The 71,391-nt window shown below is 35.3% G+C and overlaps 6 protein-coding genes, 1 non-coding gene and 1 pseudogene across 8 annotated transcripts; 4 read left to right on the forward strand and 4 right to left on the reverse strand.

Moving 5' to 3' along the window:
- Positions 1-679: 679 nt before the first annotated feature.
- LOC104736682 (glutamate--tRNA ligase, cytoplasmic) lies at positions 680-3,696 on the forward strand. Its single transcript, XM_010423212.3, has 6 exons — positions 680-1,045; positions 1,137-1,236; positions 1,332-1,485; positions 1,574-2,664; positions 2,752-3,219; positions 3,307-3,696. The coding sequence occupies exons 1-6, from the start codon at positions 903-905 to the stop codon at positions 3,514-3,516; spliced, it is 2,166 nt and encodes a 721-aa protein (XP_010421514.1). The 5' UTR covers positions 680-902; the 3' UTR covers positions 3,517-3,696.
- On the reverse strand, positions 3,645-4,960 carry LOC104706970 (putative germin-like protein subfamily 2 member 5). The gene is made up of 2 exons (XM_087461913.1): positions 4,740-4,960; positions 3,645-4,279 (listed from the first exon to the last, which is right to left on the reverse strand). Exons 1-2 carry the CDS (start codon positions 4,855-4,857, stop codon positions 3,744-3,746), a joined length of 654 nt encoding a protein of 217 aa, XP_087318039.1. The 5' UTR covers positions 4,858-4,960; the 3' UTR covers positions 3,645-3,743.
- A 702-nt stretch (positions 4,961-5,662) lies between these two features.
- On the forward strand, positions 5,663-6,492 carry LOC147939894 (heavy metal-associated isoprenylated plant protein 2-like). The gene is made up of 3 exons (XM_087462249.1): positions 5,663-5,878; positions 5,958-6,033; positions 6,119-6,492. Exons 1-3 carry the CDS (start codon positions 5,867-5,869, stop codon positions 6,370-6,372), a joined length of 342 nt encoding a protein of 113 aa, XP_087318375.1. The 5' UTR covers positions 5,663-5,866; the 3' UTR covers positions 6,373-6,492.
- A 63-nt stretch (positions 6,493-6,555) lies between these two features.
- Positions 6,556-10,947, reverse strand: LOC104706974 (flap endonuclease 1). Of its 2 annotated transcripts, XM_087462247.1 has the most exons (18): positions 10,535-10,680; positions 10,303-10,419; positions 10,140-10,198; positions 10,000-10,059; positions 9,825-9,878; positions 9,670-9,718; positions 9,537-9,584; positions 9,374-9,439; positions 9,199-9,249; positions 8,939-9,058; positions 8,773-8,857; positions 8,569-8,650; positions 8,114-8,228; positions 7,980-8,036; positions 7,832-7,878; positions 7,696-7,750; positions 7,153-7,337; positions 6,556-6,941 (listed from the first exon to the last, which is right to left on the reverse strand). In XM_087462247.1, the coding sequence occupies exons 1-17, from the start codon at positions 10,544-10,546 to the stop codon at positions 7,161-7,163; spliced, it is 1,254 nt and encodes a 417-aa protein (XP_087318373.1). In that variant the 5' UTR covers positions 10,547-10,680; the 3' UTR covers positions 6,556-6,941; positions 7,153-7,160. The 2 variants fall into 2 exon arrangements, with proteins under 2 accessions (XP_087318373.1, XP_087318374.1); XM_087462248.1 differs by lacking the exon at positions 7,153-7,337 and having other exon boundaries at positions 10,535-10,947.
- Positions 10,948-12,643: 1,696 nt separating this feature from the next.
- On the forward strand, positions 12,644-15,710 carry LOC104706975 (pectin acetylesterase 10). The gene is made up of 12 exons (XM_010423217.3): positions 12,644-13,273; positions 13,524-13,606; positions 13,714-13,843; positions 13,920-13,993; positions 14,104-14,190; positions 14,285-14,409; positions 14,508-14,568; positions 14,659-14,712; positions 14,811-14,888; positions 14,977-15,082; positions 15,168-15,313; positions 15,415-15,710. The coding sequence occupies exons 1-12, from the start codon at positions 13,075-13,077 to the stop codon at positions 15,520-15,522; spliced, it is 1,251 nt and encodes a 416-aa protein (XP_010421519.1). The 5' UTR covers positions 12,644-13,074; the 3' UTR covers positions 15,523-15,710.
- Positions 15,711-20,471: 4,761 nt separating this feature from the next.
- On the reverse strand, positions 20,472-22,186 carry LOC104706976 (transcription factor MYB86-like). Its single transcript, XM_010423218.2, has 3 exons — positions 21,846-22,186; positions 21,617-21,746; positions 20,472-21,517 (listed from the first exon to the last, which is right to left on the reverse strand). The coding sequence occupies exons 1-3, from the start codon at positions 21,976-21,978 to the stop codon at positions 20,713-20,715; spliced, it is 1,068 nt and encodes a 355-aa protein (XP_010421520.2). The 5' UTR covers positions 21,979-22,186; the 3' UTR covers positions 20,472-20,712.
- A 12,703-nt stretch (positions 22,187-34,889) lies between these two features.
- Positions 34,890-35,788, reverse strand: LOC147939895 (uncharacterized; annotated as a pseudogene).
- Positions 35,789-63,027: 27,239 nt separating this feature from the next.
- Positions 63,028-63,134, forward strand: LOC147939896 (small nucleolar RNA R71). The gene has a single exon (XR_015564880.1). It is a non-coding gene; the product is annotated as a small nucleolar RNA R71 (small nucleolar RNA).
- Positions 63,135-71,391: the final 8,257 nt, after the last annotated feature.

The raw sequence follows: 71,391 nt of genomic DNA on the forward strand, positions 1-71,391 counted from the left end.
AACACTTTTTTGGAAAACTTACTTTAGATAACTCCTAAAGAAAGTAAAACTAACATATTTGATATGTATATTTAGATCCTCCTAAATATACTTAGCTTGATCTCCAAGCTACTTCAAGCTTATACCAACATTTCTAACGAAAAAAACAAAAAATCTCAGGCACTGATATACTCGCCGAATCCGTCAATCTCTTCGAATCTGGAAAAGTACCTTGTAACTCTTATGAAACTCTTGCTACTGTAATCCCGCAAATCTCGCCCATTGCCGATTTCTTCTTCTTTGTATGATCCAAAAATCAAAAATAAACACAACAACTCGCCCAGAATTGTTCCCCAATCGAGTCTGCTCCATCTGGATAAAAAAATATCCAAACCATTAAGTGGAAGGTTGAAGAAACGGTTTAAGAGTAATTAAATACCAGTTAACTCTTGGTTTGATATGGTTAACAGAAAACCGAAAATTTTTAAATTAATAATTAATAATTAATTAGATAACCGAGGTAAAATTAGAATTTTGATTTTGTTGAAAAATCGTGGGTATGAAAATAACAACACTAATTATTTTAGGTTTTAAATAACACGTTTTTATTTTTTGATGTTTTTTTATTCGAATCCAAAACCATTGCCTATTAAACGTCCAAACAAAAATAACTTGAAACTATTTTTGTCACACGAAAAGTATCTAGAAAAAAACTAAATATGAAAACATGACAAGTAACTCACACGGTCGTGAAGTAACAATAATCCGGTTCAACTGACGACCAAAAAAAACCAAAAAACCCGGTTCAACCTAGTCCTTGTTTTATATCTCCAATACGCGTTGTTTTTGACGTCCGATAGAAGAAGAAAAACAGAAGCCATCGACGTTCTTCGCCGCCATAACCTTTTTTCTCAGATCTAAAGATGGATGGGATGAAGCTTTCGTTCCCACCGGAAAGTCCACCACTTTCAGTCATCGTTGCTCTTTCTCTCTCTGCCTCTCCGGTAACTATTGATTCCTCCTCCGCCTCCGCAGCCACCGTCGCTTCTTTCGTCTTCTCCGACGGGTACTTTCCTTTTTTCTCTGCCTGATTATTTCTTCTTCTTCTTCTTTCTCGGAAAGTTTGACACTTTGTCTTCAAATTCTTGATTTTTCAGGAGGAAATTGAGTGGAACCACTGTTCTTCTTCGATATGTTGGTCGATCAGCTAACAAGCTTCCTGGTTTCTACGGCAACGATGCTTTTGATTCTTCCCAGGTCTCTCGATTCATGGAGTTATCTATTTTATTAATCATAGTATGAATCTTCTAGTGTAAAATTGCTAAATCCTTTCTTGTGGGGTGATTAATCAGATTGATGAGTGGCTAGATTACGCTTCTGTCTTCTCCTCTGGTTCAGAGTTTGAGAATGCTTGTGGTCGTGTTGATAAGTATCTTGAGACTCGCACGTTTCTTGTTGGTCATTCTCTTTCCATTGCTGATGTTGCTATTTGGTCAGCTCTTGCAGGTTTAAAATAAATTTCATTTATCTTTGTTATGAGTTTGGTATGAGTTTCTCTGTATTTGAAGCCTGATTTAGTTGAACTATTTGGTAGGAACTGGCCAAAGATGGGAAAGTTTGAGGAAATCGAAAAAGTATCAGAGTTTGGTTAGATGGTTCAATTCGATTTTAGATGAGTACGGCGAGCTGCTTAACAAGGTTTTAGCAACATATGTGAAGAAGGGGTCAGGGAAGCCTGTGGCTGCACCAAAGTCTAAAGACAGCCAACAGGCTACTACGAAAGCAGATGCACAGGATAAAGGCAAACCTGAAGTGGACTTGCCGGAAGCAGAGATTGGAAAGGTTCGACTTCGGTTTGCTCCTGAGCCAAGTGGTTACCTTCACATTGGACATGCCAAGGCTGCGTTGCTGAACAAGTATTTTGCTGAGCGTTACCAAGGGGAAGTGATTGTGCGTTTTGATGATACTAACCCTGCTAAAGAAAGCAATGAGTTTGTGGATAATCTTGTGAAAGATATTGGGACCTTGGGGATCAAGTATGAGAAAGTGACATACACTTCAGACTACTTTCCTGAACTGATGGAAATGGCGGAAAAACTTATGCGTGAGGGCAAGGCATATGTTGACGACACGCCAAGGGAGCAGATGCAGAAAGAGAGGATGGATGGGATTGATTCGAAATGCAGGAATCATAGCGTCGATGAGAATTTGAAGCTATGGAAGGAAATGATTAAGGGAAGTGAGAGAGGCTTACAGTGCTGCGTACGCGGGAAATTCAACATGCAAGATCCCAACAAAGCCATGCGTGACCCGGTTTATTATCGATGCAATCCTATGTCTCACCACCGTATTGGGGATAAGTATAAGATATATCCTACATATGACTTTGCTTGCCCGTTTGTTGATTCCCTTGAAGGTATAACGCATGCCCTTCGGTCTAGTGAGTACCATGACCGGAATGCTCAGTACTTTAAAGTTCTGGATGACATGGGAATGCGACAGGTTCAGCTTTATGAGTTCAGCCGGTTAAATCTCGTTTTTACACTTCTCAGTAAGCGTAAGCTTCTCTGGTTTGTCCAGAGTAAGTTGGTTGATGGGTGGGATGATCCACGCTTCCCGACAGTCCAAGGAATTGTTCGTAGAGGTTTGAAAATCGAGGCTCTGATTCAGTTCATTCTCGAGCAGGTAAGCCTTTCTTTCTTTTGCGTTGTTGCTTGTATCTTTCGAGTGATCTGTAATAATATATCTGTTGATGTTTTTTAACTTTTCCAGGGGGCTTCAAAGAATCTAAATTTGATGGAATGGGACAAACTTTGGTCTATTAATAAAAGAATAATTGATCCTGTGTGCCCTAGACACACGGCTGTAATTGCAGAGCGTCGTGTACTATTTACCTTAACGGATGGTCCTGATGAGCCGTTTGTTCGCATGATACCAAAGCACAAGAAATTCGAAGGTGCTGGAGAAAAGGCAACCACTTTCACCAAGAGCATTTGGATGGAGGAAGTTGATGCGAGTGCGATATCTGTTGGTGAGGAAGTAACTTTGATGGATTGGGGAAATGCCATTGTAAAGGAAATCACAAAGGACGAGGAGGGTCATGTCACTGCGTTATCTGGCGTTCTGAATCTCCAAGGATCTGTAAAGACTACAAAGCTGAAGCTCACATGGCTTCCTGACACCAATGAATTGGTTAATCTCACATTAACAGAGTTTGATTATCTAATCACCAAGAAGAAGGTAAGACTCGGTCAGTACATCTCTACATTATTGTTCTCTCTCTCAAGATCACTGATCTCTTTCTTTTTTTTGTTTGTTGCAACCCAGCTGGAAGATGATGATGAAGTTGCTGACTTTGTGAATCCTAACACTAAGAAGGAAACATTGGCACTTGGTGATTCGAATATGAGGAATCTGAAATGTGGAGATGTGATTCAGCTTGAGAGGAAAGGCTATTTCAGATGTGATGTGCCTTTTGTCAAATCGTCTAAGCCCATTGTCCTATTCTCTATTCCAGATGGTAGAGCGGCTAAGTGATGAATGAAACGTGGCACAGAAGAAAAAAAAAACTCTATTTTTGATTTTCCCATTTTATGAACATTTGTGTTGAGAAATTTGCTCGTTAGGGTTTTAAGACAATGAAAAACAGAGCTTTTAATCAGTTCTTTGCTTAATTTTTCATCTCATTATAATTTAAAGTTGCAAACTTTATCTTCATTCATTCTTCTTTGCTTAGTGTTTACATTTTGAGACCAAAAACAAACTCATTTCTTGGCTGGGTATCTGGATTTGATCCTCTGAACCTGTTTGGTTTTGAGCTGGAATGACTTAACGAGAATGTCATCGGGAAGAGCTCCAAAGAGAGAGGCGACAAGTGATTGTGTTCCGGGCAATTGGCTATCGAAGGCTGCGATTACAGATGCTGGAGTGTTGGCAACGTTCTTTTGGAAATGGAGGAGTCCCTTGGGGAAGACGAAAATCTCTCCTTTGTTAATGTGTTTGGCCATAAGTTTTCCGGCGGTTGTTACGAAGCCGACGTAGAGCTGACCCTCGAGGACGAAAATGATCTCGGAGGCCCGTGGGTGGACATGAGGTGGGTTTAGGCCGTTTGGGGCGTAATCGATGCGAGACATGGAGAGGCCGAGGGTGTTGAGTCCTGGTAGCTTTTCTACGTTGGCTCCGGTCACGACTGAGCCGGTAGAGGTGTTAGTGGCAGCAGCGGAAGCTAAGCCTTGGAAGTAGAAGTCTTCGGGTGTCATTTGTGTTGAGTCCTTGCAAGTGTATCCGTTGACCTTGACCGCTTCATTATGTTAAAAGAAAATAAACAAACAAAATTAGATATATTTTGACAAGAACAAAAAAAAAAAGACAGAAAGTGCTTCAAATTTATTTGTTGGTATGGTACTATTGAAAAAGAATGTTTAATGATTTCAATCATGTGTCGTCCACCTAACTTTTTTTTGAACATTTTGACAAATACTATATCATTTATAAAAGTCATGATAAATTTCCAAGAAAGTCTTGAATAATATAATAGTAAATCAAAAAATATAAATAAAGTATGATACAAATGAGAAGATTTCGTTACAAAATATCACAATTGGTGTCACATTTCTTAAAAGATATATTGTTTCTAAGCAGCTAGGGAGAAGAAACATAATATCCTGTGGAAATTGTTTATATAAAAGAAAATCTTGAGTTGTTTATGAATAAACAAAAGAGGTCAAAGCAAAATGTGGTTATTGGGGTAAGTAAAATACCATTGGACAAATCAGCAACACAAGCATCTTGAAGCATCTCACATTCCGCAATGGCCACGGCTGCGACCAACATGGTGACAACAACAACAACAACAAAATTGGTCGTCATAGAGGCCATTATTTTTGTTGTTGTTGTTGTTATTTATTTAAAAAGAGATTGTTTTTGATGAATTTATAAACAAGAAAATAAATTCACGAATAGAGAAGCTTTAATTTTGGTGTTCTTATAGATATGGAGAAGCTTTTGAAACGTTTATTATTAGGCAAATTGTTAAAGGTTGGTTTTAGCCCCTTAATTTAGCCAAAAATAAGTTTTAAGTGTGCTTAACATTTGAGGTGGGGAAGTTGTGATTTACAGGGTTGTTTATTGGAGAAATAGAGACATCTAATCTTAATTATGGTTTAGTTTAGCACCGTCCGAGGAAACTCACCTAAAATAACTTATCTTCCTGGAAATTAGTAATCTCCAAGCCACCAAACACAAGAAACTAGAAGTTGGCTGGTTATTTCGTTAAGTAAGTTTTGGTTTAAAAAACAACTTGCATCAATAAGTTTTGTTTTGGTCAAACTGAATCCAAAACTTACACTTTAACCGAACCGGGGAGATCTGTATAAAACACAGTCTGGTTTGTTGAAGGTTTCATCTTATGTTGGATCCAAACTAAAACCGGATTATGACCGATAAAGGCCGACAGGGATTGTCCGCTAAAATGTCACTGTCATTGTCAAGTACAATAATATTTAATGTGTTCGTATTAAAACATTATATAAAGGGACAAGTGAACAAAATAGTTAAGACTTAGGACTAAACAAATTCCCTCATGGATAAAATCTCCGATTCAAGTTGAGTCTTAATATTAGATGTATATATCAATATGTATAAATTTATTAATATATATGTATAGATTACCAACATATAAACTAGAGTGTGTTCGTTGACGCAACTGTTTGGGAGAAAGACTTAAAAATATAAGTCAAGTCGCTTATAATAAAGGAAGATGTTGAGAAATGAGAACAATAAGAGACAACTCTTAAGTGAATTCTTCTATTTATATGATTCTAGTTTCTTCTCATCTATTCATAACTAAATCCCATAATCCATATCATTCTTAGTTAATCTCTCCATCATGACGACTAAGGTAAAAATCATACGCTCATACTAATTTGGAAACGAATCCGAGTTTTTTTTTTCCTTGAAAATCATTCGGTTTTGTGCAGAAAATTGAGATCAAAGTGGATATCGACTGTGAGAAATGCAAACATGCAATCATGGAGGCCGTTACAGAGCTAGAAGGTATGATATTTTAATTAAAAAAACTTGTTACTAAACCTGTCGGTATATGAGAGATGAAATTGTAAGATGAGAGATTTGAATGCAGGTGTGAATCAGGTTTCGCTGGATCAAGAGAAGAGCATACTAACCGTGGTTGGTACGATGGATCCAGTCTGCGTAGCAGAACAGCTTAAGAAGATTAAACAGAAACCAGTAGTTATCAGTGTTGGACCACCGAAAAAACCAGATCCAAAACCAGACCCTAAGAAGGATCCTTGTTTCCCTTACTACTACTACACCCCCTGTGACATGGTAACAGTTAGTAGCTATGAGAGCGGAAGCGGCTGCACCATTGTTTGAATCCTGTCTCCATCTCTTATATAGTCAGTCTTCATGTAAAATCTTGTAATCTTTAGTCAGTAAAATAATTTCTTATGTAAACATTTCAGTTATTTGGCTATGTGATGAATCTTTGTGTTATTGGCACCCCTCCTGTTATCTGAAACTAGTGCTAATATCACATAATTTGACGTGGAGTCTTGCTTTTACATCACATCTAAATTCTGAAATCAGCCCAATTTCGAATACACAAGCACAAGCATTTTCCTTGTCAAAAGCAAATTCATGATCATGCCATCACCGAAACCACAATGATGCAAAAGAAGTCCAGACCATACTAATTTTCTACCATTGAGGAAGCAGAGACTAACGAAGGTTTCGGAAACGTTGTAAAACAAAAAGCAAACAGACTACTTAACCCTAGGAAAATCATCAAAGTTTATCAATCTTCTCCCGAGATCTTTGCAGCAGAAGCGTACTAACTTATACAGCCTTAGAACAACTTGAATTGTGATTTACTTCTTCTTCCTTCCACCACCTCCCTTGGTTTTCTTATTTGCTGCTCCTTTAGTGGTACTCTCTGGGATCTCCTATTAGAAAGTAAAAAAAAATATTATAAACACCAAATGATGTATGTATATCTAAAACATGTGGAACACAAAGTAGAGTGTTCTATTTAACACAGGATTAAGAATGGAGGCGCTTAGTCTATGTAAGGTAGTTTCCAGCTCAGCGACGTACACTAAACATATAGCTAAGTAGAACTACAGAAATTATGGCAGATTGATTTTAAATATTCACCGTGATATTTAAACTCTTGTGCCTAAGCCACCTCCAGCCACTTGAACAGAAAGGTCGGAACCCCGAGATAGAGAGAACAACTTAAGGCTAGCAATTTTATTGGAGGTGTTCCATCCAAAAGCATGTAGAGAAAATACTTTATTGCTGATAGCTGGTTTATACTGCTGGAGCAAACATTTGGTACCCTGTGATCCAGTATATTGAGGAATCACCTCAGAGGCAACTAGGCATATAAGTTTTCCCTTAAGTGTGTGCATATATTTCCATCCATTTCTGGACTTGTATTAAGAGTTTCTGGCTAGCTATGGACACAGTGAATTCATTATCACAAGGTGTAGGTGGGCAGCATGAAGAAGATCAACGTCTCACAAACCACGAATCGGGGAATTGTTTTAACATTCATAGACTTACCAACTAATTTACTAATCCGTGTTTCTTTTGGCACTTAAAAGATTATAGGACGTACACATTCATGTGCAAGTCAAAAGAAAAGTTCTTAAGAGCTATTTGGTTCAACCATATATAAAATTGAAGGAGACAAACCTTTCTCTTAGCAGGCACGGATGAGTTAGCAACTGGCTTGAAAAATGATTCCAGCCTGTGAAATGTTTAAGAAATAAATGAGTGGAAAGAGAAGTAAAAGCTTAAATCACCACTATACTGTTCGAGAGGTGCATACCTGCCCTGGGATGATTTGTTCTTCGCAGTTTTAATTTTCTCTATGGCCTATATAAAAAATTTCAGATCATCCATAATATTGTCAGAATAAAGCATTGCATCTATATGGCAATATGGAACAAAGTATGACAACACTACATGAAACATACCTTTGTTACCCTATCAATGTTGAATCCATTTTCATTCACCAAAAACTGAACTATACCCTGGCAAAGGAGAAAACAAAGAGGTAACTAAAAAACACTCCCGAAGAATCTAAAAAGGGGGAGAACTCAGTTTCTACCTCTTCATCTGGAGAGGTCCACTTAATATCAAGCTGCTCTTCATCTGTTAAGACATCAGGTTCTTTGAAAAGTCTCCGAGCTTCATTATATGGCCATTCCTCAGGTATTTGATACCTACATATAATACAGAGTGGTAAAGGTCTTTAACACAGTAGCTATTGTTTCTTGGAACAGCAGATATTCTAAGTAGGAACTCAACAAAATTAACAGTAAAGATTAATTTCTATCAGACTACAAATTGACACAAAAAGCTTCTAAGCTTGGTTTTGGTAATGCAACTTGGAGAGAAAATTTTTCATTTTTCAACAGAAGACACAGGGTAATATGCACCCAATTAGACTGAATTCGCAATTTATAACCTTCACTCGCATGGGTTAGTTTGAGCTATTATATCATAAAATCAGTATCTTGTCCCCAAATCAAATAACTCTGAGATAATTTAACAGAGGCAAACCTTTCTTTGTTTATATTTTCAAGTATGGTCTCAATAGATCCATGCTGGCGAATGAGCTTTAGGGCAGTCTGCCCTCCGATACCTGTGACACAAAATGCATATTAGTTTACATGCTTTTGCATTTAACAAAGCTAAAAACGACTGTGTTGATACATTTCACCCACAGTTGAAAGATATAAAGAGGCAAAATAAATCTCTAGATACCTCGGATGCTGTCACAATAGTCACACCCTGACAATATGCACAAGTCGATGAACTGATCCATGGTAAGTTGAAGCTCTTCTAAAATCTGAAATGAGACCACAAGAGAAGAGATGATCTCATTTACTTAACACGTAGAAGAAAAGGATAGTGTGTGTGCGAGAGAAACCTTAGCAACTTCAAATTCCATGACAGGGATCTTTCTGGAACTAGGATCCATCAGATGGCGAAGAAACTTAGGAGCTCCAAAAGTCAAGGAATCCATATCTTCAGAAGCCACACCATAAACCTAAACAGACAGAAACTATTCGTAAGGAAGCATTGCAAAGTGCAAACCTTGTAAAACTTCCAGTTCTACAAGATTGGAGATATTGGTCACTCAAAACTGTCAGTAAACACCAAAAGGAGAACAGACAAAAGAAATTAGACCTTTCCTGACTTGCAAAGTGCAGCACATTGCGCTTCAGCTTCGGAAGTGGCCTGTGTGTAAGAAGCCACATCAGACTTCTTTTCAAACTTTTTAGCCATTTCATATCATAACCAAAAAGATAAGTTATTAGAGGGGAGATAGAGATCCTCAAGCCCCTGCACATAACATAAGTACCTCAACAACAGGCACCCCCATGAGTCTCAAGAGTCTTTTGCAGTCGTCATTGTGCTGTTTTGTCACCTGGAGGGTGGGAGATTATACATATATCAATTGCTTTCAAGTGGATGCTATAAAAATAAGAAGTCAAACGATTCATAGATGGAAAAGAATAGAGTACCTTCACAGTCCGTTTGCTGTACTTCTCAATGTCCTCCTTGTTTCCTGCCTGTCAGCATAAAATAGCTTCTAAAAAATCACGCTCTTTTAGTAGTAAACTAAGCAAACTCGTAAGGCAAGAACGAGTGACAAACCTCAATTGCACCAGTCAAATCTGCAGTTGCATCAGCTCTCTTGGAGTAACTGAATCAAGATTAGAATAAATAAAAACCATAGTTGCAAAACAGTTCAGTAACTCACCTTACCACTTATAAACTTAAAACTCAATTCATGATAGCAAAAAAAATACCGTTTTGCCAGTTCTTGTCTCTTTAACTCCGGGGGCTTTCCATCGAAAACATATCTGAAGCCAAAAAAAGATTAAGGGAACTAAATTAGCAAGACTAGTAGTAAAAGGCAAACCTTTTCTACTGACAAGAGAAAGTACAAAAAAAGAAAAAAAGAATGTGGAAAGGGAGCATTACACAGGCTTAATCCCAGCTTCTAGAAGACGAATCGTTCGATTAAACATCCCTTGTAAATGGCTACATGTACAAAAACAAATCAGATAGAAAGATCCAAACTTTACAAAATGTGGAAACAGAGAGTAGTAAGTAGCCGTAACCTAGTGACTTCACCAGCTTCATTAGTGAGCATTTCAGTCCCAGTTCTCCCTACCACAATCTGCGTCACATCGATTTCACAATTTACAAAAGTTAATACTCTCTCGCTGACTGAGATCAGTGCGAAATAAGATTGATAGAAAGGGGGAGGAGAAGGGAACGAACAAGGAATTGGTAGATGCTCATGCTAGCATCAACGGCGATTTTCCGACCAAAATAGCTCTCAAATTTCTGTTCTTTCATACAACTTGGCGCATTGTCGGCTAAAAGCTTCGTTAAACCCTAAAAAAAATCAGACATTTTTTTTCACCCAACGAAAAAGACATCAGCATTAGATCCAATTCAGGAAAGGTATATCTAAAATTGAAACGAGAAGAAATCGTTCGCTCCATCAGACCTTGATACCCATGGCGATTTACAGATAAAACAGAGCGAATCAGCGAGCGAAGGTTTTGTTCTTTCTCTCTCGGTGAACTCTATGCCACTTTGGTCTCTCTGACGCCGGCGATGTTGTTTTCCCGCCTCCTCAACACGTGTGGGCGCGCTATAGTCTGATCAACTTAATGAGGCCTTTAAACCTAATGAGCCCATCAACTGGTTATGGCCCATATGGGCCTATTACTCATATTATTCTTTTCTTTTTTCGACACATAAAAACAATTTCTCCTAAAACCATTAAACGAAACTGTAGTTGATACTTGATAAGAAACCATACAAAAGTAAATGTCTTATATAAATATATGTATAATTCTAAAGAGAAAGTGTAGTTGATACTTGATAACAAACCATATCTAGTAAACGAAACTGTACAATTGAGTTGCCAAATTAACAAAAATACAAGTAAGGATCGTTTCAGACTATTCGTGCATGCATGGGAATCGTATGGGTCAAGGAGTAAAAACCAAAGAACGTAACGGTGGTGAATGGGTATTGTGTGTTTTTATTTTATGTTAATCGACGTCTACATTATTGATAAAAAAAAAAAAAAAAAAAAAGAAGACGGTGGTGGTACGTGATCATTTTAAATACGATTACGCTATAAAAACTCACACACCGACAGGATTTTATGGAGAACCGTACAATATTAATTACGTCCCACGGAAACATACAAAGGGACTAACGGTCCTAGTCCTTTCATAACCCCTTCATGTTTTCCCAAGTTCACAATTAATTCCCCAAACTTTTACTTTTATGTAACATCCTAATTAATACCACAAAATTTGTACTATTACTCGTAAACAAAAATTGCAAGGCTTTTGTATTACTATACAAAAAAGAGAATTTTATATCATAACTTATCATTTTGGATAGCAATATAATGCGATTTAAAAAAAAATGGAAATGCCATGTTTTAACTCTGCAAATAATAATAGTTTTTTTTTGCGAGGTTTTTGTTGCAGATAGCATAATATGTAATTAAAGATTATGACAAAATAGGTATTCAATTGAAGAAGGAAAAAAACTAGTAATTTAAAAAAAAAGAATAGATAAACAAGTAAAAAACCATGACATCATAGTTTTTGAAATAATTATATTTAGGTATAATTATCGTATTTAATGAGGGAGTGATAGATATCTAAGTAGGTAACCTATATATCTTTTTTTTTTTGGTTTTTGAGAATGAACTATGTGAATAACTGAATATATATATATATATATATATATATATATACAAATTGGAGATGTGTTTAGTTATATAAGTATTGAAAAAATAATTGAAAGTTATGTGTTGTAAAATTTTAAAATACAAAACATTGATTGAGTGGAGGTGGAAAGTTTAACAAATCCCGTGACTGAGGCTCATACACAAATAAAATCGAAACAAAAGGACCTTTTTACAAAACTAAACAAGAACACAGTTGAGTTGAGTGGATGATAGCACCGTGCCGTCTGGGTTTATTTGTATTGTAGGAGCGTAACATGTGCATCGGATTTACAAACAGCCCCACCACTTCTCTCCCAGCCATTACTTTCAAACACACAATCAAAATATAATTAGACATTTTTGTTTGGTTAGTCAAAATAGTTTTTGGACTTAAATATTTTGGAGGAGGGGGTGATAGAAATATGTATGTTAATCCATATTTCTGTTGATATAATTACACACTTGGACATATTTTGAATTAATTTTGTTCACTCTTTGGAAAAATGTAATGTTTGTGTGTATATTAATTTTGACATCCTTGGTTACTTCAGACTCAATCAAAAACAATGATGGTATGAGTTTAATTAATCTTAAAAGAATGTTTTAAATCCAAATGGGTAAGTTGGCAATTACATGATTACCACTTCCGTAATTATCGCTCATGATTTCATTGTGCTTCTTCAACATCATTAGATAGATTGGTTGGTGTGGGAATTGCGCGGAATTTTAAAGAAGAAAAAGAAAATTTAGAAAATACCATGAAAAAATTATTAATTGAATAAATAATACTTTCCAATGCGTAATTTAGAAAATACCATGAAAAAACATATAAATAATGAAAAAGATTGATATCATAATTTTGTATTGCTTACCTCTTTTGTAAGTTAATGTGTGTTTCAAGTATGAACCAAACGTCTAGTAAACTAAAAGATGGTCTCTTCCCCCTTTGTCTTAAAGAAAAATAAATTAACTATAATTACTACAATAAAAATAAATAGTTAGTATAGTTTAATTAAGGTTAATAGTATTAAGAAGATCGAGGTAATGAGATTCCAAACGTGAATCCAGCCATGAAACATCTTTTTTAAAACAGTCTTTCTTCACTGCACTTCTCTGCTCTGTCTCCTTCTTCTTCTTTCTTATTCTTGTTATTAAAAGCTGAGCACAAAGATCGATCCTTTCACTAACACATTGCGAGTTTCTGCATTTGTTTTATATATTTTTTTTCTGATTTTTCTACTTTTAACCATTCTTTCTTCACTGCCAGCTCTAAGAAAGAGTTAAAGAGAGCAATGTGGAAGCTATTCTTGTTAGGTTTTGTAGTTGCAGGACTGGTTCTTGGGAATGAGGCAAATGGGTATTTTGAGTTCAATGTCACTGAGTTAGATCGCATTGAGGAATTAGAGTTTGGTTTCTCCAAATTTAGTTCCAATTTCAACCCATTAATGGTTGGTCTCACACTTATCAGAGGAGCTGGTTCCAAAGGAGCTGGTACTTTCTCTCTCTTATCTAGCTGCTTTTTACCACAAACAAATGGGTTTTTTTGTTTGTTTATCTTATATTAATATTACTCATGTGTCTTGGATAGTTGCATTTTATAGTAAGCTACTTTTTGATTTTGGATTGTGAGGTACATTATGTAATGTACTAATGTGGCTATATAACATCAATGATTCAATGGAAAAATATGTTAAAACAGAACAGTGTTTTTGAATCTAAGATCTGTCTGTCTTAATTACAGTTTGTTTGGATGGTACATTGCCTGGATATCACTTACATCGTGGACATGGATCCGGAGCCAATAGCTGGCTCATTCAATTAGAGGTTAGCCAAAGTTTGTCTTTTTTTTTTTTTTTTTGGGTTCCATATATATATATATATATATTTTAAGTATTTTTGTTACTAAAAACTGGAACTGGAAATGTGGAAAGGGAGGAGGATGGTGTGACAATATAAGGAACTGTGTATACCGAAAGAAGTCTCGTCGTGGTTCTTCTAACTATATGGAGAAACAGATACAGTTTACAGGAATACTTAGCAATAAAGCTCAAGAAAATCCAGGTCTTTTTTTGTCTTTTAGGCTTTTATTAGTGAAAATTTTTGAAGAAGCAAAAGGCTCATTCTCTTATATTTGCAGATTTTTTCAACTGGAATAGAGTCAAGCTTCGTTACTGCGATGGTGGTTCCTTTAGCGGAGATAGTCAGAACAAGGTTCTCATTGATACCTATGAATCTTGTTTCTTTAGAGACCATACACTTCATTTTCTTGATTTTTCATGTTGTGAATTCTTTTCATTTTCTTTAGTATGTAAAATTTTCAGGCTGCACGGCTTCAGTTTAGAGGAGAGAAGATATGGAGAGCTGCAATGGACGATTTAAAGTCCAAGGGAATGCGTAATGCCAAGCAGGTGTTTTACTTTGTCCTTTCTCTTTGCTTATATCTTTCTCTTTACATTTGATGAAATAGTTTTTCTAATTTTGTTTACTATTTTACTGTTTCAGGCACTTTTATCTGGATGCTCTGCAGGTGGTCTAGCAGTGATTTTACGCTGTGACGAATTCAGAAATTTGTTTTCAAGATATACCAAAGTCAAATGCTTAAGTGATGCTGGCTTGTTCTTGGACACGTAAGTTAGTTCATATGAATCTTCTTTACTTCTGTTTCTTCTTAAAATTAATCAACTTAGTATATGTTGACTGAATCGCTCTTTTTCTGTGGTTATAGGCCTGATGTTTCCGGTGGTCACACGATAAGAAACCTATACAATGGTGTTGTGCAGTTGCAGGTGTGATTTTATTATTTACCAATCTTGATATCATTTTCTAATCAAAAAGATTTTACTTTAACACTTTCTTTTGTTATGGTAATGAATCAGGGAGTGAAGAACAATTTGCCACATTTGTGCACAAACCATCTCAATCCAACCTCTGTAAGCTATTCAACCTCTGTAACCACATTTATGCATCTTGTAAAATATTAGTGCAAAAGCTGACCGGTAAACTCTTTTATCTTTTGCTTTGGGGACAGTGTTTCTTCCCTCAAAACTTGATCAGTCAGATGAAAACTCCTCTTTTTATTGTCAATGCAGCTTATGATATTTGGCAGGTAAGTTTTCTTCTGCTAACTCCATGCATGTTTTGTTTTGTGGTAATTGAGATCATTAGAAGTAATCATTTTTCGTCTGCTTTAACAGATTCAAAGCAGTATAGCTCCACCAAGTGCAGATCCTAGTGGTTACTGGCATGAATGCAGATTAAACCATGGCAGATGCACTCCAGCGCAAATCCGGTTCCTGCAAGGTCGAAAAGCATCTTTAACTTAATTAAAATCTTCATTTTAAAAATGATCCAACTCTTATCTTATAATGTCATTTTTTAACAACAGGGTTTAGAAATCAGATGTTGAGAGCTATAACCGGATTCTCGAAAATGAAAAAGAACGGTTTGTTTATCAATTCTTGCTTTTCTCATTGCCAAACCGAAAGGCAAGACACTTGGTTCGCCGATAATTCTCCTGTTATCCACAAAAAGGTATGCATGCATCTTCATCTTTATTTGCCTTTAAACAACAATTAGCGTTTTGAAATAAATCAATTCTTTCAACGTTTTTTTTGGAACTGCGATCGATATAGGCTGTGGCGATAGCGGTTGGAGATTGGTATTTTGATAGAGCTGAAGTGAAGTTAATAGATTGTCCGTACCCATGTGATAGGAGCTGCCACAATCTGGTCTTCAGATGAATGATCTTCTCATTCTTTCTTTTTTCCTTTATATACAAAGTAGAAGCAAAAAGAAAAGAAAAGTTCCATTTCTTTCATTTATCGGTCATCTTGTTGTATTGTATCTTTTTCGTACGTACCAATTCTTCATTGGAAAAAAAAAATGTTTTCCTAAAGAGATTGAAATATGAAGCTAAGGCCTTTCAATAGTTTCTTTGCAACTAGTTTCATACTTACAAAGTTACAATAATACATGTCAATCTGACCAGTCCGACACGGTTTTTAAAAGCTAGTCTGACTATTTTAGTATCAATATAAAAGTGAATATGGAAGAAAAAAAAAACACATTGGAGATTTATTTTGTGACCACACTGACATTGGCTTGAACGTTCGAAGGCAAGTTTGTGGTACCAAAGTTTACTAATCAAAAGGTTTTAGTTCTTGTTTCTTAGATTATATTATAAAGTTTTTTGACCATCAGTTTTAATTTCACTTACATTTTGTTTAAAGGTACTAACGCAACTATTATGTCCAGCTCACGTCGGTGGGCAAGGCTTGGAAAGCCCAAGACCCATAATCATTAAAATGATTTTATAGATATGGGTTTTGTTTAAAGGGTATCCACAAAATTATACCCTAGGGTTTTTGTAAATATTGGACCAACATAATATATTTTAAAGTATGTTGATAACCAGGCAAAGGATACATATTGTTCGATTGTTTTAGAAGGTAAAATTTACAGACAATCGATAGTTATATATAATTATCACCGTTTACCGTGATTTTACATAACTGAAGGTGTCCACCATGGAGGCCGGAGCAGGAGATATCTATCAAGAATATAGAACAAGAGGTGTTTGTAGAAACTGATAGAATAGAAAGGAATTAATTACCTATGATAAAATAATATGTAGATCTTATAATTTACAATTAATAATAAATTCAGATGATAAAAATAAAAAAACAAAACATTTTTCGTAAATTATAAACACATAACGCATTTTTTTCGTTTGGCGATATAATTACATATACATTTTCTATATAATGCTTAAGAGAATGCAGAGACTTTCTAAGAAATTTTTCAACAAGTTCCAATTTGTCGATAAATTTGTTTGTTTTACTGTATGTTTAACCAAAACATTTTCTAGAAAATTAGATGTTATCAAGTTTCATTAAAAAAACATTTAACGACTGCTGGGGTCATTGTTTTTCCAAAAGAAACTATTATTTAAAAACTTTTAAGAAATATTAATAAAAACTCATGTCTTGAATTTTGAATATTAAGTCCCCATGACTGGTTGATAATGCAACTTTATAATATTGTCTTCACACCGCCATCATCGTTGTCTTTTATCACTAAGCTCGTTTTTCTTGTTTACGTTATCGCTATCTCTATATTAAACGACAACGATTCTATTGAAAAATCTCATAAAAATGAACTCTATTTATACTTATTTAGTTATTTTATATGTACATGCTTTTTAAATCTATAGACAAGTTGAGAAATATTAAAACAATAATGATCGAATAATTACAATGGAGCTATATATTGATATATTCTGTGATTGTGATATACAAATGAATGTTATGATTAATGTAGGGCCTCAATTATTTTGGCTCACATGCAAATTATGAGGTGTAAGGATAAAAAATACCTTTTTTTTATATAAGTCTTCAAAATATAAATGATCAACTCATAAACATTTGCTTTTGAAATTTCTAGAGAATCCTTTGTAATATCGGTTTGTCTCTATTCATAGTGTATGTACAAAGTATATAAAATACTATAAGTTGACAAAAGAACAGATATATATTATAGATGAAAATAATTTTTTAATTTACACAATTGTGTACATAAACAAATTTGAATATAATCCTTTTTTTATTTATCAATTTTAATACTTCTACTGTAAAAGCATATATGCGGTTGATCATAAATTAAGTTATCTGTTAGATGTGATTATCCATTTTTCATGATAGTAACTGCGATATATTCTCTGCTCTTATTTTTTAAAATTATATATATCTCCCTTGAAATATATATAGGATTCGTTCGTAGGAGAATGAATGTTAAAATGTTTGACACATGTTCACATATGTCATTTTGGTCACTTAAAAGCATTGAGATGGTTCTATACAGGGGATTACATTGTTTTTCCACCATCCATTCTAATCATTTTCAAACTTTAATTGATTTAGAAAAAGAGCATCAATGAATTGATTATAATTAAAAGATAGCATCATAAATTTAAAGAATAGGTAGAGTCGGACCGAAAATATAGGTATTCCCTTATCATAAAGAGATCAAGAGATGCCATATAAGTTGTCTGTCTATCTAATGATAGCCGACACAATAAGTTACTTTCTCATCTCGTAATTGTTTTGTTTTGTTTGTGAAATGCTAAAATATTCGGAAAAATTAACGTTTTTACATATGACATTGACAGTGTCACTTGAAATAGTGATTTACATAGTACTAACGAATGATGAAGAAAATAGAACAAAAAAATTCGAAGAAGATTTAGAAAAAGAACCAAAATCACTAATTCAATGCATCTATCACTTTTTGTAACTGATCCCGTAATATGGTTTTGGCTAGCGAAAAAAAAAACTACATAGTTCACATCATTTTCATTAGTCTTAACTCACGCATATCCTAATACGTTCATGTCATGAGTCATGACCACAATCCACAATCGGATCTTATATAGGCTAAATCTCGTACCACCAACGCATACACATTGCTCTTTTAAACCAGACTATTAAGATCCGTTCCTAAATGAGATCATAGATGTTTGTCCTTGTTAAAAATAAATTCTTAAATTCCAAACATTTTGAGTTATTTATTTATAAAACAAATAAAAATTTGCTTGCTCTTCTTATATCTTGCATGGCTTTTCCAAGTTATATCAACACTATAGATGTCAGCAACAAGGGCCCTTTCTTCTGTAAGCATAGAACTTTATTTTTGGTCCACCTCAAAGGAAAAAAAAAAACAACTCAAAAGCTGCCCTCGTGTGAATTATATTGGGATATTGTCAGAAGACTACACCACCTTCGAATTTCGTAGTTCACCATCTTACAAGATCAAGGGTCCCTTCTTCTACACGCATGACTTATTTCTTGTTTTGGCAACCGATGTTCATAAATCGTAATTCAAGATTAATCTTTGGAAATGTAGTAGTTACTTATGTTAATTAATGTAATTTTGTAATTACATACACGCATGACTTGTTTCTTTTGTTTTAGCAACCATTGAACACTAGCTATAATCACTAAGTCTTGTGATATTTTTTACAACTCTTTAATCAATTTTATACAGTTTAACGTGACGTAAAATATCTCTCGAATTAACATGCATCAATAAAAGTGAAACAATAAAAACTTAACAAGAATTTAACTACTTACTCTGTAAGAAAGCAATAATCAAGTCTAGTATTTCATTACTAGTTGTCGGAGATAGTGTTCTTTCTTTGTTTTAGATTTGCTCTCTCTCTTACTTTCAATGTTTTATAATATTGTCACACACTTAAATATTTGCTTACATGATGGTCAAGATAAATATATACCTTCACATCGGTTACCTAAAAAGAAATTCAGTTTTTTTTTTTGCATGTATATTAATCAGACTCCTCTATATACTGTAAGCAGGTTGATCATACTTGTAACATATCATTAACATTTGATAAACTTAGGAATGAAAACTACATTAAACCAAAAAAACAACTTCAAGATCAGTTATAATTATTATTTTGTGGTCACAAAATTCAGTCTTCTTTCCTGCACAAAAATTCGAACGCACAAATCTATATATTTTTTTTCCCCCAAAACCCATTATATTAAGCTATGATCAAACAACTCTCCCCTAGGGAAATTAAGGCCTTACAAACATCATACAACTTACATGGGTAACACTAAGTTGGGGGAACGCACAAATCTATATATGTTGGTCTTTTAACATGCTCACTCCTTGTTTTGAATATTATTATTTCCATTTTTCACCTGTCATTTTCAAAACTGTGGGAGATCGATGTCTGATAAGTAAAACAATGAGTATGAAAAGAGACAGCGATGGACTTCGATTCTAACATGAATGGTCCCTTTTGTATATTCATCTATTTGTGCACCCAAAAGAAAAGAGGATGTATATATTCATCTATTTAGTTGATAGATGATATCCCAAAATAATGTACTCTATTTATTTATAAAGTAGTACTTTGTTTATAATTTGGATATTATTTTATAAAGTAATAAATTGAGATTAATTATAAAGAAACTTTAACTTATTTTATATGTTTTGCCAATAACTAAATAATTGAGTTGGAAAAAACTGTATTTAAAAAGATCTACAATTAAAATTATGACTTAAAAACATATGATACATAAACTCAAAATTTGCAACATTTTCACCCATGATTTGGTGTCGGTAGCTCAGCCGGTTGAGTTTAGAGAATTTTGTGGAAAAACATATACTAGACTATTTGTTAACTTCAATTTTGGAAGACAGACAACTCTTAGATTTCTTGGTGAATTTCTGTTAGAATACATACTCTAATTAGAGAATAATTTGTTTTTATCACTGAAAAAAAAATTGTTTTTATCAATTTCTACATTTTATACTATTCATATTTGTTTTATATAGTAACACGATCGGTATACTATACTTGTGATAAAAGAAAAGATAAAACAAATAGAATCAATGAATATTATAACATATGAGACCCACTACATATGTTTTAATACAAAAAAATATGGGTCTTTCGGTTCAATGTTCACGCATGGATCTCTTTGTCCGGAATCACTTTTCCGAACAAGTCTATACTCCAACTTAGGATCTATTAACCTCTCCTTAAAACAAAAAAAACAAAGACCATCCACCACGACCGAGACATGTTTACTTTATATTTTTAAAATTTTTTATGATCTGATAAACTTTTTCTAAAAAGTAAAAGATATAGATGTAAAAATAATTAATAATAATATGAAACTATATTGAGGTCAAAGTCATAAGCATGGAGATCGTAAGAAAGAATTACATCTTAGCAACAAGAAAAAAACTTACACGAGAAGAAAAAAAATATACACAAACCAAAACCATATATATACTTACATACCAGCAGAACATATTATATATATGTATGGATCAATCAATAAACTCAGGTCGGTGTATGTGAATAGAAAAATGAAGCTCTCTAATACACACATGTTAATCTAAAGGCTCTGATCAAACACCATGATATTAAGTTTTTGTAGATTCTTACCGTACACCTCAACGTCAGCATCATGCAGCAATGTTGCAGCTTCTTGGTTTGGTGACGACGATGATGATGCTGATCTCCAGTAGTACTTGGCTATGTCTGGCTTCACTTCTGCTTCTAAACCAGTTTCCGAGCTTTGGTTTTGTTCTGTGTAATGAAAAATCTCTGATGCCCATGACTTCATGTCTTGATGATGATGATCCACCACTGGATTGTTATTATTGTTAGTGTTCATGACTTGGCTAGCTTCTGTGTAATGATTACCAAAGAAGGCACTGTAGATACTGTTGCTCTGAGATGGAACTGTGGTGCAGTAGTTGAGTTGTTGTTCCCAGTTGTTTGGAGCAGGATTGAAGTTTGAAGTCATTGGTGTCGGAGATGATGACGTGGACATCGAAGAGATTAAAGATACGATCTGGTCTGAAACTGTTGGAGTAGTATTACTTGAACTGAAACAAAACGCAGCGTTTTGATTAGTTGTGGTTGTAGTAGCCGGGAACCACCATGGACCTGATTGGGATGAGACGACCATCGACTGATCATGTGGGTTGTTTATGGAACCCGTTGACTTTGCTACTTCTGATGACGTCAACTTGTGGTCTATGACGTTAAGAGTTTGAAGCTCGCTTGTTACTAGGGGTTTATGTGTTGTTGGATCAATACCTTTTCTTCTCAGCTTCTTCTTAAGACATGAGTTCCAGAAGTTTTTGATCTCATTGTCTGTTCTTCCCGGTAACCGAGTTGCAATTTGAGACCATCTACATATTCAAAAGATGGACCAAAGATAAAAAAAAATCAACAACTACATTATATATTCAAGAACTATATAATATGTCACTAGTAGCAAATTAACTAACCTGTTGCCTAATGCAGCATGGAGCTCAATGATCAAACTTTCTTCGTCTTGTGAGAAAGCTCCTCTCTTTAAATCTGGTCTCAAATAATTTATCCACCTAAGTCTACAACTCTTCCCACATCTTTGCAAACCTATACGATCATATATATCCATGATCAATACATAACTTGAAAAGTACATATATTCTTTTTCAATTATTTTTATAGTATAAGAGCACATGGAGAGCAAACCTGCGAGTTTAGGGACAGAACTCCAACAGCCATGACCATGTCTAGTGATGTAATTGAGAAGTTTCTCGTCTTCTTCAGGAGACCAAAGGCCTTTTCTTAGCTTCTGTTTAAAACAACAAGAATGTCTTCCCATTTTTTCTATAAAGAGAGTAGTGAAGAAACAAAGAAGCTATAGATTGTTGCAGAGAGAGTTTTGTGATCTGTGAAGGTTTCTATAATTAAGGTTGAAGAGAAAGAAAGAAAGAAAGAAGATGGAGAAATTATCATAAAATGAGAGAAAATGTGATTGGCGATTTTCTGGTGTAAACACTTTTGTTATATAATCGTTGGGTGAATTAATTGATACCTTTTATGGGACCACACCCTATATTGAAAAATCAAGAGATGAACAAAAAAAACCTAGCAAAGAAAAAAAAAAGCTATTTGATTTCTTTACATAATAGAAAGAAATGGTGGCTAATACTTTAGAGATTAACACTGATCATTCACTATTTTTACCTTTTTTTTCTTCCGAAAGATAGATAAAAAACGTGACATATCTTAAAAGAAGAAAGACAATCAACTTTTTAGAAATTTATTTACAATTAGAAAAGAAGAAGAACATTATTGTAGTCTGAATTTCTTACAATATTAAAGAAAATAGTATAAAACATGATAGTTATATATATAAATAAAAAGAAAGAAACATGATAATTAAAAATAGAAGACAAAAAGAGGAAACGTAATTCAGTGACAATATATATTCTACTTCGAATTGTTTCCTACGTTTTGGAGATGATGATTTAAGTTTTTATACATCCACGTACAATAAGTATTATTAATAGTAAAAATGGGTTTCAAACATAAGAAAATTATGACCCAAAAAAAATTGGGAGTTTCCTAAAAAGCAATGTTCAAGAAAGTCTAATCATTCACTAGGCAGTGATCCAATCCCTAGCGTCTACAACGCCTAATCAGAATCTAGGCGGTTTTAGGTGGTTTAGATGTTTACACTATAAATTAATATATATATGATATTATATATATAATTATACAAAATATGTATAAGAATAATAAAAAAATTAAATCAAAAACAAAACAATAGATAAAAACATGATTTCGATTCATTTAAAATAAGATATTAAACATTTATAATTATATTTATAGAAATAATAAATTTTAAATTTGTGCAATTAAAATTTTAAAAATACACTAAAATGATGATAATACAATTTTAAACGGTCAAATCGGTTGTTTAGGTTGTGCTATAGCATCTAGCACCTAGACGGGACGGAGACGGACGTATAGAACGCTTTTTCGAACACACTAAAAAATAATAAAAAATCCAGAAAGAAAAAATAAAGGGAAAGGCCATCGGTCAACAACAAACTCATTTCCATGAAAGCATTGTACGAGTCTAAAATTATTGTCCCCTCTAAAATTGTCTACGGAATTTTAATACTTTTTTTGTTTGTAAAAAGAAAATTTAATAATTTTAGTACTTATATTATATATACTATTATTTTTTTTCCTACTTTGATCTCAAAAGAGACACCTTGATGTGCTGAATGTAAATAGTTCTTCAATTCAAGTACGCAATGGTGTGGAAAAAATAGCCTTAATTAAATGTTTCCAATATGCAATAATTTGGTCGCGTAACAACTAATATTCTTGTTTATATAGACATTAATTTTAATACTACTAGTTACCAATTTTGTTACTGGTAAGCTTTCTTTGATCTTATATTGATGAGGCCGATCTAATTAACGTGTAAAAGAAACAAGTAAAGTTAAAGTTTGGTTTATTTCAAGCATGTTTCTACACGAGAAGAACAGTAAGTGTTTAGAAACGTATATTATGAGAAGATGCGTTCTCATTATTATCGTATTATATAGGAAAGAGAGTTTTTCTTAAAATATCATGATTAGTTTACAACAAAGATATTTTAAAATTTATATAAAGCTACTAGCTTAAGTCGAGTCTTAAGAAATTATACAAACATTACAGCATAATTGAAGAATATATCATTACAACGGAAGAAACACTCAATCCTTTGTATATACAACTGGCTTGTCTCCTTTGACATATTGTTGTAATTAGAGGAAGAAATCTCATAGATTACCTCAATTTTAATAATTGCGTGAGCTGCGTCACGAATGATATACTATTCTTTCAGTTGAAATGTGATTTTGTCTTATGTATATCATTTACATTTTTAATTACGTATATATAAGTGCACACAATATAAATGAACAATTTGACGTATATATACTTCAGTTAAAGTTATGAACTTGTAAGAAACTAAATGCACTTAATAATATCAATATACTTGTATATATATAAGCAATGTAGTCGTCAATGAAAAAAAAAACAGTAACGAGAAAGTCAAGGCAGTTATATATATAATACCTTTCTTTTTTTATATGCAGTTAAATTAGCCGATCGATGCCAACCTCGTCTGTCGTTTTCCAGTTTTATTAAATCATCTTTGCGTAGTCGAAATTAGACTCCAATATTGGTTGTAAAAAATATAAATTGGTAATATAAGCTAAATGTTTTATGTGCATAGAAAATTAGAAAAGTCACGGTGATGTTTTTTTGTATAGTTTGTAATGGAAATACAAAAAAAGAATCGCCGCCTTTCAAATGATTGATCATTTAAAAAAATTCAAGTTGGAGAGAGATTGACATTGACTTTGGTTTCATCTTCGAGAAGCCATGTTCATGAGAGTTAATTAGGACTTTGCCTCTTTCAAGCTCCTCTAGCTAGGTCCTGTACTAGAGAGGTCTATTATTTAAACTGAAACGAAGCGGTGAAAGATCAAGAGCTATATATAAAAAATAAGAAGAAAAATGGAGGATATAGATTGAAGGAGATATTTTAGATCAAGTGTTTGGTCCAATAGGTTGGCTATATCGCTCAAATTAGTGCCATTACTATAAAATGAGATGTAAATTAATCATGCATTTTGTTAGGAGGAAAAAGTAGTTAGGTTTAAGACAATGCATTGATCTGTAGCTTATCATTGACAATAATGTATCATATATACAAGGATTTGCATCTGTAAACTCTTTAAGGATACAGTTGATCATAAAACTTGAAAAAGACAAAATTATACTACTAGTATATAATGTTGAGTTGTGAAATTCAATCTCTATGGTTTTCCGAATAATTCAATATTTGGATGATACGCCGATCAACTTCATCGGTCAACTCGATATGAAGGTTGGATTAGTGATATTTTAAACCGACGATTGTATGTCCTATATTTTATGTACTTCATATAATTTGCTGTTTTACTCTTTACGTGTGACAGAGAAAATATAATAATATTTTCAATTTTTTTAACATCTATAGCGGCCGAGCCACTATTAAAGCACTCAGCCACTCACATTAAGGTGAGCTCTAATAAAATTTTTAGTTTTATTTACTTTTCAATTTTTTTAGAAAACGAGTTTGGAATATCAAATCCTAACTTTTAGCATTCTACATAATGTAGATCTTAATGTAGTACTAACATATTAACGGTTTCTATAGTTGCAAAATGAAGAGTTTAATTATTGCTAGAGAGTAGCAAGAAAATAAAAGAAGATTTAGATGCAAAGTCAAAATAATAATTGCTAACAATGTACTACTATAATAATTTGTGTAAATATTTAAAACCAACATGTCAATGAATTTATATAGCTACCTGTTTTTCAAAAACTCCTAAATAGTTAGAAAAAACAAACAAACAACGAAAGAAAAAAATGAGGACGAATGGAAGAGGCCGAAGCTAAAGTAAGAGAGAGCATCATTTTGTAGTAGAATGATGATTGCGAAAGTGGGACAAAAACAGAATTTTCATGATTTGGTCACAAGAATATATAAATTTCCTTGTTCAAAGTACAAAAAAAAAGCTTGCTTAGAGGCAATACTATACGAAAGCAGTGAAGGAGAATGTTGAAACATCACTCTCATGTTCAATTCCGCAATGTGTGTAGCACCAGGCTTTTGTTTCCTCGTATTTTTTTTTTCTTCTCATGAATACTGCTATTGTTTCGTTTTCTATATATGATTGTTTCATTCTATCAACATAATTATTAATCTACATCATTCATCCCCCCCATTGTGTTTACGGTAAACAGTTTACCACTTACAGTACCTCCATCAAAGTATTTAAGAGTATCTAAAATATTAGATGTGATTAATTTTTTTTTTTTATGATTTAGTTTAGAATCGTTGTTTATCTAAGATATTTTTATTAGGTTTAACAACTTGTGTCTGTCAGTTTCTGATTGGATGGGAGAAAAATAAACTTTTTTTTTTCTTTCTCTCTCTCGTCTCTATCTTTGATTGACAGAGAAAACAACACGACGATAGAATCAAACCGATCAGTCGGTGATTCAGCCGGAAAGTTTACCGGCGGCATCATATCACCGTCATAGACACCATCAATGTGCGAAGTGCCGATCATCCGGCGTCTCTCTCGAAATCAGTAGTCCTAATTTTGTAAGATCTCTCAATTGGGTTTGTAGTAATTTTCGATCTGTCAATAATTTTAACGGATGATCTGATTTTTTTTTTATTGTCTCTGTTTTGTTAGATGCGACGGAAGCTTTGGACGAGAATCTGTTTTCAGACTTAACGATTGTGACTCCGGTTCAACACCAGCCTGAGCCGATCGAGTCAGTTATTACTACTACTCATCCATCTCCGACGAAGAGTCATGGACGTCATGTGTCACGGAGGAAGAAAAGAGCGGGTGGATTAAGAATAGGATACAACAGGCACGAGATCAACAATCTCGACGAAGACGAAGATGATTCCGTCAGTCAACAATCCGATTCCGTTAGTCAAGTATCGGATTCCGTCGCGCAAGTGTTTGATTCCGGTAACCAATCTTTGGACTCTTGTACTCCTCCCGCTGATGTCGATGTTGCTGTTGTTGTTAGTAATGGTAGCTATGAGGCTGCAACAAAGCTGAAATCAAGTAATGGCATCGATGCGTTCGTTGATGGTAATGTCTCCGAAAATTTGAGTGATTCATACTTGTGACTGATTATTTAGTTTTCAGCTTCTGATTATGTAGTTTTCAGCTTCTGATTATGTATTTTATTCTTAGTATTGCTTCTAGCTAGTGTGCTATCAGCTTTTATCTGTTCTATATCTGTCTATGTGTGTGGTTATTTGTGAAGAGGGTCACCAACGCTTATGGGATGATTATTTCCGTGAAGATGCAACCTATTCTCCTAAAATCTTTCGTCGTTGTTTCAGAATGAAGAAACCCTTGTTCATGCGTATCGTCGAACGACTCTCAAATGAAGTTCCATACTTTGAACAATGAAGAAATGGTCACGGAAGGCTTGGTCTCTCTGCACTACAAAAGTTTACAGCAGCCATTCATATGATGGCATATGGTTCTACAGCGGATGCCTTTGACGAATATCTCCGGCTTGCTGAAAGCACTGCGATGTTATGTTTGGAAAATTTCACTGAAGGAATCATTCATTTATTTGGAGATGAGTACCTACGCAGACCCACACCAGAAGATCTTCAACGACTACTCAATATTGGAGAGGACCGCGGATTTCCCGGGATGATTGGAAGCATAGATTTTATGCACTGGGAGTGGAAGAATTGCCCGACTGCATGGAAAGGTCAATATACCCGTGGATCTGGAAAGCCAACAATTGTTTTAGAGGCTGTAGCTCCACAAGACCTATGGATATGGCATGCATTTTTTGGACCTCCAGGTACATTAAACGATATTAATATTCTCGATCGCTCACCAGTTTTTGATGACATATTACAAGATATAGCTCCCAAAGTGAAATATATTGTCAACGGACAACAATATCATCTAGCTTACTATCTCACCGATGGTATTTATCCAAACTGGGCTACTTTTATCCAATCAATTCGAATTCCACAAGATCCGAAAGCATCCTTATTTGCTACATGTCAAGAAGCTGTGCGTAAAGATGTCGAGCATGCTTTTGGAGTCTTACAAGCTCGATTTGCCATAGTCAAAAACACAGCTCTCATGTTAAGTAAGGTAAAAATTGGAAACATAATGAGAGCATGTATCATATTGCACAACATGATTGTAGAAGACGAACGTGATGGGTATACTCAGTATGATATGGCCTCATTTACACGAGACGACTCAAACAGAACTTCACAAGTTGATTCTGCGTATTCTACAGATATCCCTTCAAATCTCGGCAATATGATGGGAAATGTGATGACAATTCGAAATCAAGTTCGTGATAAAAAAATGCATGATCGACGGAAAGCGGATTTGGTTGAGCATATATGGGAAAAGTTTGGTACAAATCAAAATTAAAATTAATCATTTTGTAATCTATTTTTAATATGCTTTTATGTCATGTTTCTTTAAACTTTTATTGAATGCAATATTTTTAAGTTTTTAAGAGTATACAAGTCTTATAAATTTTAACAAAATATCATAATAATTTACAATTACAAAGAAAAATATTTTTAAGAACCTCAAATTTAACAACTTCAATGGACCTATGAAATGTTAAAGTTTCTTAAAAATTTCTTAATTTCACATTTATTCAAAATTAAGAATAAAATCTATTTTAAGATACTTTCATTACAACTCTTGATGGAGGTACTCTTAAAGAGCTAGGTGTCAAAATTATTATTTGTTTAAAACCTATTCACAGAAATAGAACTGAACTCTTCAAATTTAAGTTGTTATTTTGAAAATTATAGATAATTTTTTTTGAATAAAGAGACAATATATTCTTGACAATGAGTTATATGTATTTTGTTAAATTATATTATTTTTATCATCCAATATTATATATCTAAATTAGCAATCCGAAAATAGTCAATTTTAAACTATTTTGTTCATTTTCCAAGTTTTCCTGGTCTTATTCTTGAATTAAACGTAGAATAATATCATTCACATAAGCAGCAAAGCCATTTCAACTCCACGAGTTGGTCCAAAACTAAAAACTATATGGTTATGAGTTAGGAGCCTTTAATCCAAAATAAATAATTTAATAACCAGCAAATACAAGAAGTATGAACCATGATATGTTTATGTAAAGACACATAAATTTTACATGATTTTTCTTATCCTGGATGTAAGTTTTGGTCGGATAACTTACAAAGCGATTGTGAAGTGACTTTAGTGCAGTGATCAAAGATAAATCTTTAATGTACAAGACACCATTACATCGATCAAGATTCCTATAAATGTAGGGATTAGATTAATGGGCGGCTTATTGTACCACAATGGTTGACAAAAAAAAATTTACAAAGCGACTATTAGACGAAGTTAATATGGTTTATTGTCTTTTATGTTACAATGCTAAGAATATAAACTCAAACAATCGGACCTATATAAAGGATCAAAGTCAATATATATTGTTTTTAAATTGTTACTGAGAGTAAAAGAGAGTATAGTACAGTTTTTAGTTTTTACTGGTTGGCAGCACGTGCTCTAGCGACATATTTTTTTTTTTTAACCAAAATAGACACAATATATTAAAATTATAGAAAGCCAACAAAAACTCATAATAAGAGGAAAATGAGAATGACTATTTTGTATGACTAGCAAATTATAACACACATTATCTATATATACATAAAATATTGAAAACATTTATTTTATAGTTTAGTTGAGTATTAGTATACTGTATGTTTAGTTATTTTCACAACTATCCATTTACCTCTATGATCACCTCTATCGTAAACGTCTGAACTGACATCAAACGCATGCAATTAAAAATGTATCAAGGGTTATAAAACAGTATGAAACAGTTATCATAATTGACATCAAACGCATGCAATTACGGTCGCCCACAAACATGACGATAGAAGTTAGTTGCGAGAGGATCAATTTCACATGTAGTGTAGCAAAATGGTCCATGGAACTGAGTTATATAAGAAGCACCACCTTTGGTTAATTTATTGCTTAATTAGGACAAAACAATAAGCACGTGTTTTTTTCTAAGCATCCAAATCTTTGATGTTTCTATTGTATCACAACAACTATTTAGTGATTATATAGCTGACGTTATGCCACGTTGCCAAGACAAAGATGGAGGCATTAGCCCACGGAGAGAGATTAACAAAGGTCAGTGTCATCATTACACTTGCTGATTTACATGAGGTCCTCGCCGAAATGAAAATTACAATTAAACACGATTATGATAATCACTTTTTAATCACGGAGGTTAAATAATAATTAGTAATTTAATATCCATGTAAGAAAACCAATCCATAGAGTTTAGTTTATTATTCTTCATTTTTTATTTTTTTATAAGAAAAGGTATTCGCCTTTATAAGAATGAGGAAACACTTCGGAACTTTTGGACACTTGGGTCCATGTTAACAGAATCCTTAAAATGATCTGTGGTTAAGTATTTGTTTAGTTAAAAACATTTTACGTCACTAAAATAAGTTTTTTTTTTGTTTCTGACAACCATTAATAAAATAAAATAATACTCCTTCTGTCATATTTAAATTTTGTTTTAATTAAAAACACAAAGATTAAAAAATAACCAAATATTTTATCATTAATAAAAAATCCAATTAATTAAAAAATACTGCACCATTTTAAAAAATCATAAACTATGAAATTAATATAAATTGTGTATAGATACTTGAATAAATATATTAATAAGAAAAAACAAAAAATCTTAAAACATTCTATTTACTGAGATAGAGTGAGTAGTAGTAACAACAGGAAAGTAAAGTCTATGACCAAGATATATTTTAAGTTAGATGATTTCGTTTTAGAAAACAGCCACAAATGCAATTAATAATTGAATTCAATTTTTACAATAAGTAAAAATCTCAAACTTCATTGATACATTTGATTCAAGTTTAAATTGCAAATAAGTTAGGTACAAAATTTTACTCTACCATATTTCATAGGAAGTAACTGTGAAAATAGAACATGAGATTGTTTGTTTGACAAAGAAAAAAAAAAGAAGAAGAAAGAATATGAGGTTATTTTGGAGTCAATCAGAACAAATTACAAATTTTGAGGGAAAATAATAGATTTAATATAGCTATTTTCTTGATTGTTCTGATAAATTTGTTCTTAGATTTAAATAATCATTATTATTTTAACTGTATAATTCATCGGAGGTTGACAAATTTAAAATATTTCCGATGGTTTATATATAATCATTCTTTAGTTCTAAGCAAAGCAAAAGCAATGATTAGAAAGTTTAAATAGCAGTTTTGAGTTTAACGACAACAATTAAAATGAAGTAAAGTTTGGAAAGATATTTAAGGAGGTGACATGGATTTTCAAAAGATAAAAAGAAGTAATAATAAAAAGGGATTTTGTCTAGTTGAAAAGTATGACCATGATCCTACTCATGCATAATTACATTAAGTAGGACCTTAACTCATTTTCCACATATTTTTCTTTAAATGTTTATTTTCTAATGGACTTCATATTTTACGTATTTGTATCCATATATCATTCATGGAACTTATATGACTGATTTTTAGCATAATCAAGCAGTCAAAATACAATTTAATTATAAGTCTTCTTAATAGTATTTTGGATAGGTATGCTTTGTCCAAAAAAAAGAGGATATGTTAGTATGCATTCATCTACGATCAGATTTTTACTGCTTCAGTTAGAAGTAATTTTACTATTTTTTGTTATTCCTTGTTGTAAGCGAGAAACATACTTTTTTATTTGTAGTTTATTTTTGTTTTGATGATCCTGAAATCCACATACTAACAAATAATATATAAACAATCATTTTTTCAGGTCACTTTTAATCTTCAATATCTAAATGTACATCAGTGCAATTTGGGTATCGAATTCATCATACCCTTACCTCGGTTTATTACTTGATTGACTAATTTTTGCAGTCGGTAATACTGGACAACTAATTGCCTTTCAGAAAGAAGAACTCTAAAGGAGTTAAAGATTTGATTTAGAGCAATTATGAAAAAGTTATTTTGTCTGGTTGAAAACATGAGCCATTAGAAGAACATTTACATGATGTGTTTGGTAACTAATTAAGTGGGGAAATAATAGTCAATCTCTGATTAGCCACACTCTTCATTAAATAATTATTTTCTTCCATCTTCACTTTTTTAAACATTCCCATCAGTCATTCTTTTTTTTTTCCTTTTCTTTTCTCCAAGTCTATGTCTCAATTATAGGGATCACACTGTCCTTTCTCCAATCTAATCTCTCTTTCTCTTCCCTTTAATCATTTTCCAATTTAATTATGCATATGTGATACGTGTCAGCTCCTTATTTGTTGATTTGTTTCTAATTTCAATTTGTTAACTTAAATGAATTCACACACATAATATTAGGGCATCTTTATTGGGAGAACACTTTTGAGTGTTCTTAGAGTAAAAATATGAAAATAATGTAAAATCATTAGTTTAGATCTTTTGTTAAGAAGTTAGTTATTGGGAGAACATGTTTAAGGTCATAAGATTTAATAATATAATAATCTTAAACATATTACAATTATAAAAACTTTAAAAAATAACATTTAAATTGCACACTTAAAAAACTTTTACTAAAATTCAAAATACAATACCAAATTTTTATGAAACAAAAAAACATTGTAAAAAAAAAAAAATCAAACAAACATATTACTTAATTAATTAAAGCACACAAACATTTTATTTAATTAATACATAGTTTAATGTCCAAATTTATTCCATATATTCTCAATCAAATCTTCTTTTAATTTGTGATGTGCTTGTCTATCACGAATTATTGTATGACCATCACCTAAACCTTCAAGATTTGAAGGTATATTTACTGAAAACGTAAGTTCCGGAGTAGTTCCGGTTCCATCTTCTTGTTGGAATTCTTGTTCGTCATAGAGTGTGTATGAATCTCGTTCATCTTCGACAATCATATTATGGAGTATGAGACATGCTCTCATAATATATGCAATTTTACCCTTTGACCATAAAAGAGATGGATTTTTAATCATGGCGAATCTAGATTGCAGGACTCCAAATGCACGCTCAACATCTTTTCGTGAACCTTCTTGACGTTCTGCAAACAAACGATGTTTCGGGTGTTGTGGTTGTGGGATGGATTTAACAAATGTCGCCCATTCGGGGTAAATACCATCCGTCACATAGTAAGCCAAATTATACTCACTTCCGTTGACATAGTACGTAACTTCGGGAGCTCGACCGTAAATAATGTCATTAAATACTGGTGATTGATCAAGAACATTTAAATCGTTACAAGTACCTGGAGCTCCAAAAAATGTGTGCCATATCCAGAGATCTTGTGAAGCTACCGCCTCCAAAACAATTGTTGGTTTACCGGTGCCTCGCGGTTACATTCATTTCCAAGCGGTTGGGCAATTTTTCCACTTCCAATGCATACAGTCGATGCTTCCAACCATCCCGGGAAAACCCCGGTGTTCTCCATAAAAGAGTAGCCTTTGAAGATCCTCTGGTGTGGGTCGGCGTAGTTATTCAGTGCCAAACAAGTCAACTATTCCGACGACGAAATTTTCCAAACATTTACGAGCAGTCGATTCAACAAGACGTATATATTCGTCAACCGAGTCCGACCCAGTCCCATATGCTAATAGTAGAATTGCTGCAGTACATTGTTGTAGCGGTGATAAACCATTCCGGAAGGTTGCATCCTTTTTTGGTTTAAAATATGGAACTTCTTCACTGAGACGATTCACAATAATCGTTCATTCGAAACCGTCGACGAAATTGCCTCTCCGGGTAAGTCGGGTTATCACTAAAATAATCGTTCCACAAACGTTCGTGCCCATCTTCCCGTTTTCTATCGATATATGTACGTGTATTCATTTCCACCGGAATTTCCTCTACAGCAGCTTCAAATTGATTATTAAATTGCTCTTGAAAAAATTGGTTAAAACTATCATTATTTGGATTATAATGGTAGTGAAAATTGTTGGAAGAAGATGCCATAAGATGAACAAGAGAAGGAAATGTTTGTTTTTGGTTAGAGAAGGAAATGTTTGTTTTTGGTGAGCAAGGAAATGTTTGTTTTTGGTGAGAGAAGCAAATGTTTGTTTTTGATGAAATAAAACCTTGTGCTCTTCTCATATATATAGAGGGATCATCAACTCTTGTGATACATCAATGTTTGTGATATATCAACTCTTGTGACTTGGTTAATATTTGACTTTAAAACTAAAATCCAAACAAGCCTAAACAAAGCTTACAATCAAGCCGATCACGGGTTCACCATCCGGGGTACATACCAATCAAGCCAAAACTAAAATCCAAACAAGCCGATCACGGGTTCACTAGCCTCTGCCTACAATCATACAATTCACGGGTTCACCATCCCGGGTACATACCAAAAAGCTTACAATCATACATAAAGCCTAAACAAATTTACTTACTAATCATGATAAGTACCACTACCATAACCATCATACCGAAGCAAACAACAACTACCAATTCAGGGGACATTTGAAAGAATGGTTTCTTCTCTCTTGCCTCAGTAACAAGCCTCTCCAGATTAACCAACCTCTGATCTGACTGGTTTTGATGGTCCTTGAACTGGATCAGTTGGTCCTTGAGCTGGGTCAGTTGTGTCTCATAATCAGGTAGTGGTTCAGCTTCACGACTTCATAGACTTGTGAATCCAATCTCAGTTGATGGTTGCGGAGGATAGTAACAAGTCTCAGCCTCCTCTTCTGAATCGGAACTATAGTATAATGGGCTGCTTATACCATAGTCGTATTCAGAGTCCATGACTTCTTCAACCTGAAACCGAAACACATATATAAGTTTCCAACTAATATATAACAATGGAAACAAACATCCAAGATTCATTAAAAACATAGAGAACAAGCATAGTTAAAACAAACATCCGAGATTCATTAAAAACAGAGAACAAACATAATTAAAACAAACATCCGAGATTCATTAAAAACATAGAGAACAAGCATAGTTAAAACAAACATCCGAGATTCATTAAAAACATAGAGAACAAGCATAGTTAAAACAAACATCCGAGATTCATTAAAAACATAGGACAAACATAGTTAAAACAAACATAAACTACAACGGACAAATCATCTACTATTTCTTCTAAGTTAAAACAATTCAACCATTAGCTTCTTCTTTAGAGATTTTTCATCTTCGTCTAGAGTTTCTTTCTTGGCAATGAGAGTGTCAAGAATGGACATCTTTTGGAGTTCTTTCATGCCCTCCAAATCCTTCTGTTTTATCTCCCACATGTGACTAAACTCTGCAGATGGTGCAACCTTCTCTTTACCTTTGGCATTCCTTACTTTTTTCGTTACCTTTATGCCCGGAGGCCTGCTCTCGTGCTCACCAACGACAGAACCTGTAGATGGTGCAGCATCATCAGCTTTTCTTTGTTAGAGCTGGTTGTCTTTGGAGTGGGGTTCATAGCCTCCAGGTTTGCCCATTTCTGTTCATAGCGTAGCACACTCCAAGCATACTCCAAACCAAACTTCTTCTTGTACAACTTCGTATAGATTTGGTGAGCATTTTGCAAAATATCTAAATCGTTCATGCCACTAGCTTTCTCATCCTCTGCCTCTACAAAAGCTCCACAGAACCTGCTCACTTCTTTACTGATTTTTTGCCATCTTTGTCTACAATGGTCAGGGCGCCTAGGCTCAGCACCACCACGTACATGACTACTTGTTTCATAATAGTCTCCTATACGGATCCAAAAGGACCCTGCCTTTTGGCCATTCCCAACTATTGCATCCTTCGATGTGTTTAACCAGCCGCTTATTAGGACTAAGTCATCTTATGTGGACCATATCCGTCTCTCCCTACGCTGTTCTGCTGTCTCTTCTGATTGACTAGGAGGTTGACTCGGCTGTGAACTAGTTTGTGAACTAAAAGCAGGGATTTGAGAGGAACCAATGTTTAAATTGGGAGCAAAGTTGTCATATGGGAAGTTAAGAAGGCTAAAGTAGGATTGAGACTGACTGTTAGGAGTATTGTTTGATTCCATAGCAATCAGAATTAAACAAGGAAGAAGCTTAGGCAGAGATATTATTCGAAAGTTCTTAGAGATTGGAAGAAACAAGCAAACAAGATGGATGATAGAAGAGAAGTAAAAGATATGAGAGATTGAGTATTTGGGTCGGATGTAATATAGAGAAGTTAAGAAGATCATTAAATCAAAAGTTTGGTGTTGTTAGAGACTTTTAATTCTAAATAACCACTACCTACTTCAGTCAAATCAGAAGTAAATAAAGGTCATTGAGTGTTTTTAATATAATGAAAACCAAGACATTCAAATTATTTATTACCTACTCAACTAGTTTTGTTAAAGCATTCATATTATAAAGTTTTAAAAGTTTCAAAAGTTTCAAAGCTTTCAAAGACAACTCAGTTTCAAAAGTTTTAAAAGTTTCGAAAGTTTCTAAAGTTTTAAAAGTTTCGAAAGTTTCAAATCAGTTTTTAAAGTTTTAAGACAACTCAAACCTAAAAAGCAAAACTACAATCACAACTTAATACGAGAACATGACCAGATGATAAAAGGTTAGATGCTGAGACATACAAAACAAAAATAAGTGACACTAAATTCACAACAACTCAATTACAAGAAATAAACCTAATCAAACATCCGAGACCATCACAAAACAATTCTGAGAAACTCATTACACTACTACACTTAACAAGCCACAATCAAACAACACTTAACAAGCCACTACAATCAAATAAACTTTGTGAATAAACACTTACACTACTACACAAACCAAAACACCACTCAAATCAGGAAACCAACCTTGTGACTTACCTTTTAGTTTCGAGCAAATGCAGGTTTGTTGATGGTTATCCGATTTAACTTGCCCTGGTTAACCTCACCTACAAGCCTCCGAAACAAAGCAAAATCAATTAAAGTTCATCAGTGTTAAGGTTGATTTCAAATACAACATACAACACTCGGAATTTAGTCATACATAAGCTCACTAAATCCTATATTGATTAATCAAAACCGTTAATTGACAGAAGAGACAAACCCTATACCATGTTACTAAACCCAAACCTAATTCACAGATTTCAGTTTTACCCTAAATCGATGAAACATCCAAGAAACAATGACTGACAGAGGAAACGACAGGACTACTTTGTCTATATCACCGGGGATGAGATTTGCCAGGCAAAGGAGACGAGGAGACAAAGGCTCAGGAAGAAGATTTCGACTTCGCCTTCAAATCGCCGGACATATCAATCGACAAAAGAAGAGAATTTAAACGGATTTGTCGGAAAACCTATGCAAAGATCGATTTCTACATGGAAGAGCTCTCGATTTTGGTGTTTTAATGGCCGGAATACTAACCTTAGCCGGCGAAAATGGTGACAACGAAGCTTTCGCTGTTTTGGAGAGAAAGAAAAAACCTAGATACGATTTCGAACAGAAGGAGAGAAATGAAATATTTTCTTTCTTTGCAAAAAATCTCGCCCAATCACGTGAAACCACATCCTATGAGAACTGGGCTTAAATCTGTTCTCATTCAAAACCAAAAAAATTGTTCTAAACCCACTGTTCATTATTTTTCTAATTTAATTGGGCTTAGAACAGCCTTTGTATTTTCCCGTTAAAGATGGCGTTATGATGTCTTGTGTTTCTTTGTTAACCACATATATACAACTTGTATTTAAGAGTGAAAATGCATTAATCCAATAAAGGTCCAGACGAAATTTGCAATTCCTTTTATTTTTATAAGGGAAATTTAGTTTGTGATTATTTTTGTTTTTTACATATATTAATTGCAGTCACAAGAGAAAATTTGAAGATTTGGTTTCGTCTAATATAGCTCTATATAAGAGTTAGTAATGTATAAGTTATTTTATCAAGTCAAATGAACCAGCCGAGTATGGCTCTGAAGAAAAAGTATTTTTATTTTTATTTTTTTATTTTTTTATTTTTTGTAAATACCAATACATATGTGTATGAATTGGGATCTTTAAGTTTTGACATTAACCTATTAATACGTCAATAATTGTTTTTTTTTTGGACAAACATATGCTTCATTCCATTAGAATAGACCACCACATACAAAGTAAGAACCATAGTTTCAAAAACAACAAAGATAGGCAATCCCCGAAGCCAAACTAACAAAGATACATAGGTAAATAAGGGTCATCGAGATTGTGGTCTTGAGAGCTATGAACCAAATCCTGTCAAGGGTTATGGAACCTGTGAGGTCAAGCAATATCGGTGAAACTTCCAAGGACAAGTCGGTGGAAGAGAAAGGTGGCCACTGTCTTGGATTGAAGACCAAGCAGCATTAAGGAAGCCAAGGTTGGAAACCTCACCGGAGTGAGGATGTCTACCCGAAGTAGAGCCTTGGCAAAGGTTTGAGCAGGGTTGCAAGTGCTTTGGTTGAGGATAAAAGGAGCGATGGACAGGGTAACTGGGTACTGTGTGCAACTCAGGAAGAAATAGTGGTAACCCCCACTCCATGGAGTTGGGATCATAATGCCACTGATCTTTAGAGTTTTAGGAGGACACTTCACAAAGTTAAAATATTGCAGTTTAGAGTCCTTAGAAAGCAGACGAGATGGTGAAGGGAGCGTAAAGATACATCGGTAATCACAGCGCCATATGGTCTGGATCATAATGCCGAGTTCATTCAGGCATTTGCCTTCAAGAGCCGGATCAAAGAGTTCCCTAAAGAAATCCTTAACCAAACTAGCAACAATGGTGATTTACTTTCCAAATGCAGTCTTCGAACAAATGTTTCCATAAATCTACACACTAATTGCCTAGGGTGGGAAGGATTTGAATTACGATCAAACCTTAACGATAAAAACAGAGGAGGAACGATTACGACGTCTATTGGTAATGAGCTCCAAAACCTTAACGGGCCGATAGTTGTTGGGCCCAACAATGGGAAACCTAGTTTCTCAAGCGGGTATATCAGACAGATCATGCGGCGGCCAGGTTGAGCGGATGTCGGATTCAGGGGCTCAGACATCTCCGGCGAAGAGAGGGATGGTGGTTGGAGGTTTAAAGCAGAGCTTGAGGTAGCAGCATGGAACCCTAGGAGCTTAAGATCTCCAGTACAGGAACTTGATGCCAGGGTGGGAAGACCGTCGTGCGCCATCGACATCCCCACCAGGTACGGCGCAACCGATGGTTCAGGAAGATCTACTTCTGCCATCTCTGAAGCCTGGTATGAGGTCTCCTCTTGGTGAATCAAAGTTCCAGATCTGACAATAGTTGGGTCATCAGATACCATCTCCGGGAAAGAGTCCTTTAGCAGGTAAGAGCTGGGAAGCTCCGGCCAGCAACTGTTCTCTTTGGAATTCAGATCGGTGATTGAAGGTAGGTGAGTGGGAGGGGTTATAAAGGGATTAAAGGGGAACAAAAGCTTAACTAAAACTAAAAAGACAACAAGACAAAGAGAGCGAGAACGGGGAGAAGATAGTCGGGTTAAGTCCCGACGCCAGCAAAGTAAACCTTTGCCGGCGTCGGAAGAGTGAAGCGATAAGGGTTCGTCGGAAGAGTGAAGCGCCTGAGAGAGAAAGTTTTTTTTTAGTAGATTTTCGATAACTTATATGTTACATCAATAATTGCTTAACATTTTTTTTTTTACGTAATGCATTCAACCCTCTCTAAGTTTTTTTTTTTTTTTTTTTTTTTGTCTCATGTTGGAGATGACAGATTTTCATGTATTCACATATTTGAACCTTCTTTAGGCTTTTTATTTGTTTGTCTGAAAATGTAGGCCCATATTTTCACATATGAACACGCATAGAAGCTTTAAAAGGTTAGATCTTGTCAGTTTTAACAAGTAAATTAGAGCCTGCTAATTAGCTCTTTTATAGTAGGCCTTTTTGTACAATCAAATGGAGTCAAGTGATCTTGAGAGCCCAACGAATCCAACTATCATCCCAGCATGATCTCTTAGATAATAGTTGTTTTGTCGTCACATAAGAAAGATTTCTGTAACATATCTTTAACTTCATAAATTTATGTTAAAAAACTTTTGATATCCAACCGGAGAATCACTCTTTATTATTCAGATGATAGTAAGCAGTGTTTAAGAAAGTGCTAGGCGGTATCTGGGCGGTAACCCAGCGCCTAGTGCCTAGAATGCTTAGTCGGGATCTAAACGATTTTTAGGCGGTTTAAGCGTTTACAATATAAAATATTATATATATAAAATCTTATTATATAAACATTGGTTCTCAAAGTTAGTAACTCACCAGATCGTGACACGTGTTAGTTTTAACGATTAGATATTAAAGTTAAAAACTTACCAGATCGTGACACGTGTCAACTTTAACAATTAAATATCAAAGTTAGTAACTCATCAGATCGTGACACATGTCAATTTTAACGATCAGAAATTACAGTTTTCAAGCTTGGTAAAACAAAGCATAAGATAATTGTAATCTTATTATATTAAAAAAACAACTAAGATAAATATACTATGTGCCATCCATATCAAAGTTTCACTGTTACAAAGATTCTCAACCACTACATGGTAAAATAAATATACTATATGTCATCCATATTTGGTCGTATAATTATACTATATAACCTAACACATTAAATTTTATGTCTTTTTTTGCACAAAAAAAAAATTATGTCTCTATGGTTAGCCAATTTCGGACACTGAGTACTGCAACAAGATTTGTGAAGGCAGTCTTAGGAAAAAAGCTTGAATTGAAGTCCAAACTAATCTTTTTATTATATTAAAAATCTTATTATATAAAGTTGGATTTTCAAATTAGCCATTAACATGATCATGACACATGTCAAGTACACTGATGAGATGTTGACATGTGTCAAAAAATTATTATTTTTCAAAACAGCTAATTAAGAAAATAACCTTAAATCTAAATAAAATCTACATGTTTATATCTAAAAAAAATTTCTATATCAAAAAGGAAAATTAACAAAACTAATATATTTTCCATTGTACGTTACTTATATTATACGTGTTTTCTCAATAAGATTTTGACATGTATAAACAAAAAAGTAATTCACTAAGCATGTATATTATCATTAACAAATAAATAGTGAATAACAAATTTAAAAAGAATAACATAAGTTATGTCAAAAGAATTATTCTTTTTGAAACATAATAGAACAGCTAATTAAGAAAAAAACATTATATCTACATAACATTACATGTTTATATCGAAATCTTTGATCTTTGATTTTTTCTGATATAATTTTGCCGATCTATTGTGTGGGTCTTTGATTCATGCGGGTTTTTCAATGGAAGCTATCAGATGCAATTGGAGTAAAAATAAGTTGAGAATTTATGATTCGAGAATATTTGAGTTGAGGTCATAGCTTTAAGTTGTTTTGGTACAATTGGATACTTCTGAAGAGTAAATAGGTCGTTGATCCTTAACGTGATTATGACATATGTCATGTTTGAGATTGTATATAAAGTTTCTATTTTGTAAATTTGAATTATCTAAGACTTATATATACCATCCTGATTATAATTTTCAAATTTTTATTTTTATTACATTATATTATTTTTTTTTTCAATTTCTCAACTTTTATTGGGTTAGTCATAAAATCATTGTAATCGAGTAGATAATTTTCACCAGTTGTTCATCCAAAATATCTTTGGAGTAAAAAAACTTCATGGTTAAAGAAATTATGTCACGAAACAATTTTAGTAATTATAAGAACTATAATTATGCCAAAATGAAAGTAAAACAACATAAAATTTGTTTAATTTGTTTAGAAGACATTTTATAGGTGGTGATAAAGAGCATACTTTAATAATAAAATAATTTTGGGTGTAAGAACGTATTTTTAATGGTAAAATATTGAGTAAAATTATACGCGGTTACTTATTAGATGTTGCTTTGATGAATTTGTTGCATGTAAAATAATTTGTGAATAAGTTGTGAAACGTTTTTGAAATATGACAATAATAAAATTTGTAATGATGAGTATTTGGCAAAAATTTTAGTGGGACATAATTTAGCTTTAGATAATTGTAATAACTGTTATAATATATTAAAAATATATAAATATAAATAAATGTATGAAGGTAGATACAAATATTCTCTAACTTAAATTATTTATATATTTACTTTAGTAAATAAAATTTCTTTATATATTTTCAAAAATTTGTTTAAGGTTTAGAATTTGTTTTCTTCAACAATTTTTAAACCCGCACACTGTGCGGGCCCTTATCTAGTTATGTAGAAACATATGTTTAGAAAAAATAAAAAATATATAAATTATGAACAAAAGTAAGAAAAATACATTTATTTAAGTTATATTAACAACGTATAAATGTTTATAATTACGCATACATATATAAAACTTAATAATTTAAACATATATAGTTAAAAATCAAATATTAATATTAAAATAAAATTTATGTAATTTTAAGCGGTTCAGGCGGTCTTCTAGGCGGTTGCCTAGACCGCTTTCTTGAACAATGATATTAAGAAAGTAACCGATTACAAGGATTAAAGTTGAAAATAAATGAAAAACTAGATCAAAATCATCAGCATCATCTTCTGATTCCCCTCTCCTCACACAATATCATAATGACTGAGTCCCTCACAATAATCATCATTTTTTCCTTGTTACATTAATTTAGTATCTATATATACATTTTTGAAGTACATTTTGGGTTCTAAATATTTTAATCCCAAAATTTTTTCCAAAAATAGCATTACTTCAGATTTTGTTTCCTAAATATTTTACATTCCATTCCAACTAAAAAAAATTACAGCAAAATCAATATGGAAACAGAAACTATAATATATTTAACCACACTTTCTATTGTGTTTTGAAGATATTATATCTCTGAATCTTTTGCAAACAAATAAAACAAAAATTTGATTTTTATTTTGTTTTCCAATACCTGTGAGCTTTGATTCTTAACGTAAAAACAATTTCGATTCACATTATTTTAAATATTATAACTAACATATATAAACTTAATAACATTTTAAAATATTACAAATATGTAAAATTAAAAAAAGTTTAAAATACTATATAATATGGTTTGTATAGTAGATGAGTTATAAAGACGACATGTTGGAATTAAAAATATCATTAAATTTGTGCTAACACGGGTTAAATCCTCATTTTTTTTATTTTTAACACTATTAATATTAGAATATTTGACATATAAAATCAAGTTGATTTAACTAAGATTGTGTAAAATAATTAAATCATTAGGAAAAATATGACTTAATCATAGCGTATAAATGATTTATTATGTATTTAGATCCCTTATTTTTTGTTATAATAATTAAAAATCAAAGTAAAATCTCAAACACTAAATATAACAAACAAATGATCAGGAAATATATTGCGGTTAAAATATTAATATAAACATTTAGCCTTACAAACGGCTGAAAATTTTAGTTATTCCTCTATTTACAAAACATCCAATATTTAACAAACAATTACAACATAAAATATAAATAATAATAAAAATTATATGCACGCGGTGTACCGTGGGTTAAAATCTAGTATTATTTATAGACTAAGCACAATAATTCAATTGTCACCCTGTCATGTGTGACACTGATCCCAAAAAAATCTCATACTTCACATGTGTGTTTTGGTTGAGGGCTTGCTTTTTTTTTTCTTTAATAAATCGTTTTTATGGCTTTTAATTGTAATATAAATAATGTTTTAAGAGTTTTTTTTTTGTTTTTTAGGGGTTTATAATCTTTGTAGAATCATGGGTTTTTTAGGATGAACTAGAGTATAATGAAGCATTTAGGAGCGTTTTGGAGTTTATGAGCATTAAAGCTGAAGAAGACGAAGCTTGGAGCCAATCATGGATGTTTGTGTCACCTACACAAGATTTCACACGAGTTTTATTCAAGTATTAAAAATTTACAAAACTGCCCAAAGTTTCTTTTATTTGCATCATTAGTCTCTAACGTGTTTTAATCATATTTGTAGACTTTTTAGGTTTTTAGAAAGACTGATGCTTTATTTTGTAGCAAACTATTGAGAGAGAGAGAGTTTCCTGAGCGTTTTTGGAGAAACAAATCAGAACTCATCTTTAGAGAGAAGATTTTGGACTCTGTTATTTTTCTTATTTATATTTTAATGCAATTTATTCAATCTATGATGTATTTTTCATTGATTATGTCTAAGTAATATGCTTGTTAGGTTTAAGATTTCTCATTAGGGATCTCATGGACTGCTAGATTGATTGGTTAGATTAGGATTCATAACTTTATTAGTTTTTCACCATAGGGTGTTCTATGGTTAATTGATATGACATGAAAGTGTTATTGATTTTCTGACAAAACCTAGGGTGAGCACTCTTTCATCCTTTGCACATAAACTTGTTGTAACTTATCAATATCCCCCTCTTCTCAAAATGAACCTTGTCCTGAAGTGCAAAGGAAGGTAACTGTTTTGCTAGTTTCTTGACCACCATCCAAGAATTTTCATGAGAAGGAAGACATGTCCATTTGACCAAGCCTTCTAGCTGTGTTGTATAAGTGTAGCATATATCTAATAACTCTACAAGTTTAACTACCAGTTCATCAGCTACAGGTAAAGAAAGTGGAAGTGTACTAACCTACAGACACTTCCCCACCATCAATTTAAGCGGCAAGACATGGAAAACATGATGGATTGTAGTCTCAGCTGGAAGGTTCAATCTATAAGCATCATTGGGACCATAAAACTTGACAGAGGCGTTTAGCAACGACTTGTTGGCTATATGGCCATAATTTGAGATAAACCAAATCACCAGTCACAAAATGTACATCCCTGTGGCTTTTATCAGCATTATTCTTCATCAATGCCTGAGCATGAGTTAGGTGAATCTTGATTTGGTATAGCATTATGTCATGTTCCATCAATTGAGCCTCCAATTCCATATTAGTAGTGGAATTTCCTACAAAACAGATGATGTTGGGAGGACCTTTGCCATACACCACTTGAAAGGGTGTGGTCTATAAGGATGTATGATAAAAAAACTTGTGCCATGTTGGGTGAGAATAAGCCAAACAACAGAGATAAGTTGATATGTATATATTATACACTCTTTCATCATGCATTTATCATTCACTTTGCTCTCTTAACTCATTGTTATGCATCGTTTTTAGATTCTTTTGTATAATTTGCATATTTAGGTAGTTCTTGTATTAGCTTTGCACACTTCTTGCATATTAGAGTGTTTCATGTGCTTAGGAGATGATCAGAACGTTAAAGCCTAATTGAGCCAGAGTACTGCATCCGACTCGAGCACACCAGCGGCTGGAAAATCTCCAAATCGAGCGCAGCTTCACCATCTCCGCCTTGCTTCTCGATTCGACATGATTCAGCATTATCATTCCACTCGACTAACGAACCACTCATGACGAACCACTCTCCCACTCGAGTGAACCTCCAAGAAGAGACGTTCTCCGACACGAGCGCACCCTCAAGGTCTCAAACCTTGCGACTCGACCGCGCCATCTCCAACCATGCCATTCGAGCGTACCTCCAGGAAGAAACGTTCCTCGACTCGACCACACCCTCAAGGTCTCCAACCTTGCGACTCGACCGTGCCATCACCAACCATTCCACTTAAACGCACCTCCTGGAAGAGACGTTCTTCGACTCGAGCGCATCCTCAAGGTCTCCAACCTTACGACTCGAACGCGCCATCTCAAACCATGCCACTCGAGCACACATCCAGGAAGAGACGTTCTCCGACTCGAGCACACCCTCAAGGTCTCCAACCTTGCAACTCGAGCGTGCCGTCTCTAACCATGCAACTCGAGCGCACCTCCAGGAAGAGACGTTCTCCGACTCGAGCGCACCTCCAGGTTGAGATGTGATGTAGTATAATGCTATCAATTAACTTATCGAACCTCAATTTGCAATGATCAACACATTAGGAATGTAAAAAGCTGCTTAATCTAGTCTTAAAAACAATCTTAACTTAACCAAAGCAAACAAATTATAAAAAGCTCAAATAATTAACCCAAGAAAGAAATAGAAAATTAACTCAACTTAAACTCAGAGTTAAGGTAATTGATTAGGAGTGAAATAAGAGATGCATTATGGAGTTTCAAACAACTTAAACTAAGCATGATCCCTAGGCAATAGAACAATAGCAAGACTAACACATTTCCATGCAATTTAACCCCTTTATTAATCAATCAACCACCAACTTCTTCTTAAGGCAATTAAATGATCAAGAAGCATTACAAACAGGTCTATGTAGCCACTAAGCACCCTAATCAACAATTTCCAAAGGTAAGGAATGCAAAGCACTTAAAAGTTTTGGTTCAGGAATCTCATCAAACACCTTTTGGGTATAAAATTCCTAAAGTATAAAATCAACATGATCAAGGTTGATCTAGCTTAATTAGCAACCAATAAGTAAGGATCTAAAGCAATATAACCATAAACTCCATAACCCAACTCCTAAATCATCCTAATCTACCAAAACCCAAAGATTCTAAAAGACTACTCACTCATGATCATGATCACACAAAGGTTTAAGCTTGATCTTTGTGAAATCATAATTAGAGATTGTAGATTAGAAGAAATGAAAAAGAGATTACTATTCAAAACTGAAAAGTTCACCAATCATTCAACACACCTAGAATACGCAAGTTTAAGAACCCAAAAAACTGCTAAACAAAAGATAAGCCCTTTTTTTAATAGGTTTAATGTATTTTATAGGAATATAAAAGGGAACTGGGTCAACCCGGGACAAACTGGATCAAACCCGGATCAAAGCTGAACCAAGTGCAGACTAAGCGGCTATGGGGAAGGCTTGACCGAATTTCCAGACCGAAGCCTTGAAATGTGGGATGTTGGACCGATTCGCCTAGCCATTTATTCGTTCTGGTCTCGAAGGCTCAAGAGGTGTCTCGGTCTTGGTCTGGCTGAAGGAAGACACCGAAGGAGAGCTACGGGGTGGGCTTGACCAAAGGGGGAGACCGCGTATTCCATATGGAGTTCCATCCGGGAAAGTGAAACGGGCGAGGCTTGGTCGAAGGATAAGGCCGAAGGAGCAACACGACCACCACTTGACCGAAGGGAGTAACCACCTATTGCATCTGGACTCTTGCTCTGAACTCAGTTTCGGATGTGACACGACTGTAGGAGCTAACGAAGGACTGCCGTGGTTGATGTTTGGCCAAAGGGCTAGGCCACTTATCTGTTCTGGTCTTGACGTGAGAAGTGGCTTCGGTCGCTTGTTGGCCGAAGGGAGACGCTGAAGGTGGGCTATGGACATGGTCTGGTAGAAGGGTCTGGTCGCCTATCCGTTCTGGAACTTTGCCACTTCTCCACTTCACTCTTCTTTGCTTCTTTTGCACCAAATCAAGTCCCAATCCTCAAAAAGTGGTGAGGTTATTCCAAGAACCTGAGAAACAACCTACTAGATGCAAATGCCTCTAAAACAACCTAGAATGACAAGATTATGCAACAAAACAATGCAAAAAAAAGTCTTAAAAAACCAACAAAAACACAATATATCAACTCTCACAAACTTATCTCTTGCTAGTCCTCAAGCAAGAACCTAACAACTAAGTGAGAGAGAGAGAGAGGGGTTTGAAAGAGGGATTCAGAACCAAAGAGTATCAACAAAAGATTCAAACCACAATCCTTAAATGAAATTCAATGGTGCGAAAATCAATCGAAGTCTTTACAAATAATTTTCTAGGCTTATCACAATGCACCATTCTAGTTCACCTTCTATCTATTGGTAAAGACTTGCAATCCTTTTTTTTTTTTTTTTTTTTTTTTTTGGCAAACACACTTGCAATCCTATTGAACATATCTTTCACATTCATTAAAGTGTTTGGTGTGATCTTGCAAATGGAAAATGAATTAAGCTTAATCGGTTCAAATGGAAGGCTTTTTATTAAAGTGGTTGACAAGGGAGTTTTAGGTGGCTAACTCTCAAACAAGAAGGAACACTAGACAGTTGTGAAACCAATCTAAAATTTAGAACAATTTGGGCATACAAAGTTTAGCTCTTGATGTTCTATCCACCTAGAAGCTTTTCTACCCTTTTCTCATCTCTCTTTTCTTGTTTTCCAACCTAAGAAACTCAACATGATTCTTCTCAAACTACTTTTCTTCTTTACTTATGGTCTTATTCACTTTTTTTTTTTGGAAATTTTCTAAGGTTACTCTTTATTTTAAACAGTTGTTTTTTTTTTTTTTTTTTCTATTCCAGCCTCCCAATCTTACTAGACTTTGCTTTACGTCTTTTTTTTTCTTTGAAGCTTTTCTATGAGACAATAACAAAAATTTTCCATCTTTTTTTTTAATTAGAGACTTAGAGGTTCTAATCAACCTTAACCTTAAAGATTTTTCTTTTCTTTTCTTTTGACCAGGTAAAACTTTCTTTCCTTTCTTATACTCTCTTGTTCCCAAACCTTATCCCAAATCTACACTCTATCCACCTAATTCTTTCAAAATCCGTCCTAGTAGCTCTTCTAATGGTTCCAAAACCTAGCTATAGCAAGAGCCAGTTCTTTGTCGTTCTCAATACTCTCAAGATTCCACAACCTACAACATTATCAACAAAGATGCCTCACTCAACAAATCAACACAAGGTTTGAAGGAAAAGACTGGGGTTTAAAGGCATGACAAGAGATTTGGTCAAATAAATAGAGAGACAAATAGAGATTCTTAACCCAAAATTAAGTTCTATGAGCTAGCATTCATAGCCCATAAGCAAGATATTTTAAAGATCAAATTAAAGTCCAAATAATATAGAGATACAACAATGATCATACAAGCTTCACACAAGAAGAAGATACTTTCAAGTGACACAATGCTTTAAGCTTAGATTCTTCATTTTTTACCAAAGATTAAACAAGCACCAATGAACTATAAATGAGGGCTGTGGGTTCAATCCTAAGATTCTACTTCTAACATGGCAAATTCATCAACATCCCAAATGCAAAATGCATACTATATGCTTCTAGACTCAATCCTAAAGACAATAATGAATATGCATTTGTTTTTGGTTTTTCAAATTTTTACTTTTTTTTTTGATTTTTCTCAAAACATAGCTATTAACAATGCATCACACACAAAATAAAAACAAAAAAAAAACACAGTTTTAGATGGTTAGTCTCTCCCCCAACTTAATTAACACCGTCTCGGTGTGAGAAAACCCGGGAAAAAGACTAACAGAAAAATAAAAACGAAAATATGAAAAGACTCTTTGTAGAAGGACTTGGAGTGTACCTCTAGTTCATGGACGAGTCAAGGGAGTAGGAAGAGCTGCTAGTACATGGTGTTGGAGACTTCCCTTCTCTCCTCTGCCTCCTTTGTCGCCTCTCATAGTGAAACAACCCGCCCGTTTTTTTTATTTTTTATAATACCGATATATAATTAAGCATCCCATACTACTTAATTACACACAACCAAACCACAATTCATCATCAAACCAACAACAACCATTATGCACAGCAGAAACATACCAACAATATAAAACCAACATATCAACAACACAATAACATTCCTAACCATTCTGTCCCAACAACATAGCATAAATCTACCCAAGGTTCCAACGTAAACAATATAACAAACAACACACAAACAAGACCCTAGATCATCCTCCTCTTCATCGCCATGATTCCACGCCACATACCTGCACACCACAAACAACAATTGAGATGCGTAAGTATTATCACAAATACTTAGTGAAGCAATCCTCCCATCTACTGGGTTATACACACAAACAACTGAGAAACCAATGTTTAACAAACAACAACTAAACACAAACAAACCAGAAAATCAAGCATTAGCCGACTGCTGAACAGGTTGGTGTCGACCGACACTGGCCCTTGGTGTCGACCGACACTGGCCCTTGGTGTCGACCGACACTGGCCCTTGGTGTCGACCAACACTGGCCCTTGGTGTCGACCGACACTGACTCCGCAGACACGATCTGCTCGAAGTCGAAAGTCGAAGAACCGCTTCTCATCTCCTACAAATCGTCTCAAACTCATCCAAAACCCCTGGTAACACATGGGAAACACAACCCAACCAAAAGCATACAAGAAAACACCACAAACAGCCACAAATCAAGCAAACAAAGGATTCTCCCACTTAGATCAGCCATGGTCATGCACTCACCTCTTTTGCAGAAAGTTTATGACCCAAAATGACGAATCCAACACCTTGGAAGGCTTCTCCTTCGCTCCTAGCACCAGATCTTCACTCCAAAGCAACAGATCTCCCAAAACCAGCCAATAATCTCCAAATCTCCCAAGAACACTCTCTCTTCTCTCTTTTCTCTCTAAAACGGCAAAAAAACTTATTTTCCACGACCTAGGTCGAGTTTTGACGTAAATACGTCTGTTAGGGACTCCCAATTAAACCAAACCGAACCAAAATGACAATTTAAATCATTCTGGTCGAACCGGAATTGCTGGTGTCGATCGACACTACCCTTGGTGTCGATTGACACCCATCCCAAAATCACAAATTTTGTTGACGGATGTTACACATAGGCTTAAGCTCTTGGTGGATCATGAAAGCCAATAACATTGCTAGCTTCCCCATGGAATGAGTGCCTCTCCATCTCGTCTTCAACCATATCTGCTGGCTCCTCTCTTGAGTCCACAACCACCTCTGGATTAGGGTTTGAACAACTTGCAATGGCAAGCTTTTCTTCCACATGCTTCAACCTTTTCTTCAAAACCTTCATTCCCTTTACAAGCTTTTTGATGGTCTTCCCTTGCCATTTGACAAATCGCTGGAGAAAGTGGATGTCGGTGTGCGCTTCTCTAAGAGCCTTGTTAGTAATGGCTTCTTCAAATGGTTGGAAGTCGTTGCGCGCACTACCATAGACCAGACTTGGAGGTGCAGTTTGTGAAGGGTCTTCGGGTTGATTAATGTCTCTCTATTTTACACTTTCCTTTTAGTCATGTTTGTGATGATATCTTTTTAGTCATGTTTTGCATTATTAAGAATCTGTCCTTAGTGTTTTTAGGTCTTTAACCTTAGATATTTGCATTTAGGCATTTTAGGGTGTTGCATTGATGCATTGTTGCATGTTGGATGAAAACAAGTACTTTGGAGCCTAAATAGAGCAAAAAGAAGTATTCACAAGTTCCAGCTATCACAAGGAAGGATCTGGTGTCATTTATGGGTTTACACAAGAGGATTTGAAGCATCAAGAAGGAAAAGGGAGGCACCCGACCATTGCTAAAGAGCACCCGGTCAAGTTCATGACGAGACCCTCAAAGATCTACTCGAATGAAGATTTTCCGTTGGGATTCAGCTTTATGTTATTCATAAAAGTTATAGGAATTTGAGTTAACTTTCCAATAATGTTGATATCAGGCCAATCGCATGTGTGGTTCAAGAGTTATTCCTGTTTTAGTAAACATATATACATCTAGATCAAAGAATAGAACCACCCGATCGCCTATCTGATCATGCACCCGAAGTGGAGCTCGGGTCTAGCTTCGTTTAGACCTTCGGGTATCTGCTAATGCGGCTAGGTTAACTTGTTTCCTTATAAATACCCCCTCTTAACCTCATTTTCGACAAACAAGGGGTGAGAGCCATTTTTACACTTTTCTTTGAGCAAATTTTCAAGGTTTTTTTTGTTATTTCAACTTGAATTCTGTTTACATTTTGCTATTGCTTCTTTCCAATAAAACGTTTGATGTAGTACTTTTACTTCAGTTAAATTATCAATCCACAATTTGCATTAAACAACTCACTAAGAATGCACAAAGATGCTTAATCTAAACTTAAAAATGATTTGGTTTTTGTAACAGTCTTAAATAACAAACTGGCTTAAAGAAAATAAACAAAGTAAACTCAAAACAATGCAAACTCAAAGTAAACAAAGACACAACTAAGAACAGTTTTAAAATCAAGATTAGACAAGTGAACCTTGGGCAAGGTTAGTGACTTGGAAGATAGCTAATCAATCCTAGATGTCTAAGTAACAATCAAGAACAATCCTATGGCTTAGAACACTTAAGCAAATCAATTCATTTCCATGATAGAGATCCTATGCTAATCAAGCAATATTCAACAATTTCCAAAGGTAATCACAAGATAAGCATGCATTAAAATAAGTCTAAATACCACTAAACACCCTAATCATCAATTTCCATTGGCTAGGAATGCAAAGCTCTTGTAAAGGTGGGTTCGGAAAATTCATCAAACACCTTCTAGGCCAGAAAATCCTAATATCTAGATTTAAAGCTTGATCAAGGCTATCTAGGAATATTAACACTAAACAAGATAGGAAACACATAAATAAAGCCCTAGACATCATAGATCAATCATCTATCTCCCTAATCTACCTAGGCCAAAGTTCTATAAATCTACTCTCTCATCATCATGATCACACAAAGGAAAAAGTTTGATCTTTGTGAAATAATAATAAGAGATTATAGATTAGGAGATTTGAAGAAGAAATTGCTATTAAAAACTGAAAGTACTCAATCATTTAACAAACCAAGAGTAAGCAAGTTTAAGAACCCTAAAAAGCTGCTAAAATAGGAGGGAGCCGGGTCAACCCGAAATAAACTGGGTCAAACCCGGATCAAAGCTAAAACAAGTCTGGAGTTCGGCGGCTACGGGGCGGTCTTAGCCGATTGGTGAGGTCGCGTGGCTCCATCGGGCAGAGCTTGGCTGCGTGGGTTGGCCGATTGCATCTCCTGTTCTTCATCTGATTGAGCTCCATCAGGCAGAACTTGACCACATGGGTTGGCCGATCGCTTCAATCGGCCATCATTTGGCCGATTGCCGTGGCCGCGTATGCATCCTGTTCTTGATGTAGAGGACCTTCAACCGGTGCGTGTTTGGCCGAAGGATCAGACCGATTATGTCACTCGGCCATCGTTTGACTGATGGGCATGGCCGCTCATAGCTACTAATTCTTTGTCACTTCTCCAACTTCACTCCTCTTTGCACCAAAACAAGTCCAAATGCTCCAAATGTGATGAGATTACTCCAAGAACCTGAGAGATAACACACTAGATGCAAATGCTCCTAAAAACAACTTAGAATGACAAGATTATGCAAAAACAAGGCTTAAAACCCAACAAAAACACAATATATCAACTCCCCCCAAACTTATCTCTTGCTAGTCCTCAAGCAAGAACCAAACAACTAAGTGAGAGAGAGAGAGAGGTTTGAAAAAAGTGATTCAGAACCAAAGAGTATCAACAAAGGATTCAAACCACAGTTCTTAAATGTAATTCAATGGTGCTAAGATCAATCAAAGTACTTACAAATATTTTTCTAAACTTATCACAATGCACCTTCTATCTATTGGCAAAGACTTGCAATCCTATTGAGCAACTCTTTCGCATTCATTGAAGTGTTTGGTGTGATCTTCCAAATGGAAAACAAATTAAGCTCAATTGCTTTAGGAAGAAAGGCTTTTTAAAGTGGATTGGTTAAGGTGTTTTTGGGTGGTTTACTCTCAAACAAGAAGGAACACTAGACATTTGTGAAACCAATCTAAGATTGAGAACAATTTGGGCATACAAAGCTTAGCTCTTGATGTTCTACCAACTTGGAAGATTATTGTAACATCCGTGTTCCGGGATTAGAGTTTAGGATGTGTTGAGTAAACCAATGGAGTAGATTTTAATTGATTTTGGTTTAATTAAATCCTGGTTTAATATAATTAAACCAAAAATCCCTAATTTTCTTTTGTGCTTTTGTTGACATTGACATTGAGAGAGAGGGAGAGAAAGTGTGAGAACCCTTGGTTTTATGGTGTAAATGAGGAAGAGAAGGAGATCAAGCTTTTTCCTTAGAGCAAAGAGAGAAACAGAGCTGTTAGGGTTTGGGAGAAAGAGGATCAGATTGGTCAAATCGTTTTGAAAGGTATTGATATTTGGTAGGGTTGTAGCTAAGAGATTTTCGTACACTATTCGTTTTACAGAAGTGAATTTGAGTTAATATTCTAAGAGATATTGGCAGTTTCGTGGGACGTTTCGTTTTAGTCGCGGATTGTGACCAGCGGGTGTTTCGGGATCGATTGCGGTTCCATCTGAGATCCGATTGTACTAAAATTTTGTGGGAAAATTACGGACGTGTAGACCTTGCTTTTCACCGGAGGGATTAGAAAGTTAACGGTTTGTTTTGTTTTCGTGGTTTCACTTGTGAGGTTGTTCTTTTCTGATTTTTCTGGCAGTTTGTTTTCAATGTTTGTTTATTGTTGTGATCGGTTGTAGGAGCGAGTTTGGTTGTTCTTAGATATTGGAGAGCCTCTCATTTGATTGTTGTTATTTTCTTGAATCACTTGTTAAGTTGAGTGCGTGACAATGAGCTTATCTAAGCGATTGGGTTGTATGACTTATTTTGTGTGATGATGTGTAGGTGTGGTGAAAGTGTTATTGGTTGTTCTGTTTAATGGTTGGTTTGTTATATTCTATTTGTAGTTGTACTCTTGATTTGCTTGTGTGTATAGCTCGTAGATGGGAGGATCGCCTCACTGGGTATTTCTGGTAATAATCACGCATCTCATTGTATTTGTGGTGCAGGTAGAGGCAAAGTGTGACCGTGGGATCATGGCAATGAAGAGGAGAATGTTCTAGTGGCTCGCTTGGTTGTTATCTGGCCTTTGTTAGGTTGCTAGAGTTGAGTACTAGAATGTTGTTTAAGATTGTTGGATCTTTAGTTTATGGTTTTGGAATTATTACGGTTTATTGGTTATTGGTTTATTGGTTTTATTAATTCCGCGGTTTGGTTTGATTGTGGTTAGGTGGCTAGTGGATATGAGACCACTAGCTTAGTTGTTTATTATTATATTATATTTATATATTTATTATTTATAAAAAAAAAAAACGGGTCAGGTCGTTTTAATTATCTACCCTTTTCTCATCCTTCTTTTCTTCCATTCTAAACCAAAAACTTAACTTAAATAAACTTAAACCCCTTCTATTCTTTACTTATGGTCTTAAACTTTTTGGATATCTCTAAGGCTTCACTTTAGAAACAAGCTACTTTTTTTTTTCTTTTGAACTTTTCGAGGAGACTTCAGCTAGACTTTTCTATCTTTTTTTTTTTTTTACTTAGAGACTTAGAGCTTTTAACCATAATTAACCTTAGATATAAATCTTTGCTTTTCTTTTGACCAAGTAATTCTTTCTTTTCCCTTCTTATTCTCTTTTGTTCTCCAAACCTCAACCCATATCAACATTCTAACCACTTGTTTCCTTCAAAACCAGTCCTATTAGTTAGTTCTAAAGATTCCAAACCTAGCTAAAACAATAGCCAGTTCTTTGTCATTCTCAATACTCTCAAGATTTTACAACCTATAGCATTATCAACAAAGAGGCCTCAGTCAACAAATCAACACAAGGCTTGAAAGAAAAGGTTGGGGTTCAGAAATATGGCAAGAGATTGGGTTAATCAAAATAGAGTGGCAAATAGAGATTGTTAACCCAAATGAAAGTTCCTTGAGCTAGCATTCATAGCCATATGATAGATAATTTTAAAGATCAAATTAAAGTCCAAATAATATAGAGATGCAGCAATGATCATGCAAGCTTTACACTAGAAGAAAGTACTTTCAAGTGACACAATGCTTTGAGCTTAGATTCTTCATTTTTTCCCAAAGATTAAACAAGCACCAATGAACTATAAATGAGGGATGCGGGTTCAATCCTAAGATTCTACTTCTAACATGGCAAATTCATCATTATCCCAAATGCAAAATGCATACTATATGCTTCTAGACTCAATCCTAAAACACAAATAAAATGAATATGCAAACTACATGCATTTCTTGTTTTTTTCATATTTTTTCAATTTTTTTTTGATTTTTCTCAAAACATAGCTATTAACAATGCATCACACAAAAGGTGAAAAAAAAAAACAATGTTAGATGGTTAGTCCTCCTAAACTTAATTTACATCGTCTCGGTGTAAGAAAAACCGGGAAAAGACTAACAAGAAAAATAAAGATGAAAATAAGAAAAGACTCTATGTACAAGGACTTGGAGTGTACCTCTAGTTCATGGAGGAGTCAAGGGAGTAGGAAGAGTTGATAGTGCAAGGTGTTGGAGATTTCTTTGCTCTCTTCTACCTCCTTTGGCGCTTCTCATAGGCTGAAGCTCTTGGTGGGTCACAAAAACAAATTGCAGTGCTAGCTTCACCATGGAATGAGTGCCTCTCCAAATCATCTTCAACCATATCTGCTGGCTCCTCTCTTGAGTCTACAACAACTTCAGGGTGTGGGTTTGAGCTACTGGCAATGTCAAGCTTTTTCTCCATATTCTTCAACCTATTGTTCAAACTCTTCACTCCCTTTACTAGCTTCTTAATTGTTTTCCCTTACCATTTAACAAACCTTTGGAGAAGGTGAATGTGGGTGTGTGCTTCTCTAAGAGCTTTGTTTGTGGTGGCTTCTTCAAATGGCTGGAAATCATACCGCGCACTGCCATAGACGAGACTTGGAGGAGCCGATTGTGAAGGGTCCTCAGCTGGGCTTCTTCCCTTCTTTGAAGCTATGATTGGAATCACTGGCCCATCTTCCTTAAATTTGTAGAGGTAGTCCTCTATAATGTGGCAGCTTGTTCCAAACCTGAGATAAAGAGATGTGATATCCTTTTGAGGGAGTAGGAGCCTCTTCTTCTGCATGCTGCGGAAAATCTAACCATAGTATGCATAGAAACCTTTATCAGTTTGTCCATCCAAATATGTAGTCTTCTTGAGGTAGACTGGATCAAGCCTTGCAATTTTATGGTCAAACACACCAAGCTCAACCCTCTTTGCTTGTAAAATGGGAGTGACAAGTCCTCCCATGCTTAGAACCAGAGTTTTGTCAGCTGTTGTTGTGACACCCCGGTTTCAGATACTTGCGAAGAGGTTTAAAAGAATTGATTTGGCCACCTATGTCACCAAAGTGCACTAATCTTTTCGGTCAAAGGTCCTGAGAGAACTCCAGAGTTAAGCGTGCTTATGCTGGAGTAGTCTTAGGATGGGTGACCTTCCGGGAAGTGACTGTCGGAACTGTGCGAGTGAGTGGGGGTGGACATGGGGCCTACTAAGAAGTGGCGGTCAGGGCGTTACAAGTGGTATCAGAGCCCAGATGCATGTGGAGTCGAGTGTGCTCACACCATCGGGGGTGACGCTCTTGGTGTGCAACAAGGACGTTGCGATTTGTTAGTAGGGGTGAATTGTGACACCCCGGTTTCAGATACTTGCGGAGAGGTTTAAATGAATTGATTTAGCCACCTATGTCACCAAAGTGCACTTATCTTTTTGGTCAAAGGTCCTGAGAGAATTCCAGAGTTAAGCGTGCTTATGCGGGAGTAGTGTTAGGATGGGTGACCTTCCGGGAAGTGACTATCGGAACTGTCCGAGTGAGGACAAAACACAAGGAAAGATCATGTGGTGATTTGTAGGGACAGTAACAAGTCTTTTAAGCCTCCTGGACGTAGCAAACCGACCATCGGATATGGATGGGCTCACGGGCCTAGTGGCTGCAAGAAGACAGCCAAGCTCATTGGCTTGAAGCGTTCCAGCCTCTCTTCATGCAAAGAGTGTATGAGAGAGAACTTTGTGGGCATATCTCACTGTAGGATGCATAATGCTTGAGTTCTTCACTTGACCAGCTGTATAATTGCCCACACCAATAGATCCCCAAAATGAATCATACTCCTTTGGGTTAGTGTTATATTCTAGTCTAGTTCCTGGTTGAAAACCATAGATGGCTCCTAACTCTCCAAAAGTTATCTTGTAGTGCTTCCATTGTACCTTAAACTCAAAATGTTCAAGATCATTAGTCTCCTCCACCATCTCATCTTCATAATACTTCACTGACAAGGAGGCAATGAACTCTCTTATTGGCCCAACATAGGTGGGAAAAGCCATGTTGAAGAACTGTCCTTAACGCAAAGCTGTGAAGATGGTTTGCATATCCTCAAAAAGTCCAGCATTGTGAAGGAATTCATAATCTGGGTATCTAGTTGGAGCAAACTTGATCTGCTTAAGGCGCTGCATCAATTGAGAGTAGGTAGGCTTCTTCTTGAGTGCCTTCTTCTGCTTTTCCTTTTCAGCTTGAGGTGGTGGAGATACAGTCTCACTCTCACTCGTCCTCTGAATCAGATTCCTCAACCACAAGTTCCTTATTCTTCTTTTTTGCTTGCTGGAGCTTTTTGCTTCCCAAGTGAAGACTTAGACTGAGTTGCCTTCTTCTTTTTGTCAACAACCCTCTCCACAATCTCTTTAGCCTTAGTTTGTTTTTCACCAGGTCTAAGGGAAGTTCTAGCCATTGTTCCTATCAAGAGTACAAAAACACTTGAAAAATATTAGTAATGCTCACTAAGAGCTACAACTTGAAGCCAAAAATGGCAAGTGCTAAGCTCCTAGGGGATATATCAACAAAATTAAACCAAGGAGCAATGAGAACCAACTTAAACATAAACTTCAAAATCAAACTCAACATTACTTCTTCTTAAAGATTTTAAGAACTCAATAAACCATCAAACATGATCAATTGGTCTCCAAACATGCTAGTATCTTACAGATTGGTTCAATGCCCAATAGACAAGGTAAATAAACAATAAAACTCAAATTTCCCCAAAATTTTCGATTTTATCAAATCTCAAGACCCCTAACTGTTTATAAATCAAAAATTTCGTAATTGAACACCAAACCTAGCAATTCAAACGAAATTGGAACCAACTAACATCAATATCAAGCTAAACAACTTGAAATCTAGTATTACACATATTGGGTTCAAACTTATACAAAAGAGAAGGAGAAGGATAGTTTCTTACCTTGTTGTCGATGAGGAATGAAGCAAAACTAGCAGATTGGGTTATAAGTAATTAAAAGAGCTTGCAAAAACGAACCCAACACCACAAAAATCTTTGAAAACAATTAAGAGATGAGGGACATATGCCCATAGAGCAGCATCCAGTTTCTTTGCCCAATCCTTCCTTGTGATACCAACTGTTTTCTCAAGAATTGCCTTGATTTCTCTGTTTGAAACTTCAACCTGACCACTAGTTTGGAGATGGTAAGGTGTAGCAACTTTATGCTTCACTCCATGCTTCTTGCGTAAAATCTCAAAGACCTTGTTGATAAAGTGTTTTCCTCCATCACTTATGACCCCTCTTAGGATACCAAACTTTGGAAAGATGATTGTTTTAAACAACTTTAACATGACCTTTGCATCATTAGTAGGAATATCTATGGCTTCCACCCATTTAGAGACATAGTCAATAACCACAAGTATGTAGTTATTACCATATGAAGAAGGGAATGGTCCAATGAAGTCTATTCCTCATACATCAAACACTTCAACTTCAAGTATAGGAGTTTGAGGCATTTCATTCCTCCTGCTGATGTTTCCTTTTCTTTGACATGAATCACACTTGGAGATAATCTCTTGAGTGTACTTGAACATTGTAGGCCACCACAAACCAGCTTGAAGGATTTTTGTGACTTTCTTGAATGTAGCAAAATGACCACCATATGCTGCTCCATGACAAAGTTCTACTAAACCTTCTATCTCCTCTTTAGCAACACATCTTCTATAAATCTTATCCTTACAAAGAGTGTAGAGGTAAGGTACATCCTAATAGTAGTTGTTGATGTCCTTAAAGAACTTTTTTCTATCATAGCCAACCAGATTTGGTAGTTCAAGACCACAAGCAAGATAGTTAACATAATCAGATACCAAGGATCATTCTCTTCAAACTTCATGACTTCTCCAAGTTTTTTCCCAGTTTCATGGCTCTTATCTAAGAGTTGAATTGCCATTAATTGCTTTTCAGGAAGTGCATCATTGATTGGAATCTCATTGTCAGTCCTCATTCTTGATAGATGATCAGCTACTCCATTTTCAGTACCTTTCTTATCTTTAATCTCCAAATCAAACTCTTGAAGTAGCAATATCCATCTCAATAGTCTTAGTTTAGCATATTTCTTTGCTAAGAGATGTCTCAATGCTGCATGATCAGTATGAACAATAACTTTTGAACCCACCAAGTATGATCTGAACTTTTCAAATGTAAAGACAATAACAAGTAGCTCTTTCTATGTTGTAGCACACTTGACTTGAGCTTCATCTAAGTTTCTACTTGCATAGTATATCACATGAAACTTCTTGTATTTTTTTTGACAAAATACTGCTCAAACTTCATAATCACTAGCATCACACATGATTTCAAATGGCAAATTCCAATATGAAGCTTGAACTATTGGGGAACTAACCAACTCTTCTTTTATCTTCTTGAAAGTTTGAAGACACTCCTCATCAAATTCAAATGTCACTTCTTTACACAACAATCTTGTAATGCATAACAATCTTGGAGAAGTCTTTAATAAACCTTCTATAAAACCCATCATGGCCTAAGAAGCTTCTTATTTCCTTGACTGAATTTGGTGGTGCTAGATTGGTCATCACATCAATCTTAGCTCTATCAACTTCAATGCCTTTTGTCTGAAATCTTATGCCCCAACACAATTCCTTCTTTCACCATGAAGTGACACTTTTCCCAATTTAAAACAAAATTGGTTTCTTCACATCTCTTTAAGACCCTGCAAAGGTTAGAGAGACAAGAGGAAAAAGAATCTCCATATACAGAGAAGTCATCCATAAGTATCTCAACCACATTTTCTATAAGGTATGAGAAAATGGACATCATACACCGCTCAAAAGTAGCGGGTGCATTACATAATCCAAATGGCATTCCCTGATAAGCGAAGGTACCATAAGGACATGTAAATGTGGTTTTCTCTTGGTCATTGGGGTGAATTGGAATTTGAAAGAAACCAAAATATCCAACAAGAAAGCAATAATGACTATGGTTAGCTAACCTCTCTAACATTTGATCGATAAATGGTAAAAAGAAGTGATATTTTCTAGATGCAGCATTAATTCTCCTATAATCAATACACATACGATGTCCAGTTATAGTTCTAGTAGGAATTAACTCATCTTTATCATTTTTAACGACAATAACTCCTCCTTTCTTTGGCACCACATGTACAGGTGAAACCCATCTACTATCCGATATAGGATATATGATACCAGCATCAAGAAACTTAAGAATCGCTTTCCTCACCACATCTCTTAGGGTAGGATTTAACCTTCTTTGTGGTTCAATGGAAGTCATTGATTCATCATCTAAATGAATCTATGCATGCAAAGAGTTTCAGAGATTCCTTTAGTATTATCAAGTGAATAACCAATAACTACTCTCCTATACTTTTTTAATTCACCTAGAAGAGTAACAGTTTCTTGTTCACTAAGTTCTTCAATGATAATAACTGGAGAAGTTCAATCTTGGGTGCTTTAAGCTCACTCCAATCTTCATTTGAGTCTACTTCAACTGAACACACCACTCAAGGAAACCTCCATCATCACTAGAAGGCTTGTGAGAGAGTCAAGAATCTTCTCATACCCTTCACTATCTTGCTTCAGTAAACCAAACTCTCCTTTTTTAATAGTCAAAGTGCTTTGGAGCTCATCTTCTATGGCTAACTCTTCTAAAAGCTCATCAGCTAAAGCATCCATCCTCTCAATGTAGAAAACTTGGCCATCAATTGTAGGTCTTCTCATTACCTTGTTGATGTCAAAATTTAAAGGTTCCTTTCCCAAATTCAAATGAATCTTCCCTCTCTCCACATCAATCATTGTTCCTGCAGTTCTTAAGAATGGGAGCCCCAAAATAAGCGGGTCATTTGGTTCTTCATCCATCTCTAGTACCAAAAAGTCTATTGGGATCTCAAAATAGCCAACCATCACAGGCAATTCTTCAAGCATTCCAACTGGTGTTCTAGTAGACCTATCCGCAAGAACAAGTGTGATCGAACATTGTTTGTAGCGAGTGAAACCCAATCTTTCGGCAACCGGGAGAGGCATCGAGCTCACACTATCCCCAAGAACACAAAACAATGGCTAAAAGATAAAGGTCCCAATGAACAAGCAAGAGTGAAACTATCAGGATCATCAAGCTTCTTTGCTACTATCTTGTTTTGAATGACAACACTACACTCATGGGTTAAGATAACCATTCCTTGTAGAGCTCTCTTCTTCTCCATAAATGCATTGTTGAGGAACTTGTTGTATGATGGGTTCAGCAAGAACGCATCATTAGTGGCATTGTGGCATTGTAATAGCAACATCTTTCATTTGTGCATCAAACATAGCTCTATACTTGTCCACTTGTTGTTTCTTAAACTAACCAGGAAATGGCAATCTTGGCTCATAAGATGGAAGCACAATTAGATTCTCTTGGGCTGCCACTTAACTCTTCTTGGAAACTCCATCAATGATATTGTCTTGCTTAGGATCCTCTACCACTTTTCTCTTCCCTTTGTCAACCACAACCTCTTCAGCTTCTATGTCTTTACCACAATCTTGCTCTATCAACTCATCCTCATCTTCAATCTCAACCACTACCTCCACTTATTTAGGCTCAATGTCCCTATTGAGCTCTTGTGTAGGCAACTTCTTACCACTTCTCTGTGTTATGGCATTGATATACTTTTTTGGGTTTGGTTCCGGTTTTCCCAGTAGTGATCCCGTTGGTCGCGTTGTAGAAGAGGAAGTTTGTCCATGGACTTGTGTTTGCAACCTCTCCATCTTATCATTTAGCTCACCATAGACGTTTTTTCAACCTTGGTGTGCATAGCTTTCATTTGAGTGGCAAGCTCAATAGCATTTCTTCCTTGGCCCTAGAGTATCTGGCGAAGTAGAGCATTAATATCCTCTCCATGGCCTTGAGGGTGTGGTAAACTCATTTAGGGTTGAGGTTGGGGATATGTTTGAGGCTTAGGTTGGTAGTTCCCTTGAGCTTTAGGTTGATAATTAGGCTGGGAGAGAAAACCGGGAGGCTTTTGTGGCGGATAAGTTTGATCTTGTGGGTTCTCCACATTAGTACTGCGGTAAGGGAGGTTTGGATGTTTGTTGTAGTTCAGTTTGAACTTGTTGTACCCTTGGCCACCAACATAATTGATTCTTGGCCCTCAACAAAAGTCTCCATACCCTCTTGATAACCTTGATAAAGTTCACACTCATTGACATAGTGAACTGGCTTTTGATTCGCAAGAATCATCTTATCCATCTAATTATTCAACGTCTTGATTTCCTTGCGGTGCAGCTCATTCATGTCAGTATGATTCCTTGGAGTTCTATCATAGTCCTACCCATAATTCTCCTCACTTTGTGCAAGATTCTCAACCAACAACATCCCTTGTTCTGGATTTTGACCCAAGAAGTTTCCATTGCTTGTTGTGTCAAGAAGCATTCTGTATTTAGGAAAGATTCCTCGGTAGAGTGTACTCAACTGTGACTCTTTGGAGAAACCATGATGTGGAAATTGAGATATGTATCCTTTGAATCTCTCACAAGCTTTACAAAAACTCTCATTAGACCACTGAGCAAAACTGGATATCTCATTGCGAAGGCAAGCTGTTCTTGTAGTAGAGAAGAACTTTGATAAGAAAGCCTTCTTGCATTGATCCCAAGATGTAATGGTGTTATTAGACAGATTCTTTTCCCATATGTGAGCTTTGTCTCGAAGAGATAATGGGAAGAGGCAGAGCTTGAAGGCGTCTTCCGAAATGCTGTTTATTTTAACAGTTCCACAAAACCGATCAAACTGATCCAAGTGATTAAGTGGGTCTTCCATCGCCAAACCATGGAACTTTGACCCTTGCACCATGTTGATAAGACTGGCCTTGATCTCAAAGTGATTTTTCTCCACTGGTGGAGCTCTAATATCGATGTGGTGGCCATTGACGCTTGGCGCATCATAGGCTTCAATCAGTGGTGCTTGTCTTGGCGCATGGTGAGGAGCCCCCTCATCATTGACTAGATCATGTCCATTATGACCATCAGCAGGAGGAGCATTCTGTTCCATAGCTTGTCTTTCTAATCGTCGATTCTCTCGTTCAAAACGGTAAATGCCGTCAACACGCTCGATCAAATCTGCTTAGCCTTGACTTCTCAAGTTTATACACCCTGCAAAACAGAATTCAAAACACCAAAGCAAACCAAATAAACAACAATGTAAAGTACATGATTAGGCTCAAACGAAGTTGAAATCCAAATGGTGAAATCTAATGCAAATGGGCAACAATGCCAAATTGATGTAGTATATTGCTATCAATTAAATTATCGTACCTCATTTTGCAATGATTAACACACTAGGAGTTCACAAAGCTGCTTAATCTAATCTTAAACAAGAGAATGGTTTTTGTAACATTCTTAACTTAAGCAAAACAAACAAATTATAAAATGCTCAAACAATTAAACCAAGAAAGAAATAGAAGATTAACTCAACAATAACTAAAAGTGAATCTCAGGGTTAAGGTATTTGATTAGGAATAAAATAAGAGATTGATTATGGAGTTTGGGTTGCCTGAATATTCCCCCCTCTACTAATTGCATTCTCAACTTTTAGTCTCTGAAAAGAACATCAAAATAAAGTTTATTCTTAATAAAAACTACATCTGCAATTGAACCAAACAATAAACCGATATTACTTAACTTGGTTTGACTTAATCCAGTTTTAACCATAATTTCATCCGAATTAAACATTTGACTCGAATCAATAAAAAAATAGTTAAATACTATAATCCTTCTTTTATTTGTGGTCTTCTATTTTTTTTTTTGAAAAATTAAATTATATTATAGGTTCACCGGAAAAGTTCAAACCGATTCCCGAACCATTACAAAAGTGGCCCAGAAAAATTGTTACAAAAACAAAAAGCTTGAATTAGCAGGTAGAGAGGGAAAAACAAGCATTGCAACATCTCCGGCCGGAAGAGAAGAAAGAAATCTCCTCCGTGACTGCTGGCCACAACGGTGGAAATCTTCTCCTGATCTGCTGCGAGACAAGAATATTGGACTCGAACCAAAAACATTAAGGAAAGAAAGTATAGTACGAAGCTTTAGATGTAGAAGATTGGAAACAGTCAGAGGATGAAGAAGAAGGAGGTGAAGAAGATTTTTTTTCAATTTTTTTTTCTTTGCTGGGTCGAGTTGAATGTTAGATTAGGGCTAAAATCAGGTCTAAATTTGGTTAAAACTGGATTAAGTCAAGCCAAATTAAGTAATATCGGTTTATTGTTTGGTTCGATTGCAGATGTAGTTATTCATATAAAAAAGAAACTAGGTGTAGTTTTATTAAGAATAAACTTTATTTTGATGTTTTATTCAGAGACTAAAAGTAGGTGTAGGAAATTTGAGAATGCAATTAGTAGGGGGGGGGGGGGAATATTCAGGCAACCCATGGAGTTTCAAACAACTTAAACAATAGTAAGACTAACACATTTCCATGCAATTATGAAACAAGATTTATATAGTGGTGTGAATGATGATGTATGCAATGGTGAGATATGAATGGAATGATGGATGGGTGTTTCAATTCCCCTTATGCTATTGCAGTACAAGAGGTATCAATCCTAAATGAGTGTTTGTGGACAATTAAGATATGCATATGAATCTAAGTTAAGACAAATGTAAAGATTGTTTGTCACTAACAATCCTAGGAAGAAAATGTAAAATGCAGAAAACAAACTACAAGAACTAACAACTAGATGCAAATGAAACTGAATGATTGAAACAGTGATAAAGCAAGAACAGAAACAGAGACTACTACTAATGAACTAATGCAAGATAATTATTGAACTGAAAACTAAATGTATGCAACTGGAATGCAACAGGAATGAAACAAGACAAACACAAATCATAGACACAGAGTTCTGGGGATGAACTCGAGCAGCACTCGACCGAGTGTAGGTCGAGTGGGTGGTCGAGCTAGACTAGACGCAGAAACAGAGCAATGCAATAAAAACAGAGTAATGCTAAATCCAATCAAACAACAAGCAAGCAACAGGATTAAGACTAAGATTTCAATAAACAAAGAAGGTCCTGAGGATGGATTCATGGGATGGACTAATCATTGTGGTTATCTAACTTGGTCAACAAATCTCAAGCAAACTTTGAGCTAACCTCTAGACATATTAATCTAAGATAAGTTTCTCCCACTCTCATGGTCAAGAAACAATCAAACCTATGCAATTCTAGACTTGTTCTCACACAGTAAAGAATCTACACAAGCAGGCATTAAGCAATACATCTCAAACCAAACAAGACCTCTAATCTCTTAGCAAGCCTAATGGTAAGCTCTAGATCTAGCCTTATCTATGCTTCCTAAACATTGGTGTGATGCTAAGAAGCTTGAAATCAGACTCTACCCTCTCAGATATAGAATCAGCATTAAGATCATCTACCCTAGAAGAGATCTACAACAATCAAGCTTGACCAAGTCACACAAACCACAAGATCAATCCATCCTAACCCATCCTCAAGATCCTAAGGAAACTACTCACAACAATACATGGTGATCAAAGTCAAAAACCCAGAAAATATTGAAACTTGCATTATTAGAAAGATTAAACAAATATCTTCAATATTGATGAAAGGATGAAACTCAAATTCTCAATATCTTGAAAGTTATAGAACCAACAAAATATAAGAATCTAGTCTTCTTTCATAAGGAAGTACAAGATCTTAAAAATAAAAATGCAAAAGGAATAAAACTAAAAAAGGTAAAAACTAGGTTTAGGGAATATCTAAAAAGTTGCACACTTTGGTGGCTGCAGGTACAAGGCCTTATATAGGTGAGGAGGTGGAAGCCCTAAAAATAGAAAAAAGTCAAAGTAGTCACCGGCTCGGTCAACTCGACCAGTGCTCGGTCGAGTCTATGGTCGAGCTGGCTTCTCTCGTGCACACTCCACTCGGTCGAGTCCATCTACCCACTCGGTCGAGTGCTTGGTCGAGTTGGACTCTGGACCTTGGTTCTTCAGCCGTAACTCTCTTGCTTTCCCTTCAAGATTGCTTCACTTCTCCTCAGGATTGTTTCCATGCTCCTTAAGCTCCAAAATCACCTGTTTATGCATGAAAAGATGCAAATGCAATGCAACTAAACTCTAATGCATGATTAGTCCTAAAGCTACACAATAATGATGAAAATGGCTAGCAAAAGATGCAAAAGATGTGAATAAACTAAGGGAAAACATGGTAAAATATATGAACATCAACACCCCCAAACTTAGTCTTTGCTTGCCCTCAAGCAAATAAACAAGACATAAGAAGGTAGATGAGGTTTTGAAAGTGGGATCTCAGCTCCTAAAGCTTGCAAATAGACTATCTAGAATCAATGTCCAAGTTACTAGTACTATGATGCAAGTTGAATGAGCTATACTTAAAGACTTTAGACAAGCATATCACAACCTTCACTGATTTGAGCCTTAGACATCCACATGCATTCAAATCAACCATTTCCTTTAACATTCATTAATCAAGAGCATGAATCAATTCTATGCAATGCTTAAACTCATTTGGCTTGGCAGTAAAAGGTTTAGAGACAATGATAGTCTCTTTTTAGAGTAGGGCTTATCAATATCAAGGTTCTCTCATAAAAAATGGATTGAGCGTTAGAAGAATGCTAAAGGTAAGAACACTTAGACACATACAAGAACAAAACCTTGTCTACCCAAAGGCACCCAAAGTGTTTATCCTATCAATCTAAACCCAATTGATCTTAGTGCTACCCTTTAACTTCTTTTCTTCTTTTTCACCCTTTTCTCTTTTGGTTTTAAAGTCTTAGGAGAGGTTTCTTATTTGATCTTTCTAGTGGAATGGGGGATTCTTACTTATTTGCTATGGTTCTCTTTTCTTCTTATTCTTAAGACATATAAGCATTTTGCTAGATTTCTTTTTTTCTTTCTTTCTTTTATTTAACTAGAACCATCTTTAAACAACCTTATTCTTCCCATTCTTTCACTAGACTTTAAATTTTCTTAAACACATTCCCCTCCTAAAGACTCTAACCTTTTCTTTCTCTTTTTCCTCTTTTCTTTTCAAAACAGCCAAGTTCCAAACCCAACAAGTGAACCACCTAGTCCTATCTAGTTTGAAAAATGCAAACTAGAACTACACAAGGCTTTACTCTTGTCAGTTCAAACCTAACACTTTCTACCAAGCTCAATCCCAAAAATAGGCCTCACACACACAAGAATAAACATGGCTTGAAAGAAGGTTTGGTTAGGGGTAGGGAAACTGATTTAAAAGTGAAATCAGCTACTTGGATCAACAAGAGTGGCAAAAGGAGAAAGATGATCCAAATAAGTATATGGTATCCATGAGTTTAAAGCAATGCATACATTGATAATTAACAGTCAGTATTAGGTTCTTATAGATAGGAAATGACATCAAATCACAACATGCTTCAATTTAGACCAAATGCAATTCAGGAATTCAAGGCTTGGTTCAATCTTATGCTTCTAACCACTCAACTAGCATCAAAGTACTATTAACTTGGGCATTGATCCTAGTCTAGTGAATTAAGCAAGCTAACAAGGAAAAACTCATCATAGATCCCTAATGCAAACAGTCCTAAATGATAAACAAAATACTTAATTATGCAATGCAAACTACATGAACACTCTTTTTTTATAAAGATTTTTGCAAAAAATTTTCAAATTTTTATGGTTTTCCTATGCCTTAGATGATTATGCAAGTGCTAACATGATGATGATAAAAATTTGAAATAAGAAAACAAAACACAACATCAAATGCTATCTCAAACCCTCCCCCAAACTTAAATCACACAGTCCCTTGTGTGAAAGAAATTTGCTTGAGGATTCAAGACTTAAAACAAAACACAACATATGAAATGCTATGGTATATACAATGGTAAGGTGATAATGTTACCTCAAGGATTGGAGAAGAAGCTGTCCACATCCTCCTGCATACTATCAAAGGTGTAGTTGGGGTCCTGCTGGTGACTGGAGGAAGGTGATTGGGGCAGCTCGACAATGCCAATCGACCGTGACTCGGTCGAGTGCATGTCCGAGTGGGGGGGGTCGAGCTGGACCGCGAGTCTCCGTTAGCTGTCCCTTCCTGTTCTATTCAGACTCCCTAGCTTGCCTAACCATGAAAATACGAAAGCAAAAATCAAAATAATAAAATTCCAAGGCAATATGTACAGAGATACCTTAGGGATTTCCTCCCTAGTGAGCTTGTTTAAAGTCACTAAGCTTGACTTTGATGCCTTTTCATGATTGAGGAGCATCCTTGAGAAGCATTGTGCACTTCTCATGAGTTTCCTTCTCCCCTAAATACTTCTTAACTCTCTGACCATTGACTGTAAATTCACTCCCATCCTTGTTGAGAAGTGTTACAGCTCCATAAGGTAGGATCTCCTTGACTTCAAAAGGGCCTCCCCATCTACTTTTTAGCTTCCCAGGGAATAACTTGAGTCTTGAATTGTAGAGCAAAGCCTGGTCTCCAGCCTTTAGGTCCTTGATAAGAATCTTCTTATCATGGAAGACTTTGGTTCTCTCCTTGTAGATTTTGGAATTTTCATAAGCTTCCAATCTGATTTCCTCAAGCTCATGCAGATCAAGGCTTCTCTTGGCTTGTGCTGTTTCTAGATCCAAGTTCAAGAGTTTTATTGCCCAGAGAGCCTTGTACTCAACTTCAACTGGGAGGTGGCAAGACTTGCCATACACAAGTTGGAATGGGGTTCTTCCTATTGGTGTTTTGAAAGCTGTCCTATATGCCCAAAGTGTTTCATCAAGTTTAGTAGACCAATCCTTTCTTGTTGCTCCCACTATTCTTGACAGAATGGCCTTGATCTGCTTATTGGAAACTTCAACTTGCCCACTAGTTTGGGGATGATAAGCTGTAGACACTTTGTGCTTAACCCCATACTTCTTTAGCATTCCTTCAAAGATTTTGTTGATGAAGTGTGTTCCTCCATCACTTATCACAGCCCTTGGAATTCCATACCTTGGGAAGATTATTGATTTGAAGAGCTTAAGGACTACCTTGTGGTCATTAGTGGGGCTAGCAATGACTTCTACCCACTTTGAGACATAGTCCACTGCCACAAGTATGTAGACATTCCCATTTGAAGGAGGGTTAAAAGGTCCCATGAAATCAATTCCCCACACATCAAATATCTCAACTTCAAGGATTGGATTCTGTGGCATCTCATTCCTCCTTGTGATGTTCCCCATTCTTTGGCAAGCATCACACTTTGTAATGAACTTGTGAGTATCCTTGAATAAAGTAGGCCACCATAGGCCAGCTTGTAAGACTTTCTGGGCTGTCTTGAAAGTTGCAAAATGTCCTCCATAAGCAGAACCATGACAATGTCCCAACACTCCTTCTACTTCACTTTCTGCTATGCATCTTCTAAACAACCCATCTGACCCCTTTTTGTAGAGATAAGGTTCATCCCAATAGTATCCATTTATGTCCTTGAGGAGTTTCTTCTTTTTGTAATGGTCCATGTCCACTGGGATTTCCTCACACACCTTGTAGTTGACTATATCAGCATACCAAGGTAGATCCTCACTCTCAAGTGCCAACCACTCCTCCATCTGCTCCTGCTCGATCGGGTCACCAAACTCACACGGTCGAGTGCCTGCTCGAGTTGGTGGTCGAGCTGGCTGCCGGGTTGTTCCAAGTAGCATCAGTTTCTCCTCAGGCATTGAGTCATCAATTGGAATCTCCTTCTCTATCCTCATCCTTGATAAATGATCAGCTACTCCATTCTCTATCCCTTTCTTATCAACTATTTCCATGTCAAATTCTTGGAGAAGCAAAATCCACCTCAACAGCCTTGGTTTGGTGTCTTTCTTTGAGTAGATGTGCCTCAAGGCAGCATGATCAGTGTACACAATCACCTTGGATCCTACCAAGTAACTTCTGAATTTTTCAAAAGCAAATACCACTGCTAGGAGTTCCTTTTCTGTTGTTGAGTATCTTCCTTGAGTTTCATCCAAGGTTCTACTTGCATAGTGAATCACATGCAGCTTCTTATCTTTTTTCTGTCCTAGAACTGCTCCTACTGCAAAGTCTGAAGCATCACACATGATCTCAAATGGAAGATCCCAGTTTGGTGCTTGGACTATTGGGGCTGAAATCAAAGCAGCCTTGATCTCCTTGAATGCTTTCAAGCAATCTTCATCAAAGTTAAACTCAGTCTCCTTACAAAGCAACCTTGTCAATGGCCTAGCTATCTTTGAGAAGTCCTTGATGAACCTCCTATAGAACCCAGCATTGCCAAGGAAGCTTCTTATGTCCTTGACTGTTTTTGGTGGTTGAAGTTGAACCATAACTTCAATCTTTGCCTTGTCAACTTCAATTCCCTTCTCTGAAATCTTATGACCAAGGACTATCCCTTCTTCAACCATGAAGTGACACTTTTCCCAATTCAAAACCAGGTTTGTCTCCTCACATCTCTTTAAGACCCTGCATAGATTAGCAAGACAAGAAGAGAAAGAATCTCCATAGACAGAGAAGTCATCCATAAAAACTTCAACCACATCCTCAATGAGATCAGAGAAGATTGACATCATGCACCTTTGAAAGGTAGCTGGAGCATTACATAATCCAAATGGCATCCTCCTATATGCAAAGGTACCATATGGACATGTGAATGTTGTCTTCTCTTGATCATTAGGATGAATAGGAATTTGGAAAAATCCAGAGTATCCATCCAAGAAACAGTAATGAGTGTGATTGGCTAATCTTTCCAACATTTGATCAATGAAAGGAAGAGGAAAATGATCTTTCCTAGTTGCTGAATTTAGTTTTCTATAGTCAATGCACATCCTATGACCTGTTATGGTTCTAGTTGGAAT

The sequence above is a fragment of the Camelina sativa genome, chromosome 8, assembly GCF_030686135.1.
Source record: "Camelina sativa cultivar CO46 ecotype springtype chromosome 8, ASM3068613v1".
In the NCBI taxonomy this organism is placed as follows: domain Eukaryota; kingdom Viridiplantae; phylum Streptophyta; class Magnoliopsida; order Brassicales; family Brassicaceae; genus Camelina; species Camelina sativa.

Bases quoted from the DNA above. Each gene is read 5' to 3' on its own strand.
- LOC104706974 (XM_087462247.1), bottom strand. The intron at 10,060-10,139 runs GTTACGGCTACT...TTGTACATGTAG, and splicing joins GAAGCTGGTGAAGTCACTAG to CCATTTACAAGGGATGTTTA. The intron at 7,338-7,695 runs GTTTGTCTCCTT...ACTGGATCACAG, and splicing joins CCGTGCCTGCTAAGAGAAAG to GGTACCAAATGTTTGCTCCA.
- LOC104736682 (XM_010423212.3), top strand. From the start codon at position 903: ATGGATGGGATGAAGCTTTCGTTCCCACCGGAAAGTCCACCACTTTCA. The intron at 1,046-1,136 runs GTACTTTCCTTT...TTGATTTTTCAG, and splicing joins TCTTTCGTCTTCTCCGACGG to GAGGAAATTGAGTGGAACCA. The intron at 1,237-1,331 runs GTCTCTCGATTC...GTGATTAATCAG, and splicing joins ATGCTTTTGATTCTTCCCAG to ATTGATGAGTGGCTAGATTA.
- LOC104706976 (XM_010423218.2), bottom strand. From the start codon at position 21,978: ATGGGAAGACATTCTTGTTGTTTTAAACAGAAGCTAAGAAAAGGCCTT. The intron at 21,747-21,845 runs GTTTGCTCTCCA...ATGATCGTATAG, and splicing joins TTCTGTCCCTAAACTCGCAG to GTTTGCAAAGATGTGGGAAG. The intron at 21,518-21,616 runs GTTAGTTAATTT...TTGAATATGTAG, and splicing joins CATGCTGCATTAGGCAACAG to ATGGTCTCAAATTGCAACTC.
- LOC104706970 (XM_087461913.1), bottom strand. From the start codon at position 4,857: ATGGCCTCTATGACGACCAATTTTGTTGTTGTTGTTGTTGTCACCATG. The intron at 4,280-4,739 runs GTATTTTACTTA...AACATAATGAAG, and splicing joins TGTTGCTGATTTGTCCAATG to CGGTCAAGGTCAACGGATAC.
- LOC104706975 (XM_010423217.3), top strand. From the start codon at position 13,075: ATGTGGAAGCTATTCTTGTTAGGTTTTGTAGTTGCAGGACTGGTTCTT. The intron at 14,410-14,507 runs GTAAGTTAGTTC...CTGTGGTTATAG, and splicing joins GCTGGCTTGTTCTTGGACAC to GCCTGATGTTTCCGGTGGTC. The intron at 14,713-14,810 runs GTAAGCTATTCA...CTTTGGGGACAG, and splicing joins ACCATCTCAATCCAACCTCT to TGTTTCTTCCCTCAAAACTT.
- LOC147939894 (XM_087462249.1), top strand. The intron at 6,034-6,118 runs GTATGATATTTT...ATTTGAATGCAG, and splicing joins GGCCGTTACAGAGCTAGAAG to GTGTGAATCAGGTTTCGCTG.